A 71,938-nucleotide genomic window follows, 5' to 3' on the forward strand; every position below is an offset into this window, starting at 1 on the left:
GAAAATCTGTTTTTAACCCACATAATGCCAAATGCTTGCAAATATTTACGTAAAACTTGGATATTTTCGCAAATTTTTGCATTTCGTTATAGTATTGTCTGTAATTTGTCAGTCCATGTTTACAAAGTCTCATTCGGCCTATGTATTTCCACGCAATCGCAAATTGTTATTTTTTGGGGAAAAAAAGTTTGGGGCTTTAAAGGGTTTCAGCATATTTAACAAAAATTTGTTAATTTAAAAAACATAAAAGAATAAATAGAAAAACTTTCGCCTCCTCGGGGATTTGAACCCAATCCTCAGCTATAAAACTGCGTTTGTACCCACCTCTTAGACCAATGAGCCAAATCCCGACACAATAACTCGAACGCAAACCATTATATGGTGTGGTTGGTTACTTGCAAGTTCTCATGAAGAACAGAGAGTTAAAAGACAACAAAGTGACTTAACGAACAACTTTCTGTAACAGAAATTATCCTTTAGCAGTTTTCGTAGTGGGTATATAAATATTTTTTTCCAAAATCTGAATATATTTAGAATCTATTGAAAGACATGGGCTTGATGTACATTCGATGCCCTATCCAGAAAAAAATATTCCGTGGACGAACCCCTCCCCGTTATTTAGTGGGGGGGCCCCACAATAATTTCCCTTTAGCAGTTTTCGCAGTGGGAATATATAAAATATTTTCTGTGGGGGGCCCCACAATAATTTCCCTTTAGCAGTTTTCGCAGTGGGAATATATAAAATAATTTTTTTCCAAAATCTGAATATATTTAGAATCTATTGAAAGACATGGGCTTGATGGACGATTCGATGGACGAACCCCTCCTCATTATTTAGTGGGGGGCCCCACAATAATTTCCCTTTAGCAGTGGGAATATATAAAATAATTTTTTTCCAAAATCTGAATATATTTAGAATCAATTGAAAGACATGGGCTTGATGTACATTCGATGCCCTATCCAGAAAAAAATATTCCGTGGACGAACCCCTCCCCATTATTTAGTGGGGGCCCCACAATAATTTCCCTTTAGCAGTTTTCGTAGTGGGAATATATAAAATAATTTTTTTCCAAAATCTGAATATATTTAGAATCTATTGAAAGACATGGGCTTGATGTACATTCGATGCCCTATCCAGAAAAAAATATTCCGTGGACGAACCCCTCCCCATTATTTAGTGGGGGGCCCCACAATAATTTCCCTTTAGCAGTTTTCGTAGTGGGAATATATAAAATAATTTTTTTCCAAAATCTGAATGTATTTAGAATCTATTGAAAGACATGGAATCTGAATATATTTAGAATCTATTGAAAGACATGGGCTTGATGGACGTTCGATGCCCTATCCAGAAAAAAATATTCCGTGGACGAACCCCTCCTCATTATTAAGTGGGGGGCCCCACAATAATTTCCCTTTAGCAGTTTTCGCAGTGGGAATATATAAAATATTTTTTTTCCAAAATCTGAATATATTTAGAATCTATTGAAGGACATGAGCTTGATGTACATTCGATGCCCTATCCAGAAAAAAATATTCCGTGGACGAACCCCTCCCCATTATTTAGTTGGGGGCCCCACAATAATTTCCCTTTAGCAGTTTTCGCAGTGGGAATATATAAAATAATTTTTTTCCAAAATCTGAATATATTAAGAATCTATTGAAAGACATGGGCTTGATGTACATTCGATGCCCTATCCAGAAAAAAATATTCCGTGGACGAACCCCTCCCCGTTATTTAGTTGGGGGCTCCACAATAATTTCCCTTTAGCAGTTTTCGTAGTGGGAATATATAAAATAATTTTTTTCCAAAATCTGAATATATTTAGAATCTATTGAAAGACATGGGCTTGATGTACATTCGATGCCCTATCCAGAAAAAAATATTCCGTGGACGAACCCCTCCCCATTATTTAGTGGGGGGCCCCACAATAATTTCCCTTTAGCAGTTTTCGCAGTGGGAATATATAAAATAATTTTTTTCCAAAATCTGAATATATTTAGAATCTATTGAAAGACATGGGCTTGATGTACATTCGATGCCCTATCCAGAAAAAAATATTCCGTGGACGAACCCCTCCCCATTATTTAGTGGGGGCCCCACAATAATTTCCCTTTAGCAGTTTTCGCAGTGGGAATATAAAAAATATTTTTTTCCAAAATCTGAATATATTTAGAATCTATTGAAAGACATGGGCTTGATGGACGTTCGATGCCCTATCCAGAAAAAAAATATTCCGTGGACGAACCCCTCCCCATTATTTAGTGGGGGGCCCCACAATAATTTCCCTTTAGCAGTTTTCGTAGTGGGAATATATAAAATATTTTTTTTTCCAAAATCTGAATATATTTATAATCTATTGAAAGACATGGGCTTGATGCACGTTCGATGCCCTATCCAGAAAAAAATATTCCGTGGACGAACCCCTCCCCATTATTAAGTGGGGGCCCCACAATAATTTCCCTTTAGCAGTTTTCGCAGTGGGAATATATAAAATTTTTTTCCAAAATCTGAATATATTTAGAATCTATTGACAGACATGGGCTTGATGTACATTCGATGCCCTATCCAGAAAAAAATATTCCGTGGACGAACCCCTCCGCATTATTTAGTGGGGGCCCCACAATAATTTCCCTTTAGTAGTTTTCGTAGTGGGAATATATAAAATAATTTTTTTCCAAAATCTGAATATATTTAGAATCTATTGAAAGACATGGGCTTGATGGACGTTCGATGCCCTATCCAGAAAAAAATATTCCGTGGACGAACCCCTCCCCATTATTTAGTGGGGGGCCCCACAATAATTTCCCTTTAGCGGTTTTCGTAGTGGGAATATATAAAATATTTTTTTTTCCAAAATCTGAATATATTTAGAATCTATTGAAAGACATGGGCTTGATGGACGTTCGATGCCCTATCCAGAAAAAAATATTCCGTGGACGAACCCCTCCCCATTATTTAGTGGGGGCCCCACAATAATTTCCCTTTAGCAGTTTTCGCAGTGGGAATATAAAAAATATTTTTTTCCAAAATCTGAATATATTTAGAATCTATTGAAAGACATGGGCTTGATGGACGTTCGATGCCCTATCCAGAAAAAAAATATTCCGTGGACGAACCCCTCCCCATTATTTAGTGGGGGGCCCCACAATAATTTCCCTTTAGCAGTTTTCGTAGTGGGAATATATAAAATAATTTTTTTCCAAAATCTGAATATATTTAGAATCTATTGAAAGACATGGGCTTGATGGACGTTCGATGCCCTATCCAGAAAAAAATATTCCGTGGACGAACCCCTCCCCGTTATTTAGTGGGGGGCCCCACAATAATTTCCCTTTAGCAGTTTTCGCAGTGGGAATATATAAAATATTTTTTTTCCAAAATCTGAATATATTTAGAATCTATTGAAAGACATGGGCTTGATGTACATTCGATGCCCTATCCAGAAAAAAATATTCCGTGGACGAACCCCTCCCCATTATTTAGTGGGGGGCCCCACAATAATTTCCCTTTAGCAGTTTTCGCAGTGGGAATATATAAAATAATTTTTTTCCAAAATCTGAATATATTTAGAATCTATTAAAAGACATGGGCTTGATGGACGTTCGATGCCCTATCCAGAAAAAAATATTCCGTGGACGAACCCCTCCCCGTTATTTAGTGGGGGGCCCCACAATAATTTCCCTTTAGCAGTTTTCGCAGTGGGAATATATAAAATAATTTTTTTCCAAAATCTGAATATATTTAGAATCTATTGAAAGACATGGGCTTGATGGACGTTCGATGCCCTATCCAGAAAAAAATATTCCGTGGACGAACCCCTCCCCGTTATTTAGTGGGGGGCCCCACAATAATTTCCCTTTAGCAGTTTTCGCAGTGGGAATATATAAAATATTTTTTTTCCAAAATCTGAATATATTTAGAATCTATTGAAAGACATGGGCTTGATGTACATTCGATGCCCTATCCAGAAAAAAATATTCCGTGGACGAACCCCTCCCCATAATTTAGTTGGGGGCCCCACAATAATTTCCCTTTAGCAGTTTTCGCAGTGGGAATATATAAAATAATTTTTTTCCAAAATCTGAATATATTTAGAATCTATTGAAAGACATGGGCTTGATGGACGTTCGATGCCCTATCCAGAAAAAAATATTCCGCGGACGAACCCCTCCCCATTATTAAGTGGGGGGCCCCACAATAATTTCCCTTTAGCAGTTTTCGCAGTGGGAATATATAAAATAATTTTTTTCCAAAATCTGAATATATTTAGAATCTATTGAAAGACATGGGCTTGATGTACATTCGATGCCCTATCCAGAAAAAAATATTCCGTGGACGAACCCCTCCCCGTTATTTAGTGGGGGGCCCCACAATAATTTCCCTTTAGCAGTTTTCGCAGTGGGAATATATAAAATAATTTTTTTCCAAAATCTGAATATATTTAGAATCTATTGAAAGACATGGGCTTGATGGACGTTCGATGTCCTATCCAGAAAAAAATATTCCGTGGACGAACCCCTCCCCGTTATTTAGTGGGGGGCCCCACAATAATTTCCCTTTAGCAGTTTTCGCAGTGGGAATATATAAAATATTTTTTTTTCCAAAATCTGAATATATTTAGAATCTATTGAAAGACATGGGCTTGATGTACATTCGATGCCCTATCCAGAAAAAAATATTCCGTGGACGAACCCCTCCCCATTATTAAGTGGGGGGCCCCACAATAATTTCCCTTTAGCAGTTTTCTTAGTGGGAATATAAAATAATTTTTTCCAATTTTTTTTTGACACGTATATAATTATTTAAACGTTTAAACAAACCTCATTAATATAATAAAATTGTATGCTAAATAAATTTTACCAGTTTCCTTTAATTCAGTTAAATATTGTTCAAATATTATAAAAATATTAATTTTCATTCTTAAATTAAATTTTGTTCATTAAATTCAAATTTAAATTTGATCCTAGAAGTGATCTGTACAGTACGCTGTTGTTGGTTCGTGTCTTTGCTAAATTTAAATTTTCCAATTTGAAATCCAATTTATCTTCACACACATAAAAGTTCTTTCTTTGACCAATCCAAAACTAAATGACAAATTCCAAATATCTGATTTAAAATGTTTACCTCAACGTATACGCAACACTCGTCCAACAAATATGAACTATTATGTATACGCTTTAAAGTAGAACAATTTTTATATACTCTCTTCTATATGTTTATTTTAAAACAATTTAACAAAACATTATCTTCCCACAAAGATATTTGAACAAATATTTCTTTTCCAATCTTTAAACTCCCTTCAATTGGCTAAACGGTTTCCATAGCTGACAAATTGAGGCAATTATCATTAACACTAACTTTACACACGGCTAATTACAAAGTAAGAAAAACAAATTAACATTTGTTTCGCACTAAAGTACATACAGTACATACGAACACATCTATCTGTACATACAAATGGGTAGCACTAACATGAGGGGGAAAAACTACACTTTTATGACAAAATTAACACTTCAATTATCGTTGAAAACACATTGGGCGCCACACAACATTCCATTGAGTGTGGGGTTGGTGGGGCTGCGTATTCAAACACCAAATAAACAACAACAACAAAAATAAAACACAACGCATACCTACATCTACATGCACAAACAAATATGACTCTGAACCCTGCCAGCAATTGGAAGTGAGTTTCGCACTCCCTCGCCTAAGAGGTCACTCCGGAGACACCCCCAGGAAGATCGTTGGTGAATTACACAAACAATTTTTATAGCCTTATTGTGATTACGTTTTATCGCGTATGGCGAGACTTCGGAGTCACTTCTGAGTGACTTCCAAGGCGATTGTTTACATTTATTTACTGTTTCAACACATTTGAACAAATATAGAACATTTTCTATCTGATTGTTATACGAGGTGGTGGTGCAGTGGTAAGCATAGTCGCTTTGCACACTGAAGGACCGGGTTCGCTTCCCAAGTCAGGCAACAAAACATCAAATTTTTAAAATGACAAAATTAATGTGGCGGAAATTGCAAAGAAAAATAAAAAAATGAATAAAATTAAAAAAATAAATAAAAATAAAAAATAAATAAAAATAAATGGAAAAAATATTTTTTTTTTCAATTTTTAAAACTATCGCGGAAATGATCTTCTAGAAGTGCCGCTGGAGTGACTTCCAAGACGACACGCCGGCGTGGTTCATTTCTTCACAACGGAGGTCACTTCGGGGTGACTTCTGCGACTATCGCCGCGACTGTTTTCATCGCCCTGCGCGACACGCCTAAGTCACTTCCGCGATAGTTTTTGCTTGCAGGGGAACGGCAGCGGCCCACTGACAGTTGTTTTCATTTTTTTCAGCTTTCTGTGTTAGTGATACCCTCCATAATATGACCACTACTTGCATACAGCTCTTGTATAGCAAAACAAAAAAAATTAATCTCTGGACATTCAACAGCTGATTTACAAATAATTGTGGTGTACGCGAAACTGTTAAAACAAACGGAAAACAAAACCAACCTAACAAGAAACAGCTGTTTACGATGGCATGGAGCCAACAAAACCAATGATAATAGGCGGCTATAAAATTACATGGAGAGAATAAAAGTAAACAAAACAAAGGGGAAGCTAAACAAAGATTGTTGTTAAATACAGCAACGTAAACAGATGCAGAGAGAACGAGAGAGAGAGAGAGAGAGAGAGGAAAAATTAATGAGATTGGAGTTTAATTTTAAGCTCCAAATCAAACAGTGAAAAAAAATATTTAAACAAATGGAATGTAAACAATGAGAGATAGAGAATGAAAGAGGGTATTATATTGTTAGAATTCCAAACAGAACAGTGGAGCTTTTAACTCTCTATGAAATACATTTTAGTTAGCAAAAAAGTTGTGTTTACTGGGGAGAAGAATAATGTTAACTTCTTAGTTACAAAAAATCGCTGTAATTGAAGATATGAAAACTAATTACAGTAATAGGTATATAATAAAAAATATCAAATGTAAAATATAAAATACAAAATATATAATATAAAATATAGAATTAAAAATATAAAATATAACAAGTAAGAAGGGCGTTAAGTTCGCACGGGCCGAACTTATTATACCCTCCACCACAAGTTGTATTGAAGTAAAATACTAAATTTCAGCAATTTCGGTAAAACAATGTGAGGCACCGTTCTATGGGGGCTATTTCAATACGTCGATCTATACCGACAAATTTCTGACGGAAAGTTTTTAGACTCTAAGATGACTAAATACCAAATTTCCTATATTTCGGTAAGAGAATGTGGCTAAAACTTAAAAATACCGAAAATCGAGAAGTACGCTTCTATGGGGTATAGTAAGACGTGGACCTATACTGATAATACTCTTCTGGAATATTTTATAACTCTTGGAAGACTAAACAACGAATTTCAGCCATTTCGGTGAGATATTGACGTCACAATCTTCAGTATTACGAAAAGCGGGAGGTACCGTCCTAAGGGGCTATATCGAAACGTGGACCTATACCGACGAATTTTAGTCGGAAAAGGGGCAATATGAAAGCGTGGACCTGTACAGACAAATTTCTGGCGAACAGTTTTATATTACATTGAAAACTAAATACCAAATTTCAGCCATTTTGGTGGAATATTGAAGCCACAACCTTCAAAATACGGAAAATCGGGAGGTACCTTTCCATGGGGGCTATATTAAGGCGTGGACCTATACCGAAAAATTTAAAGGGGAAGTTTAAGTACCCCCAACGAAGTCTAAATACCAAATTTCAGCCATTACGGTGGAATATTGAGGCCACGACGTTCAAAATACCGAAAATCGGGAGGTTCCGTTCTATTGGGGCTATATGAAGGAGTGGACCGATACTGATAAAATTCTGGGGGAAAGTTTTATACCCCTAAAGAAGACTACGTACAAAATTTCAGCCATTTTGGTAGGATAATGAAGCTAAACCCTTAACAAGTAAAAAAGTGTCAGTATACCAAATTTCAGCCATTTTGGTAGGATAATGAAGCTAAACCCTTAACAAGTAAAAAAGTGTCAGTATACCCTCAGCCAATGTGAAGCGAAACTTTCACCTCCGGACAGATCGAATGTATTTAAGGTCTCTTCAGAATTTTGTGGCCCTTTTTGGACATCTGAACTTGCCGAAAAAAATGTGGATTAGGAATTAACTGCACTAAGACACAAATGTTGAACTTTTGTGGGGCAGGTACCCTTAGGGAGGACCGATATGGGCCATTTTAGAAGTTAAACTAAATTTTGATAAAATATTAGGAGATCCAAAGTTTGGACCAAATTGGTTGCCCCCTTCAAGTGATATTGTCCTAGCATTTTAGTGACATTTTTAAATATTGGGGAGAAGTACCGAAAGTTGTGGACCGGTATTGCCCTTGAACCTAAGTTTTGATATAATATGACGAAGACCAAATCGGTTGAACAGTACGAGAGTTATCGTGCTCTCCGACCGCCACATATGGTGACATAGGGGTTTTTTCACACCTTTCGGGCTGTTTTCCCAAGAAATATGGACTTGCCCCTGAAAAAACTTTTGCCGTCGTAATGGAGGTAGCGAATGCAAATCGCTTCAACAAAAACCAAAGTGATTCGAGAGCAGGTCTTAAAGTGAACTTATCCGAAATTTTGTGTGCGCAAAATTTTTCCGAACATTGTTGAAGTTGTGTGGGGGAGGTACCTGAAGGAGTGGATCGATACAGCCCATCTTCGAATTTAAACTATGTTTTGATAAAATATTACGAAGGCTAAATTTTGGACCGAATCGACAGATCCGTTCGAGAGTTATCTTGCGCTCCAACCACTACACAAGGTGTCATAGGGGTTTTTTGCACCATTTTCCCAGGAAGTATGGACTTGCCCCTGATGAAACTTGTACCGTCGTATGGGGGAAAGTGAATACAATATGTTGCAACAAAAATCAAAGCGATTCGAGAGCAGGTTCTAAACTGAACTTATCCGAAATTTTGTGTGGGAGGTACAAGAAGGAGTGGGCCGATTGAGTCCATATTGGAACCTCATCTAAGTCTGGTAGAAATTTTACGATGTGCAAAGTATGGACCAAATCTGTTACTCCCTTCAAGAGTTATCATGCCCACAAATTTTCCGAACATTTTCGAACTTTTGTGGGGGAGGTACCGGAAAGAGTGGACCGATATAATCCATCTTCGAATTTAAACTAAGTTTGGACAAAATATTACGAAAGCCAAAATTTGAACCGAATTGGTTCATCCGTTGGAGAGTTATCGTGCGCACCAGGCAGCCAGACAGACAGACGGACGGACATTGCTAAATCAACTCCAAATTGTCTGAAACACATTTCGTCCAAACATACTTGGGGTCTAAAACCATTATTTCGCTGAGGCACATTTTGCCAGTATGAAAGTGTATATATCCTTTCTAGCCTTAAGGCTGAGGGTATAAAAATACCGAAAATCGGGAGGTACCGTTCTATGGGGGCTATATCAAAACGTGGATCGATATATCCCATTTTCAATACCAACCATCCTGCAAGTAATAGAAACTTCTGTACCAAATATTGACTCTCTATCTTTAAAATTGCGAGCTGTATCTTGATTTCAACAGACAGACATAGAATTTTAGGGTCTCCGACGAATATTTCGATGTGTTACAAACGGAATGACAAATTTAATTATACCCTCCATATGGTGGAGAAAAAAAATATCAGTCGAGTAAAAAAATATCAGTCGGCTTTGCCGACAGAGATATACCCTCAGCCTGTGAGGATTGAAACTAATAAAACCGGTATGTATGAACTTGCCGACAAAAAATATATTTGATTTGAAGCCTAAAAATTGTTGCGGAGGATGTACCTGAAGGAATGGACCATTTTGGAAGGGGATGTTATTTTGGGAGACATTCTTTTCGATAGATTTTGTGCCCACCGGTCATTTCAGTTGATCACCGTATAACTCAGAGGTTTTCGGCTACGATATCAGGAATCATGGATTTGTCCACGAAAAACATAATATCGCTTAAATAGGAAATCAAAGAATAGCATAGGAAAAAATTTCCAAAGATTCTTCTAGCAGATCCTAAACTGCACTTAAACAAAAATGTTTTGTGGGGGAGGTATCCTAAGGAGAAGTCCTCTTTCTGAAGTAAAACTATATTTGACAAAATATTAGGAGATCCAAGGTTTGAACGGTTAAATTTAGTTTGGACTAAATATTACGAAGGCCAAATTTTGGACCGAATCTGCTGATCCTTTCGGGAATTAGTACGCATAGTGCCATAGGGATTTTTAAAGGTTTCGGGCTATTTTCTATGGAAGTATCGACTTGCCCCTAAAACTTGCACCGTCGTAATGGTGGCAGCGAATACAAGGTGTTAAAACAAAGATAAAAGCGATTCGAAACCAGGCCTTAAACTGCATTTTTCCGAAATTTTGTGTGGGAGGTACCTAACAGAGTTGTTATATATAGTCCATATTCAAACCTGATCTATGTCTCGTAGAAATATTATGATGTGCAAAGTATGGACCAAATCCGTTATTGCTTTCAGGAGTTATCGTGGGCACAAATTTTCCGAATATTTTCGAACTTTTGTTGGAGAGGTACCTAAAGGCATGAACCCATATGGCTCACCTTCAAACTTAAACTATATTCGGACAAAATAGGTCCACCCACAAATATGGAGTGTTTTCATAAACGATCAATATTTCAAAATTTCTACAATCATCATGTATTGAAATTATTGTTTTCTGAAAGTGCTCCCAACACCCTATTTAACGGTGCCCGCCAAATATCCGCAGGACGCATAAATTTTTCCTAGGGGGCCCCTCAATTGGTCCACCCACAAATATGGAGTGTTTTCATAAACGGTCAATATTTCAAAATTTCTACAATTATCATGTATTGAAATTATTATTTTCTAAAAGTGCTCCCAATACCATATTTAACAGTAACCGCCATATATCCGCAGGACGCATAAATTTTTCCTAGAGGGGCCCCTCAATAAGTCCACCCACAAATATGAGGTGTTTTCATAAACCGTAGATATTTCAAAATTTCTACAATCATTATGTATTGAAATTATTATTTTCTGAAAGTGCTCCCAATACCCAATTTAACGGTGCCCGCAATATATCCGCAGGATGCATACATTTTTCCTAGGGGGCCCCTCAATAAGTCCACCCACAAATATGGAGTGTTTTCATAAACGGTCAATATTTCAAAATTTCTACAATCATCATGCATTGAAATTATTATTTTCTGAAAGTGCTTCCAATACCCTATTTGACGGTGCCCGCCATATATCCGCAGGACGCATAAATTTTTCCTAGGGAGTCCCTCAATAGGTCCATCCACCAATATGGAGTGTTTTCATAAACGGTCAATATTTAAAAATTTCTACACTCATCATGTATTGAAATTATTATTTTCTGAAATTGCTCCCAATACCCTATTTGACGGTGCCCGCCATATATCTGCAGGACGCATAAATTTTTCCTAGGGGGCCCTCAATAAGTCCACCCACAAATATGAGGTGTTTTCAAAAACGGTCCATATTTCAAAATGTCTACAACCATCATGTATTGACATTTTTATTTTCTGAAAGTGTTCCCAATACCCTATTTAACGGTGCCCGCCATATATCCGCAGGACGCATACATTTTTCGTAAGGGCCCCTCAATAGGTCCATCCACAAATATGGAGTGTTTTCATAAACAGTCCATATTTCAAAATTTCTACACTCATCATGTATTGAAATGATTATTTTCTGAAAGTGCTCCCAATACCCTATTTAATGTGCCCGCAATATATCCGCAGGACGCATAAATTTTTCGTAGGGGCCCCTCAATAGGTCCATCCACAAATATGGAGTGTTTTCATAAACAGTCAATATTTCAAAATTTCTACACTCATCATGTATTGATATTATTATTTTCTGAAGGTGCTCCCAATACCCTATTTAACGGTGCCCGCCATATATCCGCAGGGCGCATACATTTTTCCTAGTGGGCCCCTCAATAGATCCATCCTCAAATATGGAGTGTTTTCATAAACGGTCAATATTTCAATATTTCTACAATCATTATGTATTGACATTTTTATTTTCTTAAAGTGCTCCCAATACCCTATTTAACGGTGCCCGCCATATAGCCGCAGGACGCATAAATTTTTCCTAGGGGGTCCCTCAATAGGTCCATCCACATATATAAAGGTTTTCCATAAAAAATCCTAGAAAATCTTTTTTTCAAAAATTTTCTTTTTTCTCAATTTTTTCCGTATGCTCATATCTTTTCTAGATCCTGAGAAATAGTCTACAATATATATCCTTCAAAATAGTTTTTCCAACTATTATGAAAGTGCTATAAAACTGTTATACGTGAGAGAATGTGTGTGATGGTGGTAGTGGTGGTGGTTTTTCAAAATCGATTTTATCTTCACGCACATCCAACCACTACACCTTATGTCACAGGGGATTTCTGCACCTTTCGGGCTATTTTCTTAGGAAGTACGGACTTGCCTCTGATAAAACTTGTACCTTCGTAATGGGGCAGCGAATACAAATTGCTACAACAAAAATCAAAGCGATCGGAGAGATGTCCATTAAGATAAATTCGTATTTAATTAGCGAAGACACAAATCACTCTAGCGAAGACACAAATCACTGTAGCGGAGACACAAAGAGCTCTGTTAACGCTTTTGCTAACAGCGCGTTAGCAGAGCACTGTTAATATTAACAGAGAGTTATTAAAAAAAGGGTTTCTTTGTAAAAAAATATCTTTTTTATGGTCTTTTAGGAAAATTCTGCAGGGACAACATGGGTACCATTGGAAAGCTTATCGAAACAGCTATACCCTGCGCTAGTAAAATCTTTAAAAAAAATATTGCCTGATGTCGCGATATCAAGAGTTTTTGGGATAAACCCTGTAATAAGGATAATTATTTTGATTTTAAGGATATTAAGAAAAATTCTGCCGGGACAACATGGGTACCATTGGAAAGCTTATCGAAACAGCTATCCCCTGCGCTAGTAAAATCTTTAAAAAATATTGCCCGATGTCGCGATGTTAAGTGTTTTTGGAATCAACCCTGTAATAAGGATAATTATTTTGATATTAAGGATATTAAGGAAAATTCTGCCGGGACAAAATGGGTACCATTGGAAAGCTTATCGAAACAGCTATCCCCTGCGCTAGTAAAATCTTTAAAAAATATTGCCCGATGTCGCGATATCAAGAGTTTTTGGGATAAACCCTGTAATAAGCATAAATATTTTGATTTTAAGGATATTAAGAAAAATTCTGCCGGGACAACAGCGCAGGGGATAGCTGTTTTCATAAGCTTTCCAATGGTACCCATGTTGTCCCGGCAGAATTTTCCTTAATATCCTTAATATCAAAATAATTATCCTTATTACAGGGTTTATCCCAAAAACACTTAATATCGCGACATCGGGCAGTATTTTTTAAAGATTTTACTAGCGCAGGGGATAGCTGTTTTCATAAGCTTTCCAATGATACCCATGTTGTCCCGGCAGAATTTTCCTAAATATCCTTAATATCAAAATAATTATCCTTATTACAGGGTTTATCCCAAAAACACTTAATATCGCGACATCGGTCAATATTTTTTAAAGATTTTACTAGCGCAGCGGATAACTGTCTCGATAAGCTTTCCAATGGTAACCATGTTGTCCCGGCAGAATTTTCCTTAACCCACTTAGCGCCGAGAATTTTTTTCGCGAGAAAACTTAAAAATTTTTATGAAAATTATATTTTTGAGATTTTTTAAGCATTTTTTAAAAAATAACTTTTTTCTCTAAAACCTTATAGTTTTCCTGCAATCGGGCCTTCTTTTAAAAGTTCCAAAACTTTGGAGGGTAATATAGGTGTATCCTTACATGCCAATCCCTTGGTTTTTGATTGAGAAAATACTCTTACTATATTCCTAACAAATCCCTGACTTTATATGATTCTCACATTTTTGATTAAATTTTTATCGCATATTTAAATTTTTCATCAAAAGTCGAAAATTACAAAAAAGTCTATTTTTTTGAATAGCTTGGGTTTTTGGCCAATTGCGTGGAAATGCGTAGGACAAATGAAGCGTTATCAGCGTGAAATTACAGATAATAGACAATACTATAACAAAATGCAAAAAACCCCACAAAAATATTTGAAAAACCCAGAGTTTTACGTCAATTTTTGAAACCATTTTTTGTGGCGTTTAAACGACCAGTGGCTTTATCTGGGTTAAAGACCCTAAAAAAGATATTTTTTACAAAGAAACCCATTTCTGAATATCTCTGTTAATATTAACAGTGCTCTGCTAACGCGCTGTTAGCAAAAGCGTTAACAGAGCTCTTTGTGTCTTCGCTAATTAAATACGAATTTATCTTAATGGACATATCGGAGAGCAGGTTCTAAACTGAACTTTTCCAAAGCTTTGGAGGTACCTGAAGAATTGGACCGATAGCGTCCACATGTTAAACCTCATCTATGCCTAGTAGAAATTTCACAATGTGCAAAGTATGGACCAAATCGGTTACTCCCTTTAAGAGTTATCGTGTGCCCAAATTTTCCGAACATATCCGAACTTTTGTGGGGGAGGTACCTGAAGGGTTGGACCGATATGGCTCATCTTCCAACTTAAACTAAGTATGGACAAAATATTACGAAAGCCAAATTTTGGACCAAATCGGCTCATCCATTCGAGAGTTATCGTGCGCTCCAACCACTACACCTTATGTCATAGGGGATTTTTGCACCTTTCGGGCTATTTTCTCAGGAAGTATGGACTTGCTCCAGATAAAACTTGTACCTTCGTAATGGGGACAGCGAATACAAGTTGCTACAACAAAAATCAAAGCGATCGGGGAGCAGGTCCTAAACTGAACTTTTCCAAAATTTTGGAGGTACACGAAGAATTGGACCGATGGCGTCCACATTTTAACCTCATCTATGTCTGGTAGAAATTTCACAATGTGCAAAGTATGGACCAAATCGGTTACTCCCTTTAAGAGTTTTCCGAACATTTCCGAACTTTTGGGGGGAGGTACCGGAAGGAGTGGATCGATATGGCTCATCTTCGAACTTGATAAAAGTTTGGATAAAATATTACGAAAGCCAAAATTTGGACCAAATTTCGGTTGATCCTTTTAGAGTTATCGTGCGCTCCAGCCAGCCAGAGAGACAGACGGACGGACATGGCTGAATCGACTCCAAATTGTCGAATTCGTCCAAACATACATTGGGTCTAAAACCATTATTTCGTATATACCCTCGTTAGCATAAATGCTGAGTGTATAAAAACGCTAAAATGGCAACACTGCTCGAAAAAGAGAGTAAAATGAAGGGAGCATCAAAACATATGTTATGTAGAGCTTAAATTGTTGAATAGATTTTAAAAGTTCCTTAAGATAAAGCTTTTAAAAATTGAAAGTTTTCTTTAGCAAGGATTACCAAGAAAAAGGATGCTGGATTGCTTATCAGAAAAAAGGACTTTTTCAGTATTCTAACGGTATTTAACGTGTATACATTGACGCACAAAGATACGCGACTATTGAAAAAAACCTAAAATTTTTTTTAAATAATGCAAAACTAAATTAAATTACAAGAAAAAAAGTGCGATTAAATAAGAAAAGAAATTTTTTAAAATATTTCCAGAAAAAAGATTTCAAATATTCAAGTGGTAAAGAAATGTAATTATACAAGTGAAAGTGAATGAAAAATTAAAAAAAATGTGTAATTAATATTTTAATTACTGAAGCCAAAGAATTGAAACAAAGAATGAATGAATTATATTAAAAAAGTATTGAAAATTGTGGTTCTTAAAGATGTAAAAAGTACAAATGTTTTTTTTTTCATTTTTTATCAAAAGAGGATTACATGAAGAGTTTTTTTATTAAATTTTCTCTATTACATTTTAACACACCCAAAAAAGGGAAAACTAAATGTTTCCCTTCTTAAATTCTATTTAACACATTAATTCAGTTGTTTTTTCTTCACTTGCAAAAGAATTGTTGGCATCATCGTCGTCGTCTTTATCTCCTATCCTCCTCCTCCTCCTACAACGTTCTATTGTCAATGAAAACGAAACGAATCATCTGTCGTGTGATACTTCAATGGCAAATGTTGCTCCACACCAAGTAAAGGAAATAACAACGAAGAGATGCTTGGTGGTACTCGTAGAGGAAACAAACATTTTTACATCCTCCCACCCATCAGTAACAACAACAAACACGGAAACTGGGAGCTTATGTGAAACAGGAGTACGTCAAATAGCCAAGTGTAGAGCAATTTCATTTAACGCCCTACTTAACCATAGATACACACACAACATTTGGGAAAACCTTTGTGAAAAAAACGCAAAAAAAGGACTTTCCTTTTAGCATAACCATTTTCTAAACAAATTTTTATCATAAAATCAGCTGGGTAAACAAAAAACGGCACAACCTTGCGTCTTCTTGTCTACGCCGCACAAGGACATTTATGTGTCTGGCAGGCATTTTGTGAAAGAAACGAAACAAAAAATAAATTAATAAAAAGAAATGAAATTAAAAAGGCAAACAGTAGAAAGCAAAAGACCAAACATAATTTATTATCATTATCATGATGATAATGAAGCAGGGTGTGTGTATGTATTTGTTTTCACATCCTCCGAAGACATCCCTCAAGGCATTTAATTCAATTTCATTTCCCCCATGGAGTTGTCAATAATTCTCATGAATGGAATTGTGTTTTCTGTTTCTTTTGAAAGAGTAATAAACTCATTTTGCTTTAATCTCAGTTGGGAATTTTGCTTACAACAACAAATTGAGTCAATGGCAATAAAGACAATCTAGTTTACGTTCAGAGAATAAGCTATGTATGTACTTATATTTTGTATGTATTCCGTTATAATAGCAATGAAAGTGCCATAAGTGCGTAGACGTGATGTATGTTTAGATGAATGCATTCATAATGTGTATACGCTCCATAACCTAAAAAAATAATATGTATACGCACCACTATGTGAAGCAAATCGCAGATATTCATTGGAATTAATGCTATTGGAGCAGCTGTTAAGAATTTTCGGAAAAAAAAATTAACAAAATCTATGAAATAACATAGGGGATGGAAGATACCAAGGAACCGTCCTGACCGGCTTTAACATGGCAAAGCCCAGGATTTATTTTGGTCCCTCTTTCATCTCAGGTGGACACGGACGTCCCCGTGGTGTCACCTGGGGAACTACCTTTAACACCCGTTAAAGGTAGTGAGCTAACATTTGCCGCGCGTTCACGCATAAGAACGTTAAAAACTTGGGTTTAGGCGTCGGGTTAGTAACCCTCCCCTAGAAAAAAACGCCTACTATGAAAACACGAAAGAAAAGAAAAACAAACCCCTCTAAAGTTGACGAACCCCGCAAAGGTGCGAATGTTCGCACTTTATGGAGAAGGTGCACACGGTGCTCTTGAAACAATTTTAAATGGAAGGTGCTTACACCTCGGAAGTTTTTGCGGATTCTGAAACTACAATGTTCATAGATGAGAAAAATCAAAAAACAAAAAAATCGCCGGAGCGCTTTTTAAATAAATCGCGATTTAAGTTGACATTTTTAGGGGTTGTTTAGGTTTTCACGATTTTGCTTAGAAACCGCAAGTCCTATCAAAAAGGGACAAAAGAAAATGTTGTAGCTATGAAAATTCTCTACAAGATCGAACTTAATGGTATTTTCGTTGTTTTTACCATTTTTGAGCATATCCGAACTTTTGTGGGGGAGGTACCTGAAGGGTTGGACCGATATGGCTCATCTTCCAACTTAAACTAAGTATGGACAAAATATTACGAAAGCCAAATTTTGGACCAAATCGGCTCATCCATTCGAGAGTTATCGTGCGCTCCAACCACTACACCTTATGTCATAGGGGATTTTTGCACCTTTCGGGCTATTTTCTCAGGAAGTATGGACTTGCTCCAGATAAAACTTGTACCTTCGTAATGGGGACAGCGAATACAAGTTGCTACAACAAAAATCAAAGCGATCGGGGAGCAGGTCCTAAACTGAACTTTTCCAAAATTTTGGAGGTACACGAAGAATTGGACCGATGGCGTCCACATTTTAACCTCATCTATGTCTGGTAGAAATTTCACAATGTGCAAAGTATGGACCAAATCGGTTACTCCCTTTAAGAGTTTTCCGAACATTTCCGAACTTTTGGGGGGAGGTACCGGAAGGAGTGGATCGATATGGCTCATCTTCGAACTTGATAAAAGTTTGGATAAAATATTACGAAAGCCAAAATTTGGACCAAATTTCGGTTGATCCTTTTAGAGTTATCGTGCGCTCCAGCCAGCCAGAGAGACAGACGGACGGACATGGCTGAATCGACTCCAAATTGTCGAATTCGTCCAAACATACATTGGGTCTAAAACCATTATTTCGTATATACCCTCGTTAGCATAAATGCTGAGTGTATAAAAACGCTAAAATGGCAACACTGCTCGAAAAAGAGAGTAAAATGAAGGGAGCATCAAAACATATGTTATGTAGAGCTTAAATTGTTGAATAGATTTTAAAAGTTCCTTAAGATAAAGCTTTTAAAAATTGAAAGTTTTCTTTAGCAAGGATTACCAAGAAAAAGGATGCTGGATTGCTTATCAGAAAAAAGGACTTTTTCAGTATTCTAACGGTATTTAACGTGTATACATTGACGCACAAAGATACGCGACTATTGAAAAAAACCTAAAATTTTTTTTTAAATAATGCAAAACTAAATTAAATTACAAGAAAAAAAGTGCGATTAAATAAGAAAAGAAATTTTTTAAAATATTTCCAGAAAAAAGATTTCAAATATTCAAGTGGTAAAGAAATGTAATTATACAAGTGAAAGTGAATGAAAAATTAAAAAAAATGTGTAATTAATATTTTAATTACTGAAGCCAAAGAATTGAAACAAAGAATGAATGAATTATATTAAAAAAGTATTGAAAATTGTGGTTCTTAAAGATGTAAAAAGTACAAATGTTTTTTTTTTCATTTTTTATCAAAAGAGGATTACATGAAGAGTTTTTTTATTAAATTTTCTCTATTACATTTTAACACACCCAAAAAAGGGAAAACTAAATGTTTCCCTTCTTAAATTCTATTTAACACATTAATTCAGTTGTTTTTTCTTCACTTGCAAAAGAATTGTTGGCATCATCGTCGTCGTCTTTATCTCCTATCCTCCTCCTCCTCCTACAACGTTCTATTGTCAATGAAAACGAAACGAATCATCTGTCGTGTGATACTTCAATGGCAAATGTTGCTCCACACCAAGTAAAGGAAATAACAACGAAGAGATGCTTGGTGGTACTCGTAGAGGAAACAAACATTTTTACATCCTCCCACCCATCAGTAACAACAACAAACACGGAAACTGGGAGCTTATGTGAAACAGGAGTACGTCAAATAGCCAAGTGTAGAGCAATTTCATTTAACGCCCTACTTAACCATAGATACACACACAACATTTGGGAAAACCTTTGTGAAAAAAACGCAAAAAAAGGACTTTCCTTTTAGCATAACCATTTTCTAAACAAATTTTTATCATAAAATCAGCTGGGTAAACAAAAAACGGCACAACCTTGCGTCTTCTTGTCTACGCCGCACAAGGACATTTATGTGTCTGGCAGGCATTTTGTGAAAGAAACGAAACAAAAAATAAATTAATAAAAAGAAATGAAATTAAAAAGGCAAACAGTAGAAAGCAAAAGACCAAACATAATTTATTATCATTATCATGATGATAATGAAGCAGGGTGTGTGTATGTATTTGTTTTCACATCCTCCGAAGACATCCCTCAAGGCATTTAATTCAATTTCATTTCCCCCATGGAGTTGTCAATAATTCTCATGAATGGAATTGTGTTTTCTGTTTCTTTTGAAAGAGTAATAAACTCATTTTGCTTTAATCTCAGTTGGGAATTTTGCTTACAACAACAAATTGAGTCAATGGCAATAAAGACAATCTAGTTTACGTTCAGAGAATAAGCTATGTATGTACTTATATTTTGTATGTATTCCGTTATAATAGCAATGAAAGTGCCATAAGTGCGTAGACGTGATGTATGTTTAGATGAATGCATTCATAATGTGTATACGCTCCATAACCTAAAAAAATAATATGTATACGCACCACTATGTGAAGCAAATCGCAGATATTCATTGGAATTAATGCTATTGGAGCAGCTGTTAAGAATTTTCGGAAAAAAAAATTAACAAAATCTATGAAATAACATAGGGGATGGAAGATACCAAGGAACCGTCCTGACCGGCTTTAACATGGCAAAGCCCAGGATTTATTTTGGTCCCTCTTTCATCTCAGGTGGACACGGACGTCCCCGTGGTGTCACCTGGGGAACTACCTTTAACACCCGTTAAAGGTAGTGAGCTAACATTTGCCGCGCGTTCACGCATAAGAACGTTAAAAACTTGGGTTTAGGCGTCGGGTTAGTAACCCTCCCCTAGAAAAAAACGCCTACTATGAAAACACGAAAGAAAAGAAAAACAAACCCCTCTAAAGTTGACGAACCCCGCAAAGGTGCGAATGTTCGCACTTTATGGAGAAGGTGCACACGGTGCTCTTGAAACAATTTTAAATGGAAGGTGCTTACACCTCGGAAGTTTTTGCGGATTCTGAAACTACAATGTTTATAGATGAGAAAAATCAAAAAACAAAAAAAAATCGCCGGAGCGCTTTTTAAATAAATCGCGATTTAAGTTGACATTTTTAGGGGTTGTTTAGGTTTTCACGATTTTGCTTAGAAACCGCAAGTCCTATCAAAAAGGGACAAAAGAAAATGTTGTAGCTATGAAAATTCTCTACAAGATTGACCTTTATGGTATTCGGCGGTTTTACCGTTTTTGAGATATAGAAGTTCAAATTGGGACAATTCTAATTCAATTCAATTCTGTATCGCCCCTTTATAAAACAATGTCATGACTGCAAATTCGCAACTTAAACTTATATATCTAAAACAAATGTTACAACTTAGGATGAGTTACTTAAGCCAGTCTTGTAGAGAATTTTCACAGCTTTAAGATTTTCTCAGGTCCCATATCGATAAGACTTACCGTATTCAAGCAAAATCGCGAAACCCTAACAAAAAAAAACCTAAAAATGTAAACTGACCTTCATTATCTCAAAAATGGTACAGGTTGGGGACAAATGATAAACGTCAATCCTATAGAAAATTTTCACAGCTACAACATTTTCTTTAGTTCCATTTCGATTGGCTTTGCGGTTTCCAAGCAAAATCGTGAAAACCAAAAAAACACCCAAAAATGTGAATTTTGACCGCGATTTATTTAAAAATCCCTACAGCGATTTTTTATTGTTTTTGGATTTTTCTCATCTATGAACACTGCTGTTTCAGAATTCACAAAAACTTTCCCTGTGTAAGCGGTTTTCATCAAAAGTTAGTTAAGGCGCACCCTTCATGACATTGTTTTGTAAGGGGGCGATACAGTCAGTGCATTGTCCCAATTTGAACTTCTATAACTCAAAAATGGTAAAAACAACGAAAATACCATTAAGTTCGATCTTGTAGAGAATTTTCATAGCTACAACACTTTCTTTAGTCCCTTTTTGATAGGACTTGCGGTTTCTAAGCAAAATCGTGAAAATCTAAACAACCCCTAAAAATTTCAACTTAAATCACGATTTATTTAAAAGCGCTCCGGCGATTTTTTTGTTTTTTGATTTTTCTCATCTATGAACATTGTAGTTTCAGAATCCGCAAAAACTTCCGAGGTGTAAGCACCTTCCATTTAAAATTGTTTCAAGAGCACCGTGTGCAGTTTACGCATTGGCAGATGTACTTGAAAAGTGAAAAGCCGACATTGCTGCCATACAGGAAATACGATGGAACGGGAAAGGCGCCACAGCAACACCTAAAGTTGACACACTGTATTATAGCTGCCATGACACAAAGCATGAGTTTGGTTGCGGATTTGTAGTTGGTCGGAGGTTAAAACATCTGGCCTCCAGCTTCACCCCAGTGAATGAAAGACTCGCTGCAATTCGATTAAAAGCTCAATTCTTTAACATCAGCTTTATTTGCGCTCATGCTCCCTCTGATGATAAGGACGAACAGACCAAAGATATATTTTACGAGCGCTTAGAAGAAACTTATGACCGTTGCCCAGCCCATGACATTAAAATTATACTAAGCGATTTTAATGCTAAAATTGGAAATGAGAATATCTTTGGCCCAACAGTCGGAAAATTCAGTCTCCACAGTGAAACACCTGACAATGGTATGAGGCTGATAGACATTGCAGCTGCAAGAAACATGGTAGTTAGCAGTACCACATTTAAGCATCTCGATATTCATAAGGGCACCTGGCTGTCTCCAGATCAAAGAAAAAGAAATCAAATTGATCACGTTGTGATAGATGGAAGACATGCATCAAGCGTGTTGGATTTACGGTCGTTCCGAAGTGCAAACATAGACTCGGACTACTACCTTGTTGCAGCAAAGGTACGAACCAGATTAAACGTAGCAAACAAAGTGCGAAAAGACACAACACGGAAGTTGGACAGCGGTAAGCTGCAATCACAACAGACTGCCAACTGCTTACTCAAAGAACTCCTCGTCCCGATAACATATCAGCACAATGGCAAAACATTGCCCACTCCATGCAAACAGCCGCAAAATGAGTACTTGGATATCAGAGACCTCCACCAAGGAATTCATGGTATGACCAGGAGTGTCGTGCTGCTACCGGAGAGAAAAATGCGGCATATAGGGCTACTTTACAATCAGTAGCAACGCGTAGCGCACGAGAGAGGTATCGTGAGAAAAGGAGAGAGGAGAAACGTCTTTTCCGCAGGAAAAAGAAAGATATGGAAAAGCGGGAGTGTGAACAAATCGAGATGCACAGGAGACAGAATGAAGTCCGAAAATTGTACGAAAATTCTGCCATCAAACTGATGGCCTTGGAACTGACACATCCTTCTGTAGAGACCAGCAAGGTAATCTGGTAACTGATACGGATAGTGTGCTAAGGATATGGAAAGAGCATTTTTCCAAACTGTTGGTATGCAATAGTGGCGACGTCGACGATGATACCACAGATCCAATCCCAGAAAATGGTATAGAATGTATACCGCCCGGCCAAGATGAGGTAAAAACAGCAACCAACCGGCTGAAGAATAATAAGGCAGCAGGAGCCGGTGGCTTACCAGCCGAGCTGTTCAAAACCGGAGGCGACACGCAGATAAGGTGTATGCATCAGCTAGTTAGCACCATCTGGCAGGAAGAACGCGTACCCCACGATTGGAACCTGAGCATCCTGTGTCCCGTCCATAAGAAAGGATATAAGACTTTATGCTCCAACTATAGGGGAATACGTCTTCTCCCTATCGCCTACAAGATAGTGTGAGGAATATTGTGCGAACGACTAAAGCCCATAGTCAACGAAATAATTGGACCATACCAATGCGGCTTTAGACCTAGCAAGTCCAACACCAGATATTTACCCTGCGGCAAATCCTGGAGAAGACCCAAGAGATGCAGATAGACGCCTACCACATTTTTGTAGATTATAAAGCAACATTCGACAGACCGCTACGTTCAAAGGTATTCCAAGCCATGTCTGAATTTGGTATCCCCGCAAAGCTCATCCGGCTTTGTAAAATGACTCTAACTGACACAAGATCTTCAGTTAAAATAGGAAAGAACCTCTCCGAAAAGTTTTGTGCCACAAGAGGTTTCAGGCATGGAGACAGCCTTTCGTATGATCTTTTCAACATCTACACCAATAGCCACATTTTACTTGCTTATGCTGATGATATAGACATCATGGGACGATCAGATAACTGATACCTTTATGAAGGTCGAAGGAGAATCTGCTAAAGTGGGTCTGGCGGTAAACGGCGAGAAGACTAAGCTGACGGGGTCGACGCGCAATGCGTCCATTGAGATCGGACCAACTGTTGAAGTTGGTTCCTATAATTTTGCGGTAGTAAAAGACTTCGTATACCTCGGCACCGCCGTAAACACAAGAAACGACATCAGTTGTGAAATATAAAGAAGAATGGTATTGACCAACAGATGCTACTTTGTCTTAAGTAAGCACTTTAAAAACAAAACCACAACTCGTCAAACAAAAATAACGCTTTACAAAACACTGATACTACCCGTGCTGATGTACCGTTCCGAAGCCTGGGTACTTGCGCAAGCAGATAAGAGAGAAAAATTCTTCGAATGAACTACGGACCAATCTGCGTTGACGGTGAATATCGACGTCGTATGAACCACGAGTTGTATCTGCTATACAACGACATCCATATAGTTAAACGTATCGAGAATGTATATAAGAATGAGCGATGATAAACCCGCTAAAAAAACGTATAAATTCGGGCCACATGGCGGCAGGCCAAAGAATAGATGGCACAAACAGGTTAATGAAGAGATGAAGAGGCGCGGTATTCCAGAAAGCGAAGCACTAAACAGAGAGAATTGGATATATATTCTTAGTACGGTCTATGGAACAAATGTTCTGTAATGGGCCAGCTAAGTAAGTAAATTTTGAACCAAATTGGTTCATCCGTTCGAGAGCTATCGTGCGCTCCAACCACTACACTTTGTGCCATAGGAGTTTTTTAAAACTTCGAGCTATTTTCTCGGGAAGTATGGACTTGCCCCTAATAAAACTTGTACTGCCGTAATGGCAACAGCAAATACAAGTTGTTACAACAAAAATCCAAGCGATTCGAGAGCATGTCCTAAAATGAACTTTTCGGGAATTTTAACTGGAAGGTAGCCGAGGAAGTGGACCGATAGAGTTCATATTGTAACCTCAACTATCTTTAAGAGTTATCCTGGAACCTGAAGGAGTGGACCGATATGGCCCATCTTTGAACTTAAACTAAGTTTGGAAAATATATTACGAAGGCCAAATTTTAGACCAAATCGTTTCATCCGTTCGAGAATTATCGTGCGCACCAGCCGACCAGACAGACAAACGGACATTGCTATTTTAAATGTTTCGCAGTTTCTTCAAGTCCATTTTTTGTTTTTAGACGCGCTAGATCGGTATTCTGTCCCACCGTGCATCAGTCGTATGTGAAATTCAGGAACAAAACTCGAAGATTTAACCTCATCCCTACCCCTCCAGGCGGCATTGAGATCGTTACGTATGTCGATAATTATTCGACCTAATGTCATTTTTGAAATGCTGAACATTTACCGCGTGAGGAATTTAAAAATATTCGTCGTAATGTCAACGGCCACTCGGTTCTGTTGCTGGTCAATGGCAACAGAATTACGGTCACTTACTACCCCAAGATTCTAGGGATACCATTCGACAAAATGTTCCCGTCGACCGCGCATGCCGCAGCTATCTGCTACAAGCATAGATATAGGAGCAAGATCCTCAAGCCGGTAGCACTTGAGGTGCAGATAAAAAAACTTGTTGACCGTATATAACGCGATAGATCAGGCAGTAAGTGCAGCGCGATGGAACTATATTCATACTTTTCATAATGTTATTCTGAGAGCTACATCACAATATAGTGGATTGGACCTCCCCCAACCAGGCATGTCAAAAGGGATCTTCATGATCTAGAGGTAGTGAAAGGTCTAACCTTTAAAACGAGAACCCTTATAGGTTACAGGGGTATTATCAAATCCAGCGCTATACTTAAAAGCGAATGTCAGAACTCATAATATGCATTAATTGTCTATTTCTTCAGGTACATCCTACTCACTCTCGAATCGTGTTGAAATTTTAATAGCGTATCTTTAGACTACTGAGGGTAATATGGGCAAAATGTGCCTGATGGAAATAATGGTTTTAGATCCCAAGTATATTTGGACGAAATCTGTTTCCGACCATTTAGAGTCGATTTTTCCATGTCAGTCTGTCTGGATGGTGCGCATGATAACTCTCGAACAAATCTACCGATTTGGTTCAAAAATGTTGTCGAAACTTAGATCAAGTTCGAAAATGGACATATCGGTGCACTCCGTCGGGTTTCCTAAAACACCGCAACACACTCCCGCTCATCTGAATAGGTTTGAAAATGCTTCTCTTTATATGTTAAGGTCTCTTCAGCTGTGTTTGGATTACAGGTCCATACTATATAGCTTTTAAGAGTCCTATATAATGCCAACATTCGCATGAAAAATTATAAAGGTGTGGCCATATTTTCGGATAATATCCCTGTTATAATAAAAATGTACCAAAAAGCGCTACATTTTTTGGGTCAGCTGAATAGGTTTGAATTAAATAAAATTGAAAAAAGGTACTACCTACGCAAATTTTTCCCAGTTTTTTCATTTAATTTAGTAAAATGGAGCATTCCGGTAAATCCTACAAAATGTTTGACCCACTTTATTAGGTACGTGGGTTCAAATCTCAACCAGGAAAATTTACCAAAAACTTTCATATAAAATAAAGAAATATTCCAACACTACTTTTTTATAAACCTGATTTCAATGAGTTTTTTTTTTTTTTGATTTCCTAAGACCCTTCCTAAGCTTTGAAAATTGTCTGAGAGCAAATACCAAGTGAGAGCAATAATATTAAGATCGATAGACTACAAAGGTCATTGAAAATATTTGGTATTTTGGCTCAAGTTTCGTTGTTTAACTATCCTGGCAGGCATAATCATGCTCAGAACTCCACCGCAGTTTACCACATGTATTATAAATGCTCCAAAAAAGGCCTGGAAGAATGCCTCTTCGACGACAAATAGCGTAGAAAATGTTAATTCAGATTTATCACAAAGGGGTATGATATCCCCGACTTTTATACTGATGTAGTGTCTATATAGTCAGGTCAAAAAGTTTTTTTCATGTTCTCAAGTCATGAAACAAACACGAATAAGCATAAAAGAATGGAATGCTGAGATATTATACCGCTTTGTTTTAAATTTGAATTAACATTTTCTACGCTATTTGTCGTCGAAGAATGCCTCTTCCAGACAATTTTTCGAGCATTTATGATACATGTGGTCAACCGTACTGGAGTATTTTGAGTATTTTACCTACAAGTTTAGACCAAACTACCTGTAATTTGACAGTTGAAGTTCCTAGTGATCACAAAACATCTCCACTAAAAACTATCGCCATAGGTCCAACTACCTGTAATTTAAAAGTTGAGGTTCCTATTAATCACAAAACATCTCCATCTAAAACTGTCAACATAGGTCCATGTTTTGGTAAAGCCCCCATATAACGGTACTTCCCGATTTTTGGTATTTTGAGGACTTTAACTATAATTTTTCACCGAACTACCTGTAATTTGACAGTTAAGGTTCCTAGTAATCACAAAACATCTCCACTAAGCACTGTCAACAGAGGACAATGTTTTGGTATAGCCCCCATATAATGGTACCTCCCGATTTTTGGTATTTTGAGGATTTTAGCTAAAATTTTAGACCGAACTACCTTTAATTTGACAGTTGAAGTTGAAGTTCCTTGTGAACACAAAACATCTCCACTAAAAACTGTCGACATAGGTCCAACTACCTGTAATTTAAAAGTTGAGGTTCCTAGTAATCATAAAACAGCTCCATCTAAAACTGTCAACATAGGTCCATGTTTTGGTAAAGCCCCCATAAAACGGTACCTCCCGATTTTTAGTATTTTGAGGATTTTAACTAAAATTGTTCACCGAAATACCTGTAATTTGACAGTTGAGGTTCCTAGTGATCACAAAATATCTCCACTAAAAACTGTCGACATAGGTCCATGTTTTGGTATAGCCCCCATATAGCGGTACCTCCAAATTTTCGGTAGTTTGAAGATTTTAGCTACAATTTTCGACCGAACTATTTGTAAGTCGACACCAAAAACATAGGTCCACACTTTGATTTAACCCCATATAAGGTTCCTGACCGATTGAATACATTTTGTATGACTTTTTTACCTTATTTAGGTATCAGTGGTCACCTAAAATTGTAGACAGGAAAGAAAATAATTATTTTATGGTGGAGGGTATAAAAAGTTCGGCCTGGCCGAACTTAACACTTTTTATACCCTCAGCATGTCCGTCTGTCTGTCTGGCTGGCTGGTGCGCACGATAACTCTCGAACGGATCAACCGATTCGGTCAAAAATTTGGCTTTCGTAATATTTTGTCCAAACTTAGTTTAAGTTAGATGATGGGTTATATCGGCCCACTCCTTCCGGTACCTCCCCCACAAAAGTTCGAAAATGTTCGGAAAATTTTTGCGCACGGTAACTCTTGAAGGGAGTTACCGATTTGGTCCATACTTTGTACATCGTGAAATTTCTACTAGCCTTGGATGAGGTTTCAATATTGACTCAATCGGCCCACTCCTTCGGGTAACTCCCACACACAATTTTGGAAAAGTGCAGTTTAGGACCTGCTCTCGAATCTCTTTGATTTTTGTTGTAACAACTTGTGTTCACCGTCCCCCATACGTTAGTACCAATTTCATCAGGAGCAAGTCCATACTTCCTGAGAACATAGCCTGAGAGTTGAAAAAACCCCTATGACACCATGTGTAGTGGTTGGAGCGCAACATAATTCTCGAACGGATATGCCGATTCCGTCCAAAATTTGGCCTTCGTAATATTGTGTCCAAACTTAGTTTAAGTTCGAAGATAAACCATATCGGCCCACTCCTTCAGGTACCTCCCCCACAAAAGTTCAAAAATGTTCGGAAAAATTGTGCGCACGATAACTCTTGATGGGAGTGACCGATTTGGTCCATACTTTACACATCCTAATATATCTGCCAAATATAGATCAGTTTCAAATATGGACTATATTTGTCCACTCCTTTGGGTACCTCCCACACAACATTTTGGATAAATTCACTTTAAGACCTGCTCTCGAATCACTTTGAGTTTTGTTGAAGCAACATGCATTCGCTGCTTCAATTGCGACAGTAAAAGTTTTTTCAGGGGCAAGTCCATACTTCTTGAGAAAACAGTCTGAAAGTTGCAAAAAACCCCTATGGCCTGGAGAGCTCGAACCGAATACTGCGTTCGTCCATACTTTGGATATCGTAATATTTGTTCAAATATTAGATGTAATTCGAAGGTGGTGCTTATAGGTCCTCTCCTTCTGGTACCTCCCCCACAAAAGTTCGAATATATGCGCTAAAATGGTACGCGCGATATCTAATAAACGTAGCAACTGATTTGGTCCAAAATTTGGACCTCTAAATATTGTCATGTTAAAATTTGCTTCCTATCTGTCCAATACTTGGGGTACCACCCACACAAATATTCAACATTTTGGGGTGTTTAAGGGTCTGTTCGAGGATCCTTTGCACATTTTTACCGAAGGTTTTCCTAGTGGCCCTGTTTACAGTGATATTATGTTTTTCGTAGCCTAGTATGGTAAAAAAGACATGTCTATCGATATCCCCGCAAATTTTTGAGCTCCACACAGGCTGAGGGTATATCTCTGTCGGCAAAGTCGACTGATACTTTTTTACTTGTTTACTTGTTTTTTATACATTCACAGGTTGAGGATATTTAGCTGCCGACAAAGCCTACCGATTCTTTTCTACTTATTTTAATTTTCAAATCAAGTCAACACGATGTAGACCTTTATTCTGTTGTTTTCCCTTCTTTCTCTTGAGCAATATTAATCATTCTCCATTAATTACGATCATCATCGACAACCGCAATTTGTTTACAACATTTGCGCTGTGAGTTTGTATGTGTTTGACTTTCAATTACTTATCTAATCACAGAGTTGAAGGTCAAGGTGTATATTGAACGAAATCATGAATAATTAAACGATTTCTGTCTTTCATTTTTATTTGTTCGTTCTTTCTTGGAGAAATATCATTGCGATATCAGCGGACAATTAATCTACAGTTGTAATTGTGTGACCTTTTTGCTTACGTCCAGTTCAGAAGTTCAATGGATATTATGAATCAATCAATTTCAATTGATTCAACTGGTGGGGGCCAATCTCCATTCAGAATCTGATATTCATTCAATTAATTGTGATTTTCTATATCCCCTCACTTCTCTCTCAACATTCTTCTAAAGGGTATTAAATATCATTTAATTGTTATAAATTCCACACGGAATGAATGATACTTTTTCGTGTGTACAGAGCAGATACAGAAAAGAGGAAAAGTACTGTTATACGTCAGTTAAATACCCTAAGATCGAACATGATATATATAGGGCTTCACATAATTTGGATCAACTTACCTCGTTCAAAAGGTATCTAGAGCAACTTCCAGAAGATTCTGGCTAAATCAATGGAATAGATTTGGCCTTATTTTATGTTGGGTCTCTTCTGAACAACTTTGAATGATATCTATACAAATTCATTTTGTATTTTCCCTTTTCTTGTAAAAATACTTTTCTACTCTCCTTCACTTACTTCCCATTCCCATTTTAAAATGCTCTTCTTTATGGGGAATTAGTTCGCAGGGTACAAAAGCTAATGGAATGTTAAACTGAATGAATAAAACCATAAACTTGACATACATTTCATGGTCAATGTACGTACATATCTATCTACATACAATAAACGCAAGCATAAGTAAGAAACACGCAAAATATGATATAATCAGTACCTCAATAAGCGCAAGTTCAATAGGACAAACATAACGATCTCCACAAGCCCCCCTCTTGATAAAAAAACAGTCACAACAAATAGAAGAGCATCCACTGGCAAAGTTCAATTGCTTTTAATTGTAGATGAAATATGGAGGTATTCAGCATGAAATCTCCCCTTCGAACAACAACCGACAAAACAAGATCACAAAAGAAGAGATTACGTATAAAATGTTTGTTATCGAACTTGTGTCTCTAAGTACTTGTGGTTCAGGTGGATCATATTGAAATGGAACGTTGAAAATCCTTTTTTTTTAATTGACTGGGACTTTAAGGCCACCAAAAAGACCACCACTTTTAAAGGAAACATGGTAATCTGAGGAACAAACTGTGCCCAAAAGATTTCTCTGTTAAAGTTTTAGTATCGAATAATGATACGAAGTTTTACTGGGAGTTCTCTTGTCTTTTTTGGGATGTTTGTAGGAACAATTATATAAGTATATCATCAGACATATAAGGGCACCAGCGAAACCTAGTACCATCTCCATCAATAGACCACCCGACTTCATAACCTCTGAACGTCGTTAACCATGACAGAGCTAAGTGGCAAGGATTCAGGGAATTCACCAAACAGCGTTTCAGAGAACTGCCCAATCGCTTTGATGTTCGGGTAGCAGAGAGGAATTTCCGACACATCATCACTGCTGCAGTCGCTCGCCATATTCCTGCCGGTCAAATACCTGAAATAAGACCTAGTTTCCACAGCAGAGGCGACGGGATTAGCAAATGAGCGTGATGAGCCGCGCGAACCCTAATGACCCCAGAGTCAGAGAGCTGAAAGTGGAAGTCAATAGGTTAGTCGTTGAACACAAGCGGAAAAAGTGGTTAGAGCATCTGAAGTGCTGCAACATTGCTGTAGTAAATTGTGGACAACGGTTAAGGTGCTATCCAACCCTAGTAGGAGGAATGATCGGACATCTGTCATGTTTGACAGCGTGGAGATGACAGATTCCAAGAGGTGCACGGGCTATTTTTGCCGGCAATTTATCGAGCACCCCTATAGCAACCGGGTGAAGAGAAGTGTTTTACGTCGTTTGCGATCCCTTCCATCCGAGGAGTAACCACCACAATTTACGATCGGTGATGTTGCAAATGTTATCCGAGGCGCAAAATCATCCAAAGCGCTTGGACCTAACGGAATTTCAATGGTGATGCTAAAACAGCCTGATGATCCGGGAGTCGAGTATTTTAGTAAGGACATCAAGCTATCGCTAGCCACCCTAATAGTTCCCAAAGCCTGGAAGATGGGTAGGTTGGTCCCGATGCTGAATCATGGCAAGGATGCCTGCAAAAATGAATCACACAGGCTGTTCTCACTTCTATCCCCAGTAGCAAAGATACTCGAGGCGTTACACCTCTCCAGCATCAGAGCGTGTTATCCGGTTGCGGATCATCAACACAGGTTCCGGAAGCAGCATATTACCACAACAGCACTGAACGCCATTTCTAGATATATTGGCAGAGGACCCAACCTGGACAAACCGTGCCACAGAACAGTGATGGTAGCATTGGATCTGAGCAAAGCGTTTGTAACGGTCAGACATGCTAGGTTTTTCAAAGGAATAGGTGCTTCTAAAGACCCTTTCCAAGGAAAAGGAAGCTTCTGAAGACCCTTTCCAAGAAAAAGGATGCTTGTAAAAACCCTTTCCGAGAAAATGAGTGCTTCTAAAGACCCTTTCCAAGGGAAATGGTGCTTCTTAAGACCCTTCCCAAGGGAAAGGATGCTTCTAAAACATTTTTCCAAGGGAAAGGGTGCTTCTTAAAACCCTTTCCAAGAAAAAGGGTGTTTCTTAAAACCCTTTCCAAGAAAAAGGGTGATTCTTAAAACCCTTTCCAAGAAAAAGGGTGCTTCTTAAAACCCTTTCCAAGAAAAAGGATGCTTCTGAAGACCTTTTCCAAGGAAAATGGTGCTTCTAAAAACCCTTTCCAAGAAAAAGGGTGCTTCTAAAGACCCTTTCCAAGAGAAAGGGTGCTTCTAAAGATTCTTTCCAAAGGAAAGGGGGCTTCTTAAGACCCTTTCCAAGGGAAAGGGTGCTTCTAAAGACACTTTCTAAGGGAAATGGTGCTTCTAAAGACACTTTCCAAGGGAAAGGGTGCTTCTGAAGGCCCTTTCCAAGGGAAGGGATGCTTCTGAAAACCCTTTCCAAGGGAAAGGATGCTTCTGAAGGCCCTTTCCAAGAGAAGGAATGCTTCTGAAAACCCTTTCCAAGGGAAAGGATGCTTCTGAAGACCCTTTCCAAGGGAAAGGGTGCTTATAAAGATTCTTTCCAAAGGAAAGGAGGCTTCTGAAGGCCCTTTCCAAGGGAAGGGATGCTTCTGAAAACCCTTTCCAAGGGAAAGGGAGATTCTAAAATCCCTTTCCAAGAAAATGGGTGCTTTTGAAGACCGTTTCCAATGGAAAGGGTGCTTCTAAAGATTCTTTCAAAGGAAAAGGGTGCTTTTAAAGACACTTTCTAAGGGAAACGGTGCTTCTAAAGACACTTTCCAAGGGAAAGAGGCCTTCCAAAGACCATTTCCAAGAGAATGGGTGCTTCTGAAGACCCTTTCTAAGGGAAAGGGTGCTTCTAAAGACCCTTTCCGAGGAAAAGATAGCTTCTGAAGACCCATTCCAAGGGAAAGGCTGCTTCTGAAGACCCTTTCCAAGGGAAAGGCTGCTTCTGAAGACCCTTTCCAAGGGAAAGTCTGCTTCTAAAGACCCTATTCCAAGGGAAAGGGTGCTTCCAAAAACCCTTTTCCAAGGGAAAGGGTGCTTCTAAAGACATTTTCTAATGGAAACGGTGTTCCTAAAGACACTTTCCAAGGGAAAGGGTGCTTCTGAAGGTCCTTTCCAAGGGAAGGGATGCTTCTGAAGACCTTTTCCAAGGGAAATGATGGTTCTTAAGACCCTTTCCAATGGAAAGATTGCTTCTGAAGACCCTTTCCAAGGGAAAGGCTGCTTCTAAAGACCCTTTCCAAGGGAAAGGCTGCTTCTGAAGACCCTTTCCAAGGAAAAGGCTGCTTCTAAAGACCCTTTCCAAGGGACTCTCCGCAAATTCTGGTACGGATGTCGACATTGACCGTTCAAAATGTAAAAAAACTTTACCTAGGACCCAAAGACCAGTCCGTTATGACCTTTCAAAAACGGTATAATATTGTTCCTATAACCTGGAGTACATCTATTAATCGGGGATATGTATACGATAAATAACTTATTTTAGCTGGTCGCGACAGGTATTTTAGAACAGCGATGGCCATTCGTGAATGTCACAGTGGTGCAACTGTATGTCCGTTGCCAAGTCAGGCAACATCAAATTTGCAAATTTGCGGTGGCAAAAATAGGCGACATTTCCTGAGTAGTACAACCATGTTAAACTTTTCTAAAAGTGGTGTCTTTAAATACGATGTTCGGATTCGGCTATAAAAAGTAGGTCCCATATCATGGGAAATTGTGTGCAGTTGTTTGATGATGACCATCGTTCTTTAAGAGTTTTTGGACCATAATCTCAAGAAGAATGACATTGACCTCGACCTTGAAATCATTATAAACAGGATCAAACAACGGTGGTAAAAATATAAGACGATTCTAGAACAGCCCTTAAAGTACATACACTGCATGAAACATTTTTGAACGGACGACCCACATTTGATTTAGGTCGAACACACCCTGTGTTTCATGTGCTTCGCCTTTTATGATTTGTTTTCCATTCGTTTTCATTTTCATATTCACACCATAACAAAAACTTTATTTCCATATTAAAAATCCTTTCTTTTGTAAGAAGATCTAGAGAAGATCGGCATAACTTGTCGACTTACCATAAATTGTTGTACAAAAAGTTAAACAATGAACTCCCTAAGAGAGTTATGACTCGTTCTGCTGTTTTGGTGATTTGTTTTTGGCGGCAAACGGCAAATAAGTTTAGTTCCGCTGTTGATGCCGTAGGTTTATGATAAGATCAGGTAGGTTGTTGTTGATTGTGGACTTAGTCGTCGTTGCCGTTGTTTTAGTAATGATTTATTTATTTGTTCAACACTTTATTTTTTGTTTTGTTTTAATTTTTTTTCACTTTCGGTTTATTTGCTAATTTATTTTATTTATTTTTGCTGTTGTTGTTGGTTTTTTATTTCTACTTCACACACACAATATTCTATGCAAAATTCAAAAGAAATTTTTTTTATTTTCTGGATATTATTCACATTTTGTGGTTGTTCTGCTTACACTGTGTCGTGTACGTCGTGGTTGACACATTTTGTGGGACGGTGTTTTGGAATGTGTCATTATTTGCTATTAAAAGGAATTTACGCGGCATAAATTTCGCCTTCTTTCATAAACGGTCGATATTTCAAAATTTCTAAATCGACCTGTAATCAAATTATTACTTTCTAATAGCGGACTTAATGCACTATATAGCTGTGCTCGCTTCCTGTTTGTACGCGGCATAAATTTCGCATAGGGGCCCCTCAAGGTTTTCCATAAAAAATCCTGGAAAATCTTTTTTTCAAAAAATTTCCTTTTTCTCAATTTTTTTTTTTAATTTTTCGTATGCTCATATCTTTTCTAGATCCTGAGAAAATGGTCTACAATATATATCCTTCAAAATCATTTTTACCAACTGTTATACGTGAGAGAATGTGTGTATTGGTGATAGTTTTTCAAAATCGATTTTATTTTCATGCACATTCAAGTCTCCATACTTCCTGACATAAAGCTTTAAAAAATCCCACGGTAATCATTTAAAATGTCCAGTGTACACAGCTGTTTGAAATTTTTATCGAAGGTAGTCGAAAGTTGTGATCCTGAATACAACAATATTTTTTTGGGTGGGTCAGCCAATACCTCCTTACATTATCATTCTATAAAGGACCCCTAACAGAGGTCTTATATTCTATTGAGGACAACTACATGGCGGTCTTTTATTGTAAAGAAGATCCCATACGGTGGCCTTCTTTTCTATACAAGACTCCATAGGAGGCCTTCTATTTTATAGAAGACCATTCGGAGGTCCTCTATTCGATAAAAGGCCTTCACGGTGGTTTTTATATTCTAAGGAAGATAACTACGAAGGTCCTCTATTCCAAAGAAGACCACAACGTAGGTCTTCTATTCTAAAGAAGACCACTGAGGAGATCTTCTATTCTATTGAAGACCCCTTCTATGCTATAAAATACCCATGCGGGATTTTTGGAAGACCTACAGAAGCCTACAGGTTCCTACAGTGGTTCAATTCTATAGAAGACTCCTACAGTGGTATTATATTCTATAAAAGACTCCTACGGAGTTCTTCTCTACTATAGAAGACCCTTACGGAGTTTTTCTTTTCTATAGACTACGTTTTTCCATTCTATAGAGGACCCCTACGGTAGTCTTCTATTCTATAGAAGACCCCTACGGTAGTCTTCTATTCTATAGAAGACCCCTACGGTAGTCTTCTATTCTATAGAAGACCCCTACGGTAGTCTTCTATTCTATAGAAGACCCCTACGGTAGTCTTCTATTCTATAGAAGACCCCTACGGTAGTCTTCTATTCTATAGAAGACCCCTACGGTAGTCTTCTATTCTATAGAAGACCCCTACGGTAGTCTTCTATTCTATAGAAGACCCCTACGGTAGTCTTCTATTCTATAGAAGACCCCTACGGTAGCCTTCTATTCTATAGAAGACCCCTACGGTGGTCTTTTACTCTATATAAGACCCCTACGGTGGTCTGCTATTCTATAGAAGACCCCTACGGTGGTCTGCTATTCTATAGAAGACCCCTACGGTGGCCTTCTATTCTATAGAAGACCCCTACGGTGGCCTTCTATTCTATAGAAGACTCCTACGGTTGTCTTCTATTCTATAGAAGACCCCTACATTGGCCTTCTATTCTATAGAAGACCCCTACGGTGGTCTTCTATTCTATAGAAGGCTCCTACGGTGGTCTTCTGTTCTATAGAAGACCCCTACGGTGGTCTGCTATTCTATAGAAGACCCCTACGGTGGCCTTCTATTCTATAGAAGACTCCTACGGTGGTCTTTTATTCTATAGAAGACCCCTACGGTGGTCTTCTATTCTATTAAAGACGCCTACGGTGGTCTTCTATTCTATAGAAGACCCCTACGTTGGTCTTCTATTCTATTGAAGACCCCTACGGTGACCCCTACGGTGGTCTTCTATTCTATAGAAGACCTCTACGGTGGCCTTCTATTCTATATAAGACCCCTACGGTGGTCTTCTATTCTATAGAAGACTCCTACGGTGGTCTTCTATTCTATAAAAGACTCCTACGGTGGCCTTCTATTCTATAGAAGATTCCTACGGTGGCCTTCTATTCTATAAAAGACTCCTACGGTGGCCTTCTATTTTATAGAAGACCCCTACGGTGGTCTTCTATTCTATAAAAGACTCCTACGGTGGCCTTCTATTCTATAGAAGACTCCTACGGTTGTCTTCTATTCTATAGAAGACCCCTACATTGGCCTTCTATTCTATAGAAGGCTCCTACGGTGGTCTTCTGTTCTACAGAAGACCCATACGGTGGTCTTCTATTCTATACAAGACTCCTGGGGAGGTCTTCTATTCTATAGAAGACTCCTATGGTGGTCTTCTATTCTATAGAAGACCCCAACGGTGGCCTTCTATTCTATAGAAGACCCCAACGGTGGCCTTCTATTCTTTAGAAGACCCCAACGGTGGACTTCTATTCCATAGAAGACCCCAACGGTGGACTTCTATTCCATAGAAGACCCCAACGGTGGCCTTCTATTCTATAGAAGACCCCTACGTTGGTCTTCTATTCTATTGAAGACCTCTACGGTGGCCCCTACGGTGGTCTTCTATTCTATAGAAGACCCCTACGTTGGTCTTCTATTTTATTGAAGACCCCTACGGTGGCCCCCACGGTGGCGTTCTATTCTTTAGAAGACCCCAACGGTGGACTTCTATTCTATAGAAGACCCCAACGGTGGCCTTCTATTCTATAGAAGACCCCTACGTTGGTCTTCTATTCTATTGAAGACCTCTACGGTGGCCCCTACGGTGGTCTTCTATTCTATAGAAGACCCCTACGTTGGTCTTCTATTTTATTGAAGACCCCTACGGTGGCCCCACGGTGGCGTTCTATTCTATAGAAGACCCCTACGGTGGACCTCTATTCTATAGAAGGCCCCTCCGGAGTTCTTCTATTCTATAGAAGACCCCTACGGTGGTCTTCTATTCTATAGAAGGCTCCTACGGTGGCCTTCTATTCTATAGAAGACTCCTACGGTGGTCTTCTATTCTGAGAAGAATCCTACTTTGGCCTCCTATTCTATAGAAGACCCCTACGGTGGTCTTTTATTCTATAGAAGACCTCTACCTCTATTCTATAGAAGACCCCTACGGTGGACCTCTATTCTATAGAAGGCCCCTCCGGAGTTCTTCTATTCTATAGAAGACCCCTACGGTGGCCCCCACGGTGGCGTTCTATTCTATAGAAGACCCCTACGGTGGACCTCTATTCTATAGAAGGCCCCTCCGGAGTTCTTCTATTCTATAGAAGACCTCTACGGTGGTCTTCTATTCTATAGAAGGCTCCTACGGTGGTCTACTGTTCTACAGAAGACCCCTACGGTGGTCTTCTATTCTATAGAAGACCCCTACGGTGGTCTTCTATTCTATAGAAGGCTCCTACGGTGGCCTTCTATTCTATAGAAGACTCCTACGGTGGTCTTCTATTCTAAGAAGAATCCTACTTTGGCCTCCTATTCTATAGAAGACCCTACAGTGGTCTTTTATTCTATAGAAGACCTCTATCTCTATTCTATAGAAGACCCCTACGGTGGACCTCTATTCTATAGAAGGCCCCTCCGGAGTTCTTCTATTCTATAGAAGACCCCTACGGTGGTCTTCTATTCTATAGGAGGCTCCTACGGTGGCCTTCTATTCTATAGAAGACTCCTACGGTGGTCTTCTATTCTAAGAAGAATCCTACTTTGGCCTCCTATTCTATAGAAGACCCCTACGGTGGTCTTTTATTCTATAGAAGACCTCTACGGTGGCCTTCTATTCTATATAAGACCCCTACGGTGGTCTTCTATTCTATAAAAGACTCCTACGGTGGCCTTCTATTCTATAGAAGACTCCTACGGTGGTCTTCTATTCTAAAAAAGACTCCTACGGTGGCCTTCTATTTTATAGAATACTCCTACGGTGGTCTTCTATTCTATAAAAGACTCCTACGGTGGCCTTCTATTCTATAGAAGACTCCTACGGTTGTCTTCTATTCTATAGAAGACCCCTACATTGGCCTTCTATTCTATAGAAGACCCCTACGGTGGTCTTCTATTCTATAGAAGGCTCCTACGGTGGTCTTCTATTCTATAGAAGGCCCCTACGGTGGTCTTCTATTCTATAGAAGACCCCTACGGTGGTCTTCTACTCTATAGAAGACCCCTACGGAAGACCTCTACCGAGGTCGACCTCTACCTATAGGGACGTTCTACTTTTTTGGAAGACCCATACAGGTGATTTCTATTTTAAAGCAGATAATTACGGAGTTCATCTATTTTATAGAAGACACATCCTAAAATATTCTATAATATAGACTTTTACAGAGGTCTTCTACAATATGGAGATCGTTTCTTATGTAGAAAACCTCTATGTGGTCTTATGTTCTATAGAAGAACCCTACGAAGGTCTTCTATTCCGTAGAACAGTCGACGGTCTTTTTTCTGTAGAAGAATTCTAGGGAAGTCTTCTGTTCTATAAAAGACCGCTACGGAGGATTTATGTTTATTTGGGAATCCCATATTGGTTTTCTACGGAACAGACCTACAGACCCCTATTGAGGTTTTCAATTCTATAGAATATTCGATATATCGAAGACTTCTACTGTATCTATACACCTACGGAGGTCATCTGTTCCATAGAAGAATCATATTAATGTTTTCAATAATATGGAAGACACCTACCGAGGCCTTCATTCTATAGAAGAACCCTACACAGGTCTTATTTTCCGTAGATGACCCTCACGGAGGATGTAGATGTTTTATATTTTATGAAAGACCCCTACATGTGATCTATAGAAGATACCTACGATTATCTTCAATAATATAGAAGACATCTACGGAGATTTTCCATAATATAGAACACTTACGGAACACTCACTATGGAGGTATTCTATTCTGTGGAAGACCCCAATGGAGGTCTTCTTACCAAGGAAATCACGGATAGATGTCGTAGGTTCTATAGAAGATCCAGACAGATGTCTTCATTTATCTTTAAAGGCCTTTAATGTAATAGCAGACAACATTTTTATCTACTAGATACCTACATAATCTCACCTAGGATTCAACACGCAATATTATATCCCAAACCGTGGTAATGCCGGTCTTTCTTTAAAGCAATTTGTTTTAAAATCGATTCTCCACCTTTAACACATTTTTGATTGTGCAATGTTTTTATTTTATCGTTCCATTCTCCCCTTCAATACTTTGAGGAAAAAATGTTTTTATTAAAAAGCGCCGCTTCTAAGTACAAACTGCACAATAACAAAAAACCCAAGCTTGGCATAAATAAATAGTTACAATAACAAAGATAACAACAGCAGCAGCACTTCTTAAACCCCCCACAATTCAGAAAATATCAGGCCCAGGCTGGCTTTAGAGCCGTGGCTGCAGCAACAATAGCCACAACAAACCACAAAAATATCTACATCGTACACGTTATACGACGGTGGCAAGAACAACAACAAAACAAAACGACGTAGCAGAAGCAAAAACACAGCCAAAGTACACAAAACACCGCGCACAAACACACACCACACTTGAAACAAACACGGCCCCAAACGTAACAACAACAAGAAGAAACCTGTGGCTGAGTAAGACTCGACCGACCGATGGACTCCCTCCGTTCCCAAGACACGATCAAAACGCGCACCGCAACAAACGATCCACAGCTTTTTTCGACTTGAACTTACACGACAAACGACGGCATGAAAGACAAAAATAACAACAACGAAGACGTCGTCGTCACGACCACGACGACTGAAAAAGGCAGAAAAAAATTTGCTACGTATTAAGACACGACGAGACAAACGAAAATTAAATATTAAAATTATGTGACGTTAAAATAAAAGCTGAATTTTTGTTATTTCCACCCACAAAATCCACACCAAATTTCTCTGAGGATAATTCTTTTCTATTTTGAATTACTTTTCAATGGATTTGAATTTTCAGCTCAAAATAGTTTCTTTTGGGTAGATTTTTTCTTTTTTTTCCTTTTTGCCTTTTTTTTCTTTGGCTTTTGTTGGTGGTGGGGGGCTTAACACTGAACACGACAACGGCCGACGGCGTTTTGTTTCTACGTTAGAATCCAACAAGTGTCCGCTTAAGACGTTCAACTGAGAGTAACCCGAGGAGAAGACTAAACGACGTGGTTTATTAAGCCAACACACAGTGCTCCCCAGCAGCACAAAGTAAAGCACAGTCACACACGCCAAAGAGTTAAATTTTGGGGGAGAATTGAATTGTTTGTTGGCGAGAGTAAGCCACCCATTGTTTTGGGAGGGGGAAATGAGTAAGAGTGTTATGCAGAGGGAGAGAACAAAGGAGGGAGACTGCTTGTTTTCACAAAACAGATGATCGTTTGTTTTCTTTTTTTCTGGTTGATGGTGGGGAGGTTTGGAGCATAAAAATGATAATGGATAAAAAAACTGTAAACAAAAGAAAAAAAGAGTTGCCATAACATCGGAATTATGATAATACGAGGAATTTATAAACAATTATAAAGAGGTCTTATATTCTATAGAAGACCCAAAAAGAGGTCTTCTATTTTATAAAAGACCCACAAAGAGGTCTTCTATTTTATAGAAGACCCACAAAGAGGTCTTCTATTTTATAGAAGACCCACAAAGAGGTCTTCTATTCTATAGAAGACCCCTAAAGGGGTATTCTATTCTATAGAAGACCCCTAAAGAGGTCTACTATTTTATTGAAGACCCCTAAAGAAGTCCTGTGTTATATAGAAGACTCCTAAAGAGGTCCTCTATTCTATAGCAGACTCATAATGAGGTCTTCTGTAGAAGACTCCTAAAAAAGTCTTCTATTCTACAGAAAACCTCTTCTTCTATTCTATCGAAGGCCCCTAAAGAGTTCTTCTATTCTACAGAAGATCTCTAACGAGGTCTTCTATTCTATAGAAGACCCCTAAAGAGGTCTTCTGTTCTATAGAAGACCCCTATTTTATAGGAGAGGACCCCTACAGAGGTCTTCTATTCTATAGAAGACTCCTAAAAAGGTCTACTATTTTATTGAAGACCCCTAAAGAAGTCCTGTGTTATATAGAAGACTCCTAAAGAGGTCCTCTGTTCTATAGCAGACTCATAATGAGGTCTTCTATAGAAGACTCCTAAAGAAGTCTTCTATTCTACAGAGAACCTCTTCTTCTATTCTATCGAAGGCCCCTAAAGATGTCTTCTATTCTATAGAAGACCTCTAAAGAGGTCTTATATTATATAGAAGACTCCTAAAGAGGTCTATTCTATAGAAGGATAGAAGACCCCTATTTTATAGAGGAGGTATTTTATTCTCTATTGTACCGAAGACTCCTAAACAGGCAGTATTATTTTCTTCTCCACTAAATAGATCTTCTATTCTATAGAAGACATTTAAATAGGTATTATTTTCTAGAGGAGGAATTTTACTCTATAGAAGACCCGAAAATAGGTCTTATAACGAGGTCTTCTATTCTATAGAAGACCCCCAGTGAAGTCTTCTGTTCTATAGAAGACCCTTTAAGAAATCTTTTATTCTATAGAAGGCCCCCAAAGAGGTTTTCTGTTCTATAGAAAACCCCTAGAGGTCTTCTGTTCTATAGAAGACCCCAAGCGGTCTCCTGTTCTATAGAAGACCCCTAAAGCGGTCTTCTGTTCTATAGAAGACCCCTAAAGAGGTCTCCTATTCTATCGAAGACCCCTAAAGAGGTCTTCTATTCTATAGAAGACTCCTAAAGAGATTTCCTGTTCTATAGAAGACTTCTAAAGAGGTCTTCTATTCTATAGAAGACTCCTATAGGAGTCTTGAGTTATATAGAAGACTCCTAAAATAGTCTTCTATTCTATACAAGACCCCTAAAGAGGTCTTCTATTTTATTGATGACTCCCATAGAGATCTTCTGTTCTATAGAATACTCCTAAAGAGGTCTTCTGTTTTATAGAAGACCCCCAATGAAGTCTTCTGTTCTATAAAAGACCCTTTAAGAAATCTTTTATTCTATAGAAGGCCCCCAAAGAGGTTTTCTGTTCTATAGAAGACCCCAAGCGGTCTTCTGTTCTATAGAAGACCCCAAGCGGGGTCTAAAGCAGTCCTCTACACTATAGAAAACCCCCAAAGAGGTCTTCTGTTCTATAGAAGACCTCTAAAGAGGTATTCTATTCTATAGAATACCCCGTAAGAGGTCTTGCATTCTAAAGAAGACCCCTAAAGCAGTCTTCTACTCTATAGAAAACCCCCAAAGAGGTGTTCTATTCTATAGAAGACCCCTAAAGAGTTCTTCTATTCTATAGAAGACCCTAAAATAGGTATTCTTTTCTATAGAAGACCCCTAAAGAGGACTTTTACTCTAAAGAAGAGGTCATATGTTTTATAGAAGACCCCTAAAGAGGTCTCCTATTCTATCGAAGACCCCTAAAGAGGGCTTCTATTCTATCCTATCCTAAAGAGCTCTTATATACTATAGAAGACTCCTAAAGAGATCTTCTATTCTATAGAAGTGTCCTAAGGAGGTCTTTTATTCTATACGAGACTCCTAAAGAGGTCTTCTATTTTATAGAAGATCTTTATAGAGGTCGTTTGTTCTATTCTCTACTAGACTCCTAAAGAGGTCTTCTATTCTATAGAAGTTTCCAAACGATGTCTTCTATTCTATGGAAGACTTCTATAGGAGTCTTGAGTTATATAGAAGACTCCTAAAGAGATCTTCTATTTTATAGAAGACACCCATAGTGGTCTTCTGTTGTATAGAAGACCCCTAATGAAGTCTTGTGCTATATAGAAGACTCCTAAAGATATCTTCTATTCTATACAAGACTCCTAAAGAGGTCTTCTATTTTAAAGAAGACACCTAAAGAAGTCTTGTGTTCTATAGAAGACCCATAAAGAAGCCTTTTTCTATAGAAGAACCATAATCACGTCCTCTCTTCTACAGAACACCCCTAAAAAGTATATTCTCTAGAAGACTACTAAATATCTCTCTATTCTAGACAACTCTAAAAATGGTTTCTATTATATAAATACCCCTAACTAGATCCTCTATTGTGCAAAAGACCCCCAAAAGAGGTGTTTCATTCTATTCTTCTGTTCTATAGAAGGTTTTCTATTCTAAAGAGGTCGTCTATTCTAAGAATACCCTTTAAGTGGTTTTCTATTCTATAGAAGACAAAAAAAGAGTTTTATATAGAAAACTCAAAAAAGAGTTATTTTAATCTGAAGAAGAGGTCTTCTATTCTGCAGAAAATCCCATAAAGAGGTCTTCGATTTTATAGAAGACGCCTAAAGAGGTCTTCTATTCTATAGAATGTCTCCTACTTTATAGAAGTCTCCTATTCTATAGAAAACCTCAAGAAATAAAATTGTCTTCTACTCTATTGAAGGTATTATTTTCTATAGAAGACCCTTAAAGAGGTGGAGAAGAAAATAATACTGCCAGTTTAGGAGTCTTCTGTACAATAGAGGACCTCTTTTGGGGTCTTCTTTGGAGTAGAAGACCCCAAAAGAGGTCCTCTATTGTACAGAAGACTCCTAAACTGGCAGTATTATTTTCTTCTCCACTATATAGAAGACCCTTATGTAGGTCTTCTATTCTATAGAAGAAACCTAACGAGCTCATATATTATATAGAAGACCCCTAACGGGGTCTTGGAACTTCTTCGATAGGCATTTCAGCAAATTGGATCTGTGTGACTTTATATTGGGCAACTAAACTATGGCACGAGATAACATCGCAATTTTCACAGCAAATGCCGTCCAAAGCATCTCTAAGTTTAGTTTTTTTTTTTTGCAGGAATCCCTTTGCATCCTGCATTTGATTATCCTGAAACCAGAATTCAGCTCGATAGAGTCAAAATGGGACAAAGGATAATCCTCTTTTGTAAAGAACATGTTCCATAACTAGTTCAAACAATTTTGTTTCTGTTTACCTTAACAACTTCGTTGGAGGATCTTTTTGTTGTAAATGATCCTTCAAGTTTTTACGCTTAGCGGTCGTTGTGCCATCCATCTGGGAACTTTCTAGTTTAGAAGTAGCAGCATCCATGGCAATCTTACCGAAAAAGAACTTCGAGTTTTTGTACAAAGCACAGTTCATCCAAAATGGGGTTTTTGTGTCAAAAATCTATATTTTCTAAATGGATAAAGATAGAACTATGAAATTTGGAGGAGATGTTTAGCAGACATAGATCTTTTATTCCATGTAGCTACAAACTATTCTGTCAACGTGTTCTATAGAATTTTATTGAATAAAAAAAGGTTTTTCGAAATTTTAAAGTTTGTGTAAGATAGATACATTAAATAAGAATTGATAATTTCTTAGGGTTATTTAAAATACGTTTTGGAGATATAGAAACATAAAACGTTATATTCTCAAATACAGACTTGTATTTTCACAACATACAATAATTCAATTAATGTGTATCAAGGCATATTTGTCCCAATTTACATTAGGCGAGTTTACTTGCGGCAATTGTCAGTTTGATGGAGAGAGAGGTGAGGCATATGGTAACCCTTTGCCTCTCTGCCCCCTCTCTCACCTACAAACTGACAATTGCCGCAAGTAAACTCGCCTAATGTAAATTGGGACTTTATACAAGGTAGAAGTGACAATAGGCTGTATTCTTACTTTTTTTGTAAATTTAGTTTTCAAAATGTAATAGGGTCTACTCATGAAATTTGAAACTTCGAAATTTGCTACCATAAAATACGGATTTTCATCCTAAACGTGTAATAAAAATTACCTACGAGAGTTCTGAATGCTTTACATTTTGATTCAAAGGTGTTCTATTTTAGAGGATTTTTAATATGTATTTATATTTTTGCTAAAAAAAATTTGGAACGACCCTATTATTCAATATTTTCTTTGACAATTAATTTTCAATGACAACAATGTTGTTTTTGTAAATTTGTTTGTTGTTGTAATTCATGCATATACCTTCTTTAAATTTGCCTTGATGTGTATACTACAGTGCCTGGCATAATTTTTTTGACAAGTTTGAAAAAATTATTTGTTTGTGTTTTTACCGGATTAGTCCTCTACAAAAATATGAAAAACAATTTTGGTTTATCCTTCACTATAGTTCTTAAAATTTAATAATAAATGTTATCAATTCAAATATACGCTTGCACTTTTGTAATGGAAATAAAATTCCACTGCGTGGCATAAGTATATTGACAAAATTGTTCATTGATTTTTAGACTTCAACAATTAAAAATGTGTTATTTATATTTTTGATTATTATCAGTTATATCAGTAAAAATAATATATTTTACACACATCTGTACCATTATGGACCCATTTACGGATCGATATTTCAAGGATATAGGGATATTCAAGAGATTTATCATCAAACAATATTATCTATTTATTTATTTATTGAGTCTATGGAATTACAATCCTTACAGACTAGCTTATTTACTAGCAAAATATAAATCTAATAACTCATTAAATTTATCTAGAGGGTAGCAAAAATCTAAATCAATTTCCAAATTAATTTTATTAAATTCATTTAATGTTCTCACAATAGGTTCGTTTCGACCATAGTTTGTTCTGTGGGTCGTAACGTTAAAATATTCGGCAAATCGAAGTGATCTTGTTGGCACTTTAAATCCAATTAAACATAATAGATCCGGGCAATCTTATCAATCAATTATCGATGGGTTTCTCCCGTTATCTCTGAAAATTTTGCGGATTTCGACTTTTTATGAGAGTAAGAACATTTTTTTTGTTCTTAAAAATGTGTTATTTGAAGGAAATATATTTAAGTTTAAATCCGAAATAAGCTCCAAACGTGCTCTACAAAATTCAGCCTTACCATAGTAGCAGTGTTCTGCAAATGAATACATACCACTTCGATCAGTTTACTACCATGTTGTTATGAAAAATCATTCATTGTGCCAAAATATTCATTATAGTCCACATCAATAACGATTAGAATTAATTATCGCAGGATTTTAAATGGTGGATCAGACTATGATTCCTGGAAGCATTTAGGCATGGACATACATAGCATTAGAAGGACATTTATTTCACAAAGATACCCAACTTTCGATTTTTTGACTCAAGCTTATCGAAAAGTGTATTTTAAGATAAATTATGTTCAAATATATTTTTATCAGTCCACAATATGCTCTGCCACCATGATTATGTGGGGTAAATGATTTTTATTGAAAATCTGATTGACAATTTTTGTAGCTATGCCTTATCAACCGAGTGGAATAGAAAAATATGACTTCAAATTAATTTTTTTCTAATGTCTAGATGTTGTAGTCTTAATTGAGAACTTGTGCTGACATCGAAATTGCTCAGAAGATGATGATTTGTGTGCATATGTACGATTAGATTTGTAAATCTCCTCTATTTCCGGAGTGCAGCGTCTGTAATTTCACATTTTTTGGTCTAGATCGTGCATATTTACAGGGTTTTCAGTATTTTGATATTTATTCGTTACAAAATAAATAGAAAACTGCAGCAATTTCTAATCATTAGCTACATTTATCGCCGAAACTGTCATTTTAAATTTCGTTACAACTTTTGACACCAATATTCCCTATTTTAATATAAAATCTTTGACTCTCAAGTACATTTTTATTTAAATGTTAATAATTTAGCTAAAGCAATTAATTTTGGTACCAAAAGGTACGATAAGGTACCAAAAGTAACATAGTTATGGCGTGTCAAAATACTTATGCCGTTTTGCATTTGCCTCCCTATTTAAACGTTCGCCTACCTATTCAGAAATTAAGTTGGAATTTCTTTGATCCATTAATTTTTATTTAGCAGAGAGGCCAAAGAAAAACCCTAAGCTGTTAATATCCCGTTTAACGAATTCTGACACTAATTATATGCCTGACAAGACAAATGTAGATTTTGTCAAAATAATTATGCCAGGCACTGTAGAACAAAAAAAGGACAAATTAAATTCATGGATGAATATTTACTTAGCCATTTTATGCTATTTGGCTGTTTAAATTATGTTTTGATACCAAAAGTCGGTGGACCAAGTCTTCGTTTATGGCCTTTCTGGAAACTTTTCGCGTAAAGTTCTGGCGGTATTTCCATGTATCCTTAAGTCGTGACTCTCGTGCCTCCTCCAATAGTTGCCCAATAGGCAGTAGACATGCTTCTATTATAGCTTTTCCATGAAATAACACCTTATGAACAGTGGTTGCCATATTATACCAACTATAATTGCCTAAATAAACCTTACACGTTTCTTGTGCGTATTTATCAAATTTGTCTGAATGTATTGATTTACCAGACAGCAGACATCCCAAAATAACTCGAAATCTTGTTATTAATTATTTTGTTAAATATTAGCAAATGATATTTGCCAATATTAAACAATATATAATTCGGTCGGAAAATGTATCTATGAACACCAAAATGCCTAAAATCGGGGTTACCGTTATATGAAAGTTCTATAAAAAAGTGGACCTATGTCCACAATTTTTTGTGTGCAAGTTTTTTGACCACTAGGAACCCTAAATGCAAAATTGTATCAACTTCGTTCCGAAAATGTATTTAAAAAAATCTACAATACCTGAAATCGGGAGTACCGTTGTATGGGGGCTACATCAAAACGTAGACTTATATATACAATTTTTGGTAAGGAGATAGTTTACTCCTATAAAACGTTATATTTCAATTTTTAGCTAGATCGGTTGATTATTGTAGGTAAAATCCTGAAAATACATAATATCGGGTGGTACCGTTATAGGGGGCCTATTTCCCGGTGTCGCACTTGGTCGCAATTAATCTATTAAGAAATTGATAATTCGAGAGCTCCTCTATATTTGAGTACCATTACAACAGTGGAACCCCGTGGAAGTTTTTAGTTATATCCTATTAAACAAGTAAAAAAGTATCAGTCGGCTTTGCCGACAGAGATATACCCTCAGCCAATGTGAATTGAAACTTTCATCGCAGATAGATCGAATGCATTTAGGGTCTTTTCAGAATTTTGTGGCCCTATTTGGACATTTGAATTTGCCGACAAAAATGTGGATTAGGATTGAAGTTCAAAAATGTTGCGTAGGAGTTACTTGAAGGAATGGACCTACATAGTCCATTATAGAAGTGGATATTTTTTTGGGAGTCAAATCTTTTCGATAGATATCGCGCCCACTGGTCATTTCAGTGGGTCATCGCACAGCTTTTCGACCTGTATGTCAGGAAGCATGGACTTGTCCACGGAAAACATAATATTGCTGTAAATAGGACCACACCGAACAGCATTGGTATACATTTCCAAAGGATCGTCGAACAGACCCTTAACTGCACTTAGGCACAAATGTTAAACTTTTGTGGGGGAGGTACCCTAAGGCACCCCCATTTTAGAAGTTAAACTAAATTTGGACAAAATATTAGGAGATCCAAAGTTTGGACCAAATTTGTTCAAGAGATATCGTGCCATTTTTTAAATATTCGGGGGAAGTATCGGAAATTGTGGACCGGTATTGCCTATCTTCGAACTGAAACTATGATAAAATATGACGAAGGTAAAATTTTAGACCAACCACTACATATGGTGCCATAGGAGTTTTTTAAACCTTTCGGACTGTTTTTTTAAGAAGTATAGACTTGCCCCTGAAAAAACTTTTACCGTCGTAAATGAGGCAGCGAATGCAAGTTGCCTTAACAAAAATCAAAGTGATTCGAGAGCAGGTCTTAAAGTGAACTTATCCGTAATTTTGTGTGATAGGTACCCGTAGGAGTGGACAAAAATAGTCCATATTCGAACCTGATCTATGTCTGGTAGATATATTAGGATGTGTAAAGTATGGACCAAATCGGTCACTTCCTTCAAGAGCTATCGTGCGAACAATTTTTCTGAAACTTTTTGAACTTTTGTGGGGGAGGTACCTGAAGTAGTGGACCAATATGGCTTATCCTCGCACTTAAACTATGTTTTGACAAAATTTTAAGAAGACCACATGTTGGATCAAATCTTATGATCCGTTCGAGAGTTATCTTGCGCTCCAACCACTACACATATCATAGGGGCTTTTCTTTCAGGCTATTATCTCAGGAAGTATGGACTTGCCCCTGATTAAATTTGTACCATCGTATGGGGGACAGTGAATGGACCGATATCACCTATCTTAGAACTTAAACTAAGTTTGGACAAAATATTAGGAAAGCCAAATTTTGGACCAAATCGGTTCATCCGTTCGTGAGTTATCGTGCACACCAGCCAGACAGACAGACATATGGACGGACATTGCTAAATCGACTCAAAATTGTCTGAAACGGATTTCGTCCAAACTTACTTGGGATCTAAAACCATTATTTCGATGAGGCAAATTTTGCCCGTATGAAAGTGTATATACACTCGTTGGCATAAATGCTGAGGCTTATGTATATAGGGCGCTTTTTATACCCTCAGCGTTTATGCTAACGAGGGTATATATACTTTCATACGGGCAAAATGTGCCTCATCGAAATAATGGTTTTAGACCCCAAGCATGTTTGGACGAAATGTGCTATATCGGTCCACTCCTTCCGGTACCTCCCCCACAAAAGTTCGAAAATGTTCGGAAAATTTGTGCACAACATAACTCTTAAAGGGAGTAACCGATTTGGTCCATACTTTGCCCATCGTGAAATGTGTACCAGACTTAAATAAGGTATTAATATGGGCCACTCCTTCGGGTACCTCCCACACAAAATTTCGGAAAAGTTCAGTTTAGGGTCATCTCTCGAGTCGCTTTAATTTTTTTTTTAGCAACTTGTATTCACTGCCCTTCATACGAAGGTATAAGTTTCATCAGGGGCAAGTCCATACTTCCTGAGAAAATAGGCTGAAAGTTGCAAAAAACCCATATGACACCGTGTGAGGTGGTTGGAGCGCAAGGTAACTCTCGAACGGATCTGCCGATTCGGTCCAAAATTTGGCCTTAGTAATATTTTGTCCAAACATAGTTTATGTTTGAAGATAAGCCATATCGGTCCACTCCTTCAGGTACCTCCCCCACAAAAGTTCAAAAATGTTCGGAAAAATTGTTCGTATGGTAACTCTTAAAGGGACTGGCCGAATTGGTCTATACTTTACACATCCTAATATATCTACCAGATATAGATCAGGTTCAAATATGGACTATATTTGTCCACTCCATCCGCTACCTCCCACACAAAATTTCGGATAAGTTCACTTTAAGACCTGATATCGAATCACTTTGATTTTTGTTGAAGCAACTTGCATTCGCTGCCTCTATTACGATGGTAAACGTTTTTCAGTGGCAAGTCCATACTTTTTGAGTGTAAAAACCCCCTATGGCACCATATGTTGTGGCTGGAGATCCACTTCCATAACGGTCATTGTCGATCCATTCCTTTTAGTATCTCCTCCGCAAAACTTTTGATCTTTAATCCTAATCAACATTTTTGTCGGTTTAAACGCCCAAAATTTTGAAAACCCCCTAAATACATATGTACTTATTTTGGGAAAAAAATTGTTTCAATATTAACAGGCTGAGGGTATATCTCTGTCGGCAAAGCCGACTTGTTTGTTTAAAATTCGTTAACTTATTGTTATCCCTCTGTCGTCTTTTACAGATAAAATGCTATAAAATCGATTTCCAAAAACGAAAAAATGTTTCAAGATCAGAATTCTACAAAATATACCGCTTTAGCGGTTTACATTTTACTGCTGCTTACACCACACCTTATCCTCGCAAATGATTCCAGTGATGAAACCTACAATATTGGTGGAGTACTGGCGGACAATATCAGCAACAAGACATTTGTGGATGTTATATCGGTGAGTTATTAATATGGAAATATGTACTCTAATAGAGCGGCGAATAGCTCTTCTAATATAAAACTTAGCTGCTATTCGCATTTAAACCCAATTTGCAATCTAAGGATTTGAAGAGCATTTAAGTGTTTTGTTAGAAGCCCAATTGAGGTTTAAATAGAAATCCAAATTGAATGTCTTACCGAAGCATCCTCTATTAGAAAACCCTTCTACCCTTATAAATTCATATCAATCCATTTCACCTTTTTTCCAGGAACTAAATTTCAATTCAAAATACAAAACCAGTCGCCGCATGACCTACTATGGCAAAACAATACGCATGGATAAGAATCCCATAAAGACGGTGTTCAATGTTTGTGACAAACTTATTGATAAAAGGGTAAGTTTTCCTCACATCGCCTTTTATTTTAAATTAATTCTGGACAATACTCAGCATTCTCCCCTTTAGTCCAACTCCTCCAATTTCATATCCATTCGATGATCACTGCCAAAAGTGTGAATAATTTCCATTTCGCCAAGAAATGTAAATATTAAAAATATCAAATAAATGAGAATCATAAAAATGCCAAGGCTGCGTCTTAGTATAAAGTTGGCTGAGCTGGCTCCAAATATTAGTAAAATCAGTCCCGTTATAAGGAAAACGGTTATATTAACACCCATTGTACCTTCGGCAACATTCTGAAATGAAAGGGAAAGTTGTGTGAGGGATCTTTATTGATTAAAAAGGTGATTGTGTATACCTTTTTATTGGTCCGGAGGTCATCGGAGTTTCCCGCTTTATATGTCATACCAAGACCAATACCTATAAGGGTGTCTGAAAAAGATCAAAATATGTAATAGAATAAAAAGAGGTCTTTTAACAAAAAAAAATAGAACTTCATTGATAAGACTACCAGGCTATCTCATAGAATCCAAACCTCAATGGGAAGGTCACGTGATCTTCTATGGGAAAATCATGTGATCTTCTGTGAAAAGATCAAGTGATCCTGTATGGGAAGATCAAGTGATATTGTACAGGAAGATCAAGTGATCTTCTATGGGAAGATCAAGTGATCTTCTATGGGAAGATCAAGTGATCTTGTATGGGAAGATCAAGTGATCTGCTATGAGATGATCACTTCACCTTTTATGGGAAGATGAAGTGATATTCTATCGGAAGGACAATCGATCATTTATGGGAAGATCAAGTGGTCTTCTATGGGGAGATCAAGTGATCTTCTATGGGAAGATCAAGTGATCTTCTATGGGAAGGTGAGGTGATCTTCTATGGGAGGATCAAGTGATCTTCTATGGGAAGATCAAGTGATCTTGTATGGGAAGATCAAGTGATCTGCTATGAGATGATCACTTCACCTTTTATGGGAAGATGAAGTGATATTCTATCGGAAGGACAATCGATCATTTATGGGAAGATCAAGTGGTCTTCTATGGGGAGATCAAGTGATCTTCTATGGGAAGATCAAGTGATCTTCTATGGGAAGGTGAGGTGATCTTCTATGGGAGGATCAAGTGATCTTCTATGGGAAGATCAAGTGATCTTCTATAGGAAAGTAAAGTGATCTGCACATCATATGATCTTTATGGGAAGATCATATGATCAAGTCATATTTTATGGGAATGTCATGTGATATTCTATCGGAAGGTCAAGTGATATTCTATCGGAAGGTCAAGTGATCATCTATGGGAAGATTAAGCGATCTTCTATGGGAAGATTAAGTGATCTTCTATGGAAAGATCAAGTGATCATCTATGGGAAGATTAAAATGGGTCTTTCTATCGGAAAGGGTCTAAAGAAGCACCCTTTCTTTCGGAAAGGGTCTAAAGAAGCACCCTTTCTTTCGGAAAGGGTCTAAAGAAGCACCCTTTCTTTCGGAAAGGGTCTAAAGAAGCACCCTTTCTTTCGGAAAGGGTCTAAAGAAGCACCCTTTCTTTCGGAAAGGGTCTAAAGAAGCACCCTTTCTTTCGGAAAGGGTCTAAAGAAGCACCCTTTCTTTCGGAAAGGGTCTAAAGAAGCACCCTTTCTTTCGGAAAGGGTCTAAAGAAGCACCCTTTCTTTCGGAAAGGGTCTAAAGAAGCACCCTTTCTTTCGGAAAGGGTCTAAAGAAGCACCCTTTCTTTCGGAAAGGGTCTAAAGAAGCACCCTTTCTTTCGGAAAGGGTCTAAAGAAGCACCCTTTCTTTCGGAAAGGGTCTAAAGAAGCACCCTTTCTTTCGGAAAGGGTCTAAAGAAGCACCCTTTCTTTCGGAAAGGGTCTAAAGAAGCACCCTTTCTTTCGGAAAGGGTCTAAAGAAGCACCCTTTCTTTCGGAAAGGGTCTAAAGAAGCACCCTTTCTTTCGGAAAGGGTCTAAAGAAGCACCCTTTCTTTCGGAAAGGGTCTAAAGAAGCACCCTTTCTTTCGGAAAGGGTCTAAAGAAGCACCCTTTCTTTCGGAAAGGGTCTAAAGAAGCACCCTTTCTTTCGGAAAGGGTCTAAAGAAGCACCCTTTCTTTCGGAAAGGGTCTAAAGAAGCACCCTTTCTTTCGGAAAGGGTCTAAAGAAGCACCCTTTCTTTCGGAAAGGGTCTAAAGAAGCACCCTTTCTTTCGGAAAGGGTCTAAAGAAGCACCCTTTCTTTCGGAAAGGGTCTAAAGAAGCACCCTTTCTTTCGGAAAGGGTCTAAAGAAGCACCCTTTCTTTCGGAAAGGGTCTAAAGAAGCACCCTTTCTTTCGGAAAGGGTCTAAAGAAGCACCCTTTCTTTCGGAAAGGGTCTAAAGAAGCACCCTTTCTTTCGGAAAGGGTCTAAAGAAGCACCCTTTCTTTCGGAAAGGGTCAAAAGAAGCACCCTTTCTTTCGGAAAGGGTCTAAAGAAGCACCCTTTCTTTCGGAAAGGGTCAAAAGAAGCGGAAAGGGTCAAAAGAAGCACCCTTTCTTTCGGAAAGGGTCTAAAGAAGCACCCTTTCTTTCGGAAAGGGTCTAAAGAAGCACCCTTTCTTTCGGAAAGGGTCTAAAGAAGCACCCTTTCTTTCGGAAAGGGTCTAAAGAAGCACCCTTTCTTTCGGAAAGGGTCTAAAGAAGCACCCTTTCTTTCGGAAAGGGTCTAAAGAAGCACCCTTTCTTTCGGAAAGGGTCTAAAGAAGCACCCTTTCTTTCGGAAAGGGTCTAAAGAAGCACCCTTTCTTTCGGAAAGGGTCTAAAGAAGCACCCTTTCTTTCGGAAAGGGTCTAAAGAAGCACCCTTTCTTTCGGAAAGGGTCTAAAGAAGCACCCTTACTTTCGGAAAGGGTCTAAAGAAGCACCCTTTCTTTCGGAAAGGGTCTAAAGAAGCACCCTTTCTTTCGGAAAGGGTCTAAAGAAGCACCCTTTCTTTCGGAAAGGGTCTAAAGAAGCACCCTTTCTTTCGGAAAGGGTCTAAAGAAGCACCCTTTCTTTCGGAAAGGGTCTAAAGAAGCACCCTTTCTTTCGGAAAGGGTCTAAAGAAGCACCCTTTCTTTCGGAAAGGGTCTAAAGAAGCACCCTTTCTTTCGGAAAGGGTCTAAAGAAGCACCCTTTCTTTCGGAAAGGGTCTAAAGAAGCACCCTTTCTTTCGGAAAGGGTCTAAAGAAGCACCCTTTCTTTCGGAAAGGGTCTAAAGAAGCACCCTTTCTTTCGGAAAGGGTCTAAAGAAGCACCCTTTCTTTCGGAAAGGGTCTAAAGAAGCACCCTTTCTTTCGGAAAGGGTCTAAAGAAGCACCCTTTCTTTCGGAAAGGGTCTAAAGAAGCACCCTTTCTTTCGGAAAGGGTCTAAAGAAGCACCCTTTCTTTCGGAAAGGGTCTAAAGAAGCACCCTTTCTTTCGGAAAGGGTCTAAAGAAGCACCCTTTCTTTCGGAAAGGGTCTAAAGAAGCACCCTTTCTTTCGGAAAGGGTCTAAAGAAGCACCCTTTCTTTCGGAAAGGGTCTAAAGAAGCACCCTTTCTTTCGGAAAGGGTCTAAAGAAGCACCCTTTCTTTCGGAAAGGGTCTAAAGAAGCACCCTTTCTTTCGGAAAGGGTCTAAAGAAGCACCTTTCTTTCGGAAAGGGTCTAAAGAAGCACCCTTTCTTTCGGAAAGGGTCTAAAGAAGCACCCTTTCTTTCGGAAAGGGTCTAAAGAAGCACCCTTTCTTTCGGAAAGGGTCTAAAGAAGCACCCTTTCTTTCGGAAAGGGTCTAAAGAAGCACCCTTTCCTTTCGGAAAGGGTCTAAAGAAGCACCCTTTCTTTCGGAAAGGGTCTAAAGAAGCACCCTTTCTTTCGGAAAGGGTCTAAAGAAGCACCCTTTCTTTCGGAAAGGGTCTAAAGAAGCACCCTTTCTTTCGGAAAGGGTCTAAAGAAGCACCCTTTCTTTCGGAAAGGGTCTAAAGAAGCACCCTTTCTTTCGGAAAGGGTCTAAAGAAGCACCCTTTCTTTCGGAAAGGGTCTAAAGAAGCACCCTTTCTTTCGGAAAGGGTCTAAAGAAGCACCCTTTCTATCGGAAAGGGTCTAAAGAAGCACCCTTTCTTTCGGAAAGGGTCTAAAGAAGCACCCTTTCTTTCGAAAGGGTCTAAAGAAGCACCCTTTCTATCGGAAAGGGTCTAAAGAAGCACCCTTTCTATCGGAAAGGGTCTAAAGAAGCACCCTTTCTATCGGAAAGGGTCTAAAGAAGCACCCTTTCTTTCGGAAAGGGTCTAAAGAAGCACCCTTTCTTTCGGAAAGGGTCTAAAGAAGCACCCTTTCTTTCGGAAAGGGTCTAAAGAAGCACCCTTTCTTTCGGAAAGGGTCTAAAGAAGCACCCTTTCTTTCGGAAAGGGTCTAAAGAAGCACCCTTTCTTTCGGAAAGGGTCTAAAGAAGCACCCTTTCTTTCGGAAAGGGTCTAAAGAAGCACCCTTTCTTTCGGAAAGGGTCTAAAGAAGCACCCTTTCTTTCGGAAAGGGTCTAAAGAAGCACCCTTTCTTTCGGAAAGGGGTCTAAAGAAGCACCCTTTCTTCGGAAAGGGTCTAAAGAAGCACCCTTTCTTTCGGAAAGGGTCTAAAGAAGCACCCTTTCTTTCGGAAAGGGTCTAAAGAAGCACCCTTTCTTTCGGAAAGGGTCTAAAGAAGCACCCTTTCTTTCGGAAAGGGTCTAAAGAAGCACCCTTTCTTTCGGAAAGGGTCTAAAGAAGCACCCTTTCTTTCGGAAAGGGTCTAAAGAAGCACCCTTTCTTTCGGAAAGGGTCTAAAGAAGCACCCTTTCTTTCGGAAAGGGTCTAAAGAAGCACCCTTCTTTCGGAAAGGGTCTAAAGAAGCACCCTTTCTTTCGGAAAGGGTCTTAAAGAAGCACCCTTTCTTTCGGAAAGGGTCTAAAGAAGCACCCTTTCTTTCGGAAAGGGTCTAAAGGAGCACCCTTTCTTTCGGAAAGGGTCTAAAGAAGCACCCTTTCTTTCGGAAAGGGTCTAAAGAAGCACCCTTTCTTTCGGAAAGGGTCTAAAGAAGCACCCTTTCTTTCGGAAAGGGTCTAAAGAAGCACCCTTTCTTTCGGAAAGGGTCTAAAGAAGCACCCTTTTCTTTCGGAAAGGGTCTAAAGAAGCACCCTTTCTTTCGGAAAGGGTCTAAAGAAGCAACCTTTTTTTGAGAAAGGTTCTAAAGAAGCACCCTTTCTTTCAGAAAGATTCTAAAGTAGCACCCTTTCTTTCGGAAAGGGTCTAAAGAAGCACCCTTTCTTTCCGGAAAGGGTCTAAAGAAGCACCCTTTCTTTCGGAAAGGGTCTAAAGAAGCACCCTTTCTTTCGGAAAGGGTCTAAAGAAGCACCCTTTCTTTCGGAAAGGGTCTAAAGAAGCACCCTTTCTTTCGGAAAGGGTCTAAAGAAGCACCCTTTCTTTCGGAAAGGGTCTAAGAAGCACCCTTTCTTTCGGAAAGGGTCTAAAGAAGCACCCTTTCTTTCGGAAAGGGTCTAAAGAAGCACCCTTTCTTTCGAAAGGGTCTAAAGAAGCACCCTTTCTTTCGGAAAGGGTCTAAAGAAGCACCCTTTCTTTCGGAAAGGGTCTAAAGAAGCACCCTTTCTTTCGGAAAGGGTCTAAAGAAGCACCCTTTCTTTCGGAAAGGGTCTAAAGAAGCACCCTTTCTTTCGGAAAGGGTCTAAAGAAGCACCCTTTCTTTCGGAAAGGGTCTAAAGAAGCACCCTTTCTTTCGGAAAGGGTCTAAAGAAGCACCCTTTCTTTCGGAAAGGGTCTAAAGAAGCACCCTTTCTTTCGGAAAGGGTCTAAAGAAGCACCCTTTCTTTCGGAAAGGGTCTAAAGAAGCACCCTTTCTTTCGGAAAGGGTCTAAAGAAGCACCCTTTCTTTCGGAAAGGGTCTAAAGAAGCACCCTTTCTTTCGGAAAGGGTCTAAAGAAGCACCCTTTCTTTCGGGAAAGGGTCTAAAGAAGCACCCTTTCTTTCGGAAGGGTCTAAAGAAGCACCCTTTCTTTCGGAAAGGGTCTAAAGAAGCACCCTTTCTTTCGGAAAGGGTCTAAAGAAGCACCCTTTCTTTCGGAAAGGGTCTAAAGAAGCACCCTTTCTTTCGGAAAGGGTCTAAAGAAGCACCCTTTCTTTCGGAAAGGGTCTAAAGAAGCACCCTTTCTTTCGGAAAGGGTCTAAAGAAGCACCCTTTCTTTCGGAAAGGGTCTAAAGAAGCACCCTTTCTTTCGGAAAGGGTCTAAAGAAGCACCCTTTCTTTCGGAAAGGGTCTAAAGAAGCACCCTTTCTTTCGGAAAGGGTCTAAAGAAGCACCCTTTCTTTCGGAAAGGGTCTAAAGAAGCACCCTTTCTTTCGGAAAGGGTCTAAAGAAGCACCCTTTCTTTCGGAAAGGGTCTAAAGAAGCACCCTTTCTTTCGGAAAGGCTCTAAAGAAGCACCCTTTCTTCCGGAAAGGGTCTAAAGAAGCACCCTTTCTTTCGGAAAGGGTCTAAAGAAGCACCCTTTCTTTCGTAAAGGGTCTAAAGAAGCACCCTTTCTTTCGGAAAGGGTCTAAAGAAGCACCCTTTCTTTCGGAAATGGTCTAAAGAAGCACCCTTTCTTTCGGAAAGGGTCTAAAGAAGCACCCTTTCTTTCGGAAAGGCTCTAAAGAAGCACCCTTTCTTTCGGAAAGGGTCTAAAGAAGCACCCTTTCTTTCGGAAAGGGTCTAAAGAAGCACCCTTTCTTTCGGAAAGGTCTAAAGAAGCACCCTTTCTTTCGGAAAGGGTCTAAAGAAGCAACCTTTTTTTGAGAAAGGTTCTAAAGAAGCACCCTTTCTTTCAGAAAGATTCTAAAGTAGCACCCTTTCTTTCGGAAAGGGTCTAAAGAAGCACCCTTTCTTTCGGAAAGGGTCTAAAGAAGCACCCTTTCTTTCGGAAAGGGTCTAAAGAAGCACCCTTTCTTTCGGAAAGGGTCTAAAGAAGCACCCTTTCTTTCGGAAAGGGTCTAAAGAAGCACCCTTTCTTTCGGAAAGGGTCTAAAGAAGCACCCTTTCTTTCGGAAAGGGTCTAAAGAAGCACCCTTTCTTTCGGAAAGGGTCTAAAGAAGCACCCTTTCTTTCGGAAAGGGTCTAAAGAAGCACCCTTTCTTTCGGAAAGGGTCTAAAGAAGCACCCTTTCTTTCGGAAAGGGTCTAAAGAAGCACCCTTTCTTTCGGAAAGGGTCTAAAGAAGCACCCTTTCTTTCGGAAAGGGTCTAAAGAAGCACCCTTTCTTTCGGAAAGGGTCTAAAGAAGCACCCTTTCTTTCGGAAAGGGTCTAAAGAAGCACCCTTTCTTTCGGAAAGGGTCTAAAGAAGCACCCTTTCTTTCGGAAAGGGTCCTAAAGAAGCACCCTTTCTTTCGGAAAGGGTCTAAAGAAGCACCCTTTCTTTCGGAAAGGGTCTAAAGAAGCACCCTTTCTTTCGGAAAGGGTCTAAAAGAAGCACCCTTTCTTCCGGAAAGGGTCTAAAGAAGCACCCTTTCTTCCGGAAAGGGTCTAAAGAAGCACCCTTTCTTTCGGAAAGGGTCTAAAGAAGCACCCTTTCTTTCGGAAAGGGTCTAAAGAAGCACCCTTTCTTTCGGAAAGGGTCTAAAGAAGCACCCTTTCTTTCGGAAAGGGTCTAAAGAAGCACCCTTTCTTTCGGAAAGGGTCTAAAGAAGCACCCTTTCTTTCGGAAAGGGTCTAAAGAAGCACCCTTTCTTTCGGAAAGGGTCTAAAGAAGCACCCTTTCTTTCGGAAAGGGTCTAAAGAAGCACCCTTTCTTTCGGAAAGGGTCTAAAGAAGCACCCTTTCTTTCGGAAAGGGTCTAAAGAAGCACCCTTTCTTTCGGAAAGGGTCTAAAGAAGCACCCTTTCTTTCGGAAAGGGTCTAAAGAAGCACCCTTTCTTTCGGAAAGGGTCTAAAGAAGCACCCTTTCTTTCGGAAAGGGTCTAAAGAAGCACCCTTTCTTTCGGAAAGGGTCTAAAGAAGCACCCTTTCTTTCGGAAAGGGTCTAAAGAAGCACCCTTTCTTTCGGGAAAGGGTCTAAAGAAGCACCCTTTCTTTCGGAAAGGGTCTAAAGAAGCACCCTTTCTTTCGGAAAGGGTCTAAAGAAGCACCCTTTCTTTCGGAAAGGGTCTAAAGAAGCACCCTTTCTTTCGGAAAGGTCTAAAGAAGCACCCTTTCTTTCGGAAAGGGTCTAAAGAAGCACCCTTTCTTTCGGAAAGGGTCTAAAGAAGCACCCTTTCTTTCGGAAAGGGTCTAAAGAAGCACCCTTTCTTTCGGAAAGGGTCTAAAGAAGCACCCTTTCTTTCGGAAAGGGTCTAAAGAAGCACCCTTTCTTTCTGAAAGGGTCTAAAGAAGCACCCTTTCTTTCGGAAAGGGTCTAAAGAAGCACCCTTTCTTTCGGAAAGGGTCTAAAGAAGCACCCTTTCTTTCGGAAAGGGTCTAAAGAAGCACCCTTTCTTTCGGAAAGGGTCTATAGAAGCACCCTTTCTTTCGGAAAGGGTCTAAAGAAGCACCCTTTCTTTCGGAAAGGGTCTAAAGAAGCACCCTTTCTTTCGGAAAGGGTCTAAAGAAGCACCCTTTCTTTCGGAAAGGGTCTAAAGAAGCACCCTTTCTTTCGGAAAGGGTCTAAAGAAAGCACCCTTTCTTTCGGAAAGGGTCTATACCTTTCTTTCGGAAAGGGTCTAAAGAAGCACCCTTTCTTTCGGAAAGGGTCTAAAGAAGCACCCTTTCTTTCGGAAAGGGTCTAAAGAAGCACCCTTTCTTTCGGAAAGGGTCTAAAGAAGCACCCTTTCTTTCGGAAAGGGTCTAAAGAAGCACCCTTTCTTTCGGAAAGGGTCTAAAGAAGCACCCTTTCTTTCGGAAAGGGTCTAAAGAAGCACCCTTTCTTTCGGAAAGGGTCTAAAGAAGCACCCTTCTTTCGGAAAGGGTCTAAAGAAGCACCCTTTCTTTCGGAAAGGGTCTAAAGAAGCACCCTTTCTTTCGGAAAGGGTCTAAAGAAGCACCCTTTCTTTCGGAAAGGGTCTAAAGAAGCACCCTTTCTTTCGGAAAGGGTCTAAAGAAGCACCCTTTCTTTCGGAAAGGGTCTAAAGAAGCACCCTTTCTTTCGGAAAGGGTCTAAAGAAGCACCCTTTCTTTCGAAAGGGTCTAAAGAAGCACCCTTTCTTTCGGAAAGGGTCTAAAGAAGCACCCTTTCTTTCGGAAAGGGTCTAAAGAAGCACCCTTTCTTTCGGAAAGGGTCTAAAGAAGCACCCTTTCTTTCGGAAAGGGTCTAAAGAAGCACCCTTTCTTTCGGAAAGGGTCTAAAGAAGCACCCTTTCTTTCGGAAAGGGTCTAAAGAAGCACCCTTTCTTTCGGAAAGGGTCTAAAGAAGCACCCTTTCTTTCGGAAAGGGTCTAAAGAAGCACCCTTTCTTTCGGAAAGGGTCTAAAGAAGCACCCTTTCTTTCGGAAAGGGTCTAAAGAAGCACCCTTTCTTTCGGAAAGGGTCTAAAGAAGCACCCTTTCTTTCGGAAAGGGTCTAAAGAAGCACCCTTTCTTTCGGAAAGGGTCTAAAGAAGCACCCTTTCTTTCGGAAAGGGTCTAAAGAAGCACCCTTTCTTTCGGAAAGGGTCTAAAGAAGCACCCTTTCTTTCGGAAAGGGTCTAAAGAAGCACCCTTTCTTTCGGAAAGGGTCTAAAGAAGCACCCTTTCTTTCGGAAAGGGTCTAAAGAAGCACCCTTTCTTTCGGAAAGGGTCTAAAGAAGCACCCTTTCTTTCGGAAAGGGTCTAAAGAAGCACCCTTTCTTTCGGAAAGGGTCTAAAGAAGCACCCTTTCTTTCGGAAAGGGTCTAAAGAAGCACCCTTTCTTTCGGAAAGGGTCTAAAGAAGCACCCTTTCTTTCGGAAAGGGTCTAAAGAAGCACCCTTTTCTTTCGGAAAGGGTCTAAAGAAGCACCCTTTCTTTCGGAAAGGGTCTAAAGAAGCACCCTTTCTTTCGGAAAGGGTCTAAAGAAGCACCCTTTCTTTCGGAAAGGGTCTAAAGAAGCACCCTTTCTTTCGGAAAGGGTCTAAAGAAGCACCCTTTCTTTCGGAAAGGGTCTAAAGAAGCACCCTTTCTTTCGGAAAGGGTCTAAAGAAGCACCCTTTCTTTCGGAAAGGGTCTAAAGAAGCACCCTTTCTTTCGGAAAGGGTCTAAAGAAGCACCCTTTCTTTCGGAAAGGGTCTAAAGAAGCACCCTTTCTTTCGGAAAGGGTCTAAAGAAGCACCCTTTCTTTCGGAAAGGGTCTAAAGAAGCACCCTTTCTTTCGGAAAGGGTCTAAAGGAGCACCCTTTCTTTCGGAAAGGGTCTAAAGAAGCACCCTTTCTTTCGGAAAGGGTCTAAAGAAGCACCCTTTCTTTCGGAAAGGGTCTAAAGAAGCACCCTTTCTTTCGGAAAGGGTCTAAAGAAGCACCCTTTCTTTCGGAAGGGTCTAAAGAAGCACCCTTTCTTTCGGAAAGGGTCTAAAGAAGCACCCTTTCTTTCGGAAAGGGTCTAAAGAAGCAACCTTTTTTTGAGAAAGGTTCTAAAGAAGCACCCTTTCTTTCAGAAAGATTCTAAAGTAGCACCCTTTCTTTCGGAAAGGGTCTAAAGAAGCACCCTTTCTTTCGGAAAGGGTCTAAAGAAGCACCCTTTCTTTCGGAAAGGGTCTAAAGAAGCACCCTTTCTTTCGGAAAGGGTCTAAAGAAGCACCCTTTCTTTCGGAAAGGGTCTAAAGAAGCACCCTTTCTTTCGGAAAGGGTCTAAAGAAGCACCCTTTCTTTCGGAAAGGGTCTAAAGAAGCACCCTTTCTTTCGGAAAGGGTCTAAAGAAGCACCCTTTCTTTCGGAAAGGGTCTAAAGAAGCACCCTTTCTTTCGGAAAGGGTCTAAAGAAGCACCCTTTCTTTCGGAAAGGGTCTAAAGAAGCACCCTTTCTTTCGGAAAGGGTCTAAAGAAGCACCCTTTCTTTCGGAAAGGGTCTAAAGAAGCACCCTTTCTTTCGGAAAGGGTCTAAAGAAGCACCCTTTCTTTCGGAAGGGTCTAAAGAAGCACCCTTTCTTTCGGAAAGGGTCTAAAGAAGCACCCTTTCTTTCGGAAAGGGTCTAAAGAAGCACCCTTTCTTTCGGAAAGGGTCTAAAGAAGCACCCTTTCTTTCGGAAAGGGTCTAAAGAAGCACCCTTTCTTTTCGGAAAGGGTCTAAAGAAGCACCCTTTCTTTCGGAAAGGGTCTAAAGAAGCACCCTTTCTTTCGGAAAGGGTCTAAAGAAGCACCCTTTCTTTCGGAAAGGGTCTAAAGAAGCACCCTTTCTTTCGGAAAGGGTCTAAAGAAGCACCCTTTCTTTCGGAAAGGGTCTAAAGAAGCACCCTTTCTTTCGGAAAGGGTCTAAAGAAGCACCCTTTCTTTCGGAAAGGGTCTAAAGAAGCACCCTTTCTTTCGGAAAGGGTCTAAAGAAGCACCCTTTCTTTCGGAAAGGGTCTAAAGAAGCACCCTTTCTTTCGGAAAGGGTCTAAAGAAGCACCCTTTCTTTCGGAAAGGGTCTAAAGAAGCACCCTTTCTTTCGGAAAGGGTCTAAAGAAGCACCCTTTCTTTCGGAAAGGGTCTAAAGAAGCACCCTTTCTTTCGGAAAGGGTCTAAAGAAGCACCCTTTCTTTCAGAAAGATTCTAAAGTAGCACCCTTTCTTTCGGAAAGGGTCTAAAGAAGCACCCTTTCTTTCGGAAAGGGTCTAAAGAAGCACCCTTTCTTTCGGAAAGGGTCTAAAGAAGCACCCTTTCTTTCGGAAAGGGTCTAAAGAAGCACCCTTTCTTTCGGAAAGGGTCTAAAGAAGCACCCTTTCTTTCGGAAAGGGTCTAAAGAAGCACCCTTTCTTTCGGAAAGGTCTAAAGAAGCACCCTTTCTTTCGGAAAGGGTCTAAAGAAGCACCCTTTCTTTCGGAAAGGGTCTAAAGAAGCACCCTTTCTTTCGGAAAGGGTCTAAAGAAGCACCCTTTCTTTCGGAAAGGGTCTAAAGAAGCACCCTTTCTTTCGGAAAGGGTCTAAAGAAGCACCCTTTCTTTCGGAAAGGGTCTAAAGAAGCACCCTTTCTTTCGGAAAGGGTCTAAAGAAGCACCCTTTCTTTCGGAAAGGGTCTAAAGAAGCACCCTTTCTTCCGGAAAGGGTCTAAAGAAGCACCCTTTCTTCCGGAAAGGGTCTAAAGAAGCACCCTTTCTTTCGGAAAGGGTCTAAAGAAGCACCCTTTCTTTCGGAAAGGGTCTAAAGAAGCACCCTTTCTTTCGGAAAGGGTCTAAAGAAGCACCCTTTCTTTCGGAAAGGGTCTAAAGAAGCACCCTTTCTTTCGGAAAGGGTCCTAAAGAAGCACCCTTTCTTTCGGAAAGGGTCTAAAGAAGCACCCTTTCTTTCGGAAAGGGTCTAAAGAAGCACCCTTTCTTTCGGAAAGGGTCTAAAGAAGCACCCTTTCTTTCGGAAAGGGTCTAAAGAAGCACCCTTTCTTTCGGAAAGGGTCTAAAGAAGCACCCTTTCTTTCGGAAAGGGTCTAAAGAAGCACCCTTTCTTTCGGAAAGGGTCTAAAGAAGCACCCTTTCTTTCGGAAAGGGTCTAAAGAAGCACCCTTTCTTTCGGAAAGGGTCTAAAGAAGCACCCTTTCTTTCGGAAAGGGTCTAAAGAAGCACCCTTTCTTTCGGAAAGGGTCTAAAGAAGCACCCTTTCTTTCGGAAAGGGTCTAAAGAAGCACCCTTTCTTTCGGAAAGGGTCTAAAGAAGCACCCTTTCTTTCAGAAAGATTCTAAAGTAGCACCCTTTCTTTCGGAAAGGGTCTAAAGAAGCACCCTTTCTTTCGGAAAGGGTCTAAAGAAGCACCCTTTCTTTCGGAAAGGGTCTAAAGAAGCACCCTTTCTTTCGGAAAGGGTCTAAAGAAGCACCCTTTCTTTCGGAAAGGGTCTAAAGAAGCACCCTTTCTTTCGGAAAGGGTCTAAAGAAGCACCCTTTCTTTCTGAAAGGGTCTAAAGAAGCACCCTTTCTTTCGGAAAGGGTCTAAAGAAGCACCCTTTCTTTCGGAAAGGGTCTAAAGAAGCACCCTTTCTTTCGGAAAGGGTCTAAAGAAGCACCCTTTCTTTCGGAAAGGGTCTATAGAAGCACCCTTTCTTTCGGAAAGGGTCTAAAGAAGCACCCTTTCTTTCGGAAAGGGTCTAAAGAAGCACCCTTTCTTTCGGAAAGGGTCTAAAGAAGCACCCTTTCTTTCGGAAAGGGTCTAAAGAAGCACCCTTTCTTTCGGAAAGGGTCTAAAGAAGCACCCTTTCTTTCGGAAAGGGTCTATACCTTTCTTTCGGAAAGGGTCTAAAGAAGCACCCTTTCTTTCGGAAAGGGTCTAAAGAAGCACCCTTTCTTTCGGAAAGGGTCTAAAGAAGCACCCTTTCTTTCGGAAAGGGTCTAAAGAAGCACCCTTTCTTTCGGAAAGGGTCTAAAGAAGCACCCTTTCTTTCGGAAAGGGTCTAAAGAAGCACCCTTTCTTTCGGAAAGGGTCTAAAGAAGCACCCTTTCTTTCGGAAAGGGTCTAAAGAAGCACCCTTTCTTTCGGAAAGGGTCTAAAGAAGCACCCTTTCTTTCGGAAAGGGTCTAAAGAAGCACCCTTTCTTTCGGAAAGGGTCTAAAGAAGCACCCTTTCTTTCGGAAAGGGTCTAAAGAAGCACCCTTTCTTTCGGAAAGGGTCTAAAGAAGCACCCTTTCTTTCGGAAAGGGTCTAAAGAAGCACCCTTTCTTTCGGAAAGGGTCTAAAGAAGCACCCTTTCTTTCGGAAAGGGTCTAAAGAAGCACCCTTTCTTTCGGAAAGGTCTAAAGAAGCACCCTTTCTTTCGGAAAGGGTCTAAAGAAGCACCCTTTCTTTCGGAAAGGGTCTAAAGAAGCACCCTTTCTTTCGGAAAGGGTCTAAAGAAGCACCCTTTCTTTCGGAAAGGGTCTAAAGAAGCACCCTTTCTTTCGGAAAGGGTCTAAAGAAGCACCCTTTCTTTCGGAAAGGGTCTAAAGAAGCACCCTTTCTTTCGGAAAGGGTCTAAAGAAGCACCCTTTCTTTCGGAAAGGGTCTAAAGAAGCACCCTTTCTTTCGGAAAGGGTCTAAAGAAGCACCCTTTCTTTCGGAAGGGTCTAAAGAAGCACCTTTCTTTCGGAAAGGGTCTAAAGAAGCACCCTTTCTTTCGGAAAGGGTCTAAAGAAGCACCCTTTCTTTCGGAAAGGGTCTAAAGAAGCACCCTTTCTTTCGGAAAGGGTCTAAAGAAGCACCCTTTCTTTCGGAAAGGGTCTAAAGAAGCACCCTTTCTTTCGGAAAGGGTCTAAAGAAGCACCCTTTCTTTCGGAAAGGGTCTAAAGAAGCACCCTTTTCTTTCGGAAAGGGTCTAAAGAAGCACCCTTTCTTTCGGAAAGGGTCTAAAGAAGCACCCTTTCTTTCGGAAAGGGTCTAAAGAAGCACCCTTTCTTTCGGAAAGGGTCTAAAGAAGCACCCTTTCTTTCGGAAAGGGTCTAAAGAAGCACCCTTTCTTTCGGAAAGGGTCTAAAGAAGCACCCTTTCTTTCGGAAAGGGTCTAAAGAAGCACCCTTTCTTTCGGAAAGGGTCTAAAGAAGCACCCTTTCTTTCGGAAAGGGGTCTAAAGAAGCACCCTTTCTTTCGGAAAGGGTCTAAAGAAGCACCCTTTCTTTCGGAAAGGGTCTAAAGAAGCACCCTTTCTTTCGGAAAGGGTCTAAAGAAGCACCCTTTCTTTCGGAAAGGGTCTAAAGAAGCACCCTTTCTTTCGGAAAGGGTCTAAAGAAGCACCCTTTCTTTCGGAAAGGGTCTAATTAAGCACCCTTTCTTTCGGAAAGGGTCTAAAGAAGCACCCTTTTCTTTCGGAAAGGGTCTAATTAAGCACCCTTTCTTTCGGAAAGGGTCTAAAGAAGCACCCTTTCTTTCGGAAAGGGTCTAATTAAGCACCCTTTCTTTCGGAAAGGGTCTAAAGAAGCACCCTTTCTTTCGGAAAGGGTCTAAAGAAGCACCCTTTCTTTCGGAAAGGGTCTAAAGAAGCACCCTTTCTTTCGGAAAGGGTCTAAAGAAGCACCCTTTCTTTCGGAAAGGGTCTAAAGAAGCACCCTTTCTTTCGGAAAGGGTCTAAAGAAGCACCCTTTCTTTCGGAAAGGGTCTAAAGAAGCACCCTTTCTTTCGGAAAGGGTCTAAAGAAGCACCCTTTCTTTCGGAAAGGGTCTAAAGAAGCACCCTTTCTTTCGGAAAGGGTCTAGAGAAGCACCCTTTCTTTCGGAAAGGGTCTAAAGAAGCACCCTTTCTTTCGGAAAGGGTCTAAAGAAGCACCCTTTCTTTCGGAAAGGGTCTAAAGAAGCACCCTTTCTTCCGGAAAGGGTCTAAAGAAGCACCCTTTCTTCCGGAAAGGGTCTAAAGAAGCACCCTTTCTTTCGGAAAGGGTCTAAAGAAGCACCCTTTCTTTCGGAAAGGGTCTAAAGAAGCACCCTTTCTTTCGGAAAGGGTCTAAAGAAGCACCCTTTCTTTCGGAAAGGGTCTAAAGAAGCACCCTTTCTTTCGGAAAGGGTCTAAAGAAGCACCCTTTCTTTCGGAAAGGGTCTAAAGAAGCACCCTTTTCTTTCGGAAAGGGTCTAAAGAAGCACCCTTTCTTTCGGAAAGGGTCTAAAGAAGCACCCTTTCTTTCGGAAAGGGTCTAAAGAAGCACCCTTTCTTTCGGAAAGGGTCTAAAGAAGCACCCTTTCTTTCGGAAAGGGTCTAAAGAAGCACCCTTTCTTTCGGAAAGGGTCTAAAGAAGCACCCTTTCTTTCGGAAAGGGTCTAAAGAAGCACCCTTTCTTTCGGAAAGGGTCTAAAGAAGCACCCTTTCTTTCGGAAAGGGTCTAAAGAAGCACCCTTTCTTTCGGAAAGGGTCTAAAGAAGCACCCTTTCTTTCGGAAAGGGTCTAAAGAAGCACCCTTTCTTTCGGAAAGGGTCTAAAGAAGCACCCTTTCTTTCGGAAAGGGTCTAAAGAAGCACCCTTTCTTTCGGAAAGGGTCTAAAGAAGCACCCTTTCTTTCGGAAAGGGTCTAAAGAAGCACCCTTTCTTTCGGAAAGGGTCTAAAGAAGCACCCTTTCTTTCGGAAAGGGTCTAAAGAAGCACCCTTTCTTTCGGAAAGGGTCTAAAGAAGCACCCTTTCTTTCGGAAAGGGTCTAAAGAAGCACCCTTTCTTTCGGAAAGGGTCTAAAGAAGCACCCTTTCTTTCGGAAAGGGTCTAAAGAAGCACCCTTTCTTTCGGAAAGGGTCTAAAGAAGCACCCTTTCTTTCGGAAAGGGTCTAAAGAAGCACCCTTTCTTTCGGAAAGGGTCTAAAGAAGCACCCTTTCTTTCGGAAAGGGTCTAAAGAAGCACCCTTTCTTTCGGAAAGGGTCTAAAGAAGCACCCTTTCTTTCGGAAAGGGTCTAAAGAAGCACCCTTTCTTTCGGAAAGGGTCTAAAGAAGCACCCTTTCTTTCGGAAAGGGTCTAAAGAAGCACCCTTTCTTTCGGAAAGGGTCTAAAGAAGCACCCTTTCTTTCGGAAAGGGTCTAAAGAAGCACCCTTTCTTTCGGAAAGGGTCTAAAGAAGCACCCTTTCTTTCGGAAAGGGTCTAAAGAAGCACCCTTTCTTTCGGAAAGGGTCTAAAGAAGCACCCTTTCTTTCGGAAAGGGTCTAAAGAAGCACCCTTTCTTTCGGAAAGGGTCTAAAGAAGCACCCTTTCTTTCGGAAAGGGTCTAAAGAAGCACCCTTTCTTTCGGAAAGGGTCTAAAGAAGCACCCTTTCTTTCGGAAAGGGTCTAAAGAAGCACCCTTTCTTTCGGAAAGGGTCTAAAGAAGCACCCTTTCTTTCGGAAAGGGTCTAAAGAAGCACCCTTTCTTTCGGAAAGGGTCTAAAGAAGCACCCTTTCTTTCGGAAAGGGTCTAAAGAAGCACCCTTTCTTTCGGAAAGGGTCTAAAGAAGCACCCTTTCTTTCGGAAAGGGTCTAAAGAAGCACCCTTTCTTTCGGAAAGGGTCTAAAGAAGCACCCTTTCTTTCGGAAAGGGTCTAAAGAAGCACCCTTTCTTTCGGAAAGGGTCTAAAGAAGCACCCTTCTTTTCGGAAAGGGTCTAAAGAAGCACCCTTTCTTTCGGAAAGGGTCTAAAGAAGCACCCTTTCTTTCGGAAAGGGTCTAAAGAAGCACCCTTTCTTCGGAAAGGGTCTAAAGAAGCACCCTTTCTTTCGGAAAGGGTCTAAAGAAGCACCTTTCTTTCGGAAAGGGTCTATAGAAGCACCCTTTCTTTCGGAAAGGGTCTAAAGAAGCACCCTTTCTTTCGGAAAGGGTCTAAAGAAGCAACCCTTTCTTCCGGAAAGGGTCTAAAGAAGCACCCTTTCTTTCGGAAAGGGTCTAAAGAAGCACCCTTTCTTTCGGAAATGGTCTAAAGAAGCACCCTTTCTTTCGGAAATGGTCTAAAGAAGCACCCTTTCTTTCGGAAATGGTCTAAAGAAGCACCCTTTCTTTCGGAAAGGGTCCTAAAGAAGCACCCTTTCTTTCGGAAAGGGTCTAAAGAAGCACCCTTTCTTTCGGAAAGGGTCTAAAGAAGCACCCTTTCTTTCGGAAAGGGTCTAAAGAAGCACCCTTTCTTTCGGAAAGGGTCTAAAGAAGCACCCTTTCTTTCGGAAAGGGTCTAAAGAAGCACCCTTTCTTTCGGAAAGGGTCTAAAGAAGCACCCTTTCTTTCGGAAAGGGTCTAAAGAAGCACCCTTTCTTTCGGAAAGGGTCTAAAGAAGCACCCTTTCTTTCGGAAAGGGTCTAAAGAAGCACCCTTTCTTTCGGAAAGGGTCTAAAGAAGCACCCTTTCTTTCGGAAAGGGTCTAAAGAAGCACCCTTTCTTTCGGAAAGGGTCTAAAGAAGCACCCTTTCTTCGGAAAGGGTCTACAGAAGCACCCTTTCTTTCGGAAAGGGTCTAAAGAAGCACCCTTTCTTTCGGAAAGGGTCTAAAGAAGCACCCTTTCTTTCGGAAAGGGTCTAAAGAAGCACCCTTTCTTTCGGAAAGGGTCTAAAGAAGCACCCTTTCTTTCGGAAAGGGTCTAAAGAAGCACCCTTTCTTTCGGAAAGGGTCTAAAGAAGCACCCTTTCTTTCGGAAAGGGTCTAAAGAAGCACCCTTTCTTTCGGAAAGGGTCTAAAGAAGCACCCTTTCTTTCGGAAAGGGTCTAAAGAAGCACCCTTTCTTTCGGAAAGGGTCTAAAGAAGCACCCTTTCTTTCGGAAAGGGTCTAAAGAAGCACCCTTTCTTTCGGAAAGGTATAAAGAAGCACCCTTTCTTTCGGAAATGGTCTAAAGAAGCACCCTTTCTTTCGGAAAGGGTCTAAAGAAGCACCCTTTCTTCGGAAAGGGTCTAAAGAAGCACCCTTTCTTTCGGAAAGGGTCTAAAGAAGCACCCTTTCTTTCGGAAAGGGTCTAAAGAAGCACCCTTTCTTTCGGAAAGGTCTAAAGAAGCACCCTTTCTTTCGGAAAGGGTCTAAAGAAGCACCCTTTCTTTCGGAAAGGGTCTAAAGAAGCACCCTTTCTTTCGGAAAGGGTCTAAAGAAGCACCCTTTCTTTCGGAAAGGGTCTAAAGAAGCACCCTTTTCTTTCGGAAAGGGTCTAAAGAAGCACCCTTTCTTTCGGAAAGGGTCTAAAGAAGCACCCTTTCTTTCGGAAAGGGTCTAAAGAAGCACCCTTTCTTTCGGAAAGGGTCTAAAGAAGCACCCTTTCTTTCGGAAAGGGTCTAAAGAAGCACCCTTTCTTTCGGAAAGGGTCTAAAGAAGCACCCTTTCTTTCGGAAAGGGTCTAAAGAAGCACCCTTTCTTTCGGAAAGGGTCTAAAGAAGCACCCTTTCTTTCGGAAAGGGTCTAAAGAAGCACCCTTTCTTTCGGAAAGGGTCTAAGAAGCACCCTTTCTTTCGGAAAGGGTCTAAAGAAGCACCCTTTCTTTCGGAAAGGGTCTAAAGAAGCACCCTTTCTTTCGGAAAGGGTCTAATTAAGCACCCTTTCTTTCGGAAAGGGTCTAAAGAAGCACCCTTTCTTTCGGAAAGGGTCTAATTAAGCACCCTTTCTTTCGGAAAGGGTCTAAAGAAGCACCCTTTCTTTCGGAAAGGGTCTAATTAAGCACCCTTTCTTTCGGAAAGGGTCTAAAGAAGCACCCTTTCTTTCGGAAAGGGTCTAAAGAAGCACCCTTTCTTTCGGAAAGGGTCTAAAGAAGCACCCTTTCTTTCGGAAAGGGTCTAAAGAAGCACCCTTTCTTCGGAAAGGGTCTAAAGAAGCACCCTTTCTTTCCGGAAAGGGTCTAAAGAAGCACCCTTTCTTTCGGAAAGGGTCTAAAGAAGCACCCTTTCTTTCGGAAAGGGTCTAAAGAAGCACCCTTTCTTTCGGAAAGGGTCTAAAGAAGCACCCTTTCTTTCGGAAAGGGTCTAGAGAAGCACCCTTTCTTTCGGAAAGGGTCTAAAGAAGCACCCTTTCTTTCGGAAAGGGTCTAAAGAAGCACCCTTTCTTTCGGAAAGGGTCTAAAGAAGCACCCTTTCTTCCGGAAAGGGTCTAAAGAAGCACCCTTTCTTCCGGAAAGGGTCTAAAGAAGCACCCTTTCTTTCGGAAAGGGTCTAAAGAAGCACCCTTTCTTTCGGAAAGGGTCTAAAGAAGCACCCTTTCTTTCGGAAAGGGTCTAAAGAAGCACCCTTTCTTTCGGAAAGGGTCTAAAGAAGCACCCTTTCTTTCGGAAAGGGTCTAAAGAAGCACCCTTTCTTTCGGAAAGGGTCTAAAGAAGCACCCTTTCTTTCGGAAAGGGTCTAAAGAAGCACCCTTACTTTCGGAAAGGGTCTAAAGAAGCACCCTTTCTTTCGGAAAGGGTCTAAAGAAGCACCCTTTCTTTTCGGAAAGGGTCTAAAGAAGCACCCTTTCTTTCGGAAAGGGTCTAAAGAAGCACCCTTTCTTTCGGAAAGGGTCTAAAGAAGCACCCTTTCTTTCGGAAAGGGTCTAAAGAA

The 71,938-nt window shown here is 39.5% G+C and overlaps 1 protein-coding gene across 4 annotated transcripts; it reads left to right on the forward strand.

The window, feature by feature from the left end:
- The first annotated feature begins 18,675 nt into the window (after window positions 1–18,675).
- On the forward strand, window positions 18,676–51,989 carry LOC141400526 (glutamate [NMDA] receptor subunit 1-like). Of its 4 annotated transcripts, none has more exons than XM_073979728.1 (3): window positions 18,676–18,839; window positions 51,340–51,544; window positions 51,795–51,989. In XM_073979728.1, exons 2-3 carry the CDS (start codon window positions 51,377–51,379, stop codon window positions 51,987–51,989), a joined length of 363 nt encoding a protein of 120 aa, XP_073835829.1. In that variant the 5' UTR covers window positions 18,676–18,839; window positions 51,340–51,376. The 4 variants fall into 4 exon arrangements, with proteins under 4 accessions (XP_073835829.1, XP_073835828.1, XP_073835830.1 ...); XM_073979727.1 differs by having other exon boundaries at window positions 18,676–18,829; XM_073979729.1 differs by having other exon boundaries at window positions 18,814–18,949.
- Window positions 51,990–71,938: the final 19,949 nt, after the last annotated feature.

Source organism: Musca autumnalis, unplaced genomic scaffold (genome assembly GCF_047663935.1).
Source record: "Musca autumnalis isolate F117 unplaced genomic scaffold, ASM4766393v1 scaffold_349, whole genome shotgun sequence".
In the NCBI taxonomy this organism is placed as follows: domain Eukaryota; kingdom Metazoa; phylum Arthropoda; class Insecta; order Diptera; family Muscidae; genus Musca; species Musca autumnalis.

What these genes read in the sequence shown, in the direction of transcription:
- LOC141400526 (XM_073979728.1), top strand. Translation starts at nt 51,377, where the DNA reads ATGTTTCAAGATCAGAATTCTACAAAATATACCGCTTTAGCGGTTTAC. An exon ending in CATTTGTGGATGTTATATCG is followed by an intron (nt 51,545 to 51,794) that starts GTGAGTTATTAA and finishes CCTTTTTTCCAG; the next exon opens with GAACTAAATTTCAATTCAAA.